The 60,948-nt window shown below is 48.7% G+C and overlaps 1 protein-coding gene across 1 annotated transcript; it reads right to left on the bottom strand.

Annotated features, from left to right (window-relative positions):
- Nucleotides 1–2,289: 2,289 nt before the first annotated feature.
- Nucleotides 2,290–29,034, bottom strand: TCEA2 (transcription elongation factor A2). The gene is made up of 10 exons (XM_074969617.1): nucleotides 28,855–29,034; nucleotides 23,034–23,096; nucleotides 21,820–21,925; nucleotides 19,721–19,811; nucleotides 8,777–8,910; nucleotides 7,131–7,187; nucleotides 5,896–6,050; nucleotides 5,147–5,293; nucleotides 3,508–3,579; nucleotides 2,290–2,558 (listed from the first exon to the last, which is right to left on the bottom strand). The coding sequence occupies exons 1-10, from the start codon at nucleotides 28,921–28,923 to the stop codon at nucleotides 2,550–2,552; spliced, it is 903 nt and encodes a 300-aa protein (XP_074825718.1). The 5' UTR covers nucleotides 28,924–29,034; the 3' UTR covers nucleotides 2,290–2,549.
- Between the last annotated feature and the right edge of the window lie 31,914 nt (nucleotides 29,035–60,948).

The following is a 60,948-nucleotide window of genomic DNA, read 5'->3' as shown; positions in this document are numbered from 1 at the left end:
TCCGATGAAGTGAGCTGTAGCTCACGAAAGCTTATGCTCAAATAAATTGGTTAGTCTCTAAGGTGCCACTAGTACTCCTTTTCTTTTTGATCTCCCCAAACTTTTCCAGGACTTGGAGTACTTGCCCCACATCTGTTTCCATTGAACTTCTCCAGCACGAACTGTTAAATGCAAACTGTCCCCACGCTGCTGTAGCAGCGAGGCGTGTCTGTTTATTGGATGGAGAGGCAAGAGCTCACCCAGTGCTATTAAGAGCATTCTGCTGATGACCCATGGCTCAGAGCTCTGCTAGAAACATACTGTCCAAACAACTGACCCGACCCAAAGGGTTGATTCTGTGGCTGGGCTGGGAGGGGGAAGCAATAAATAATGAAAAGGAAATGGCCAGGTAACCAAAGGAGATCGGCCCCCAGCAGCTGTCCCTGTTCTCACGTGGGCTAGGGGTAGAAGTCCTCATTGTTCTCAACAGGAGCTGTTGGGTGCTGAGCTCTTTTGAAAATCTGGCCCTCGGCATGTGTGGCCATATTCTGCCCCACACCTGCAGTGAAATCAAGGGGAGCTGCATACATATATTGTAGGGCAAAATACCGAAAGGCCAGAAGATACCTATGGAAATCTCAGTGTATGGAGATGAAGGAGTTCATCAATTACAGACTCAGTCACAAATGGATTCCCTTCACCAGTTGTTAGAACTGGCCTCCCAGTTACATCAAGGCTGCCCGGGCTTGCTCTAACTATTGCAAGCAGGAGCCTACGGCCAGATGGGAGCTCCCAGCCAATTGAGTGGCATTTAGTAGCATGAGCCAGCTGAATCAGTATGAACAGATACAACCCCTTTGTTTTTCACAATGTTCTGAATCAGCTAAAGCAGTGCTGAACTTCCAGGCCTGTAACATGGGGCCTGGTGTTAGGGGAACCTTCGCCAGCTGCCAGGTTTTCTGTATTGTATTACAATTGCGAGGAATCTGTCTCTACGATGTGGATTCAATCTGGGGACTGCCAGCCCCTCTGGCAGAGGGTATTCCTGTGGGTTCCCAGCACTCTTCCTCCCACCCTCCATCGGGAATTAAACATCTGTTTTCAGAGCTGCTGTGTTATTTTATGATCAGTGACTTTACAGACAATCTGTCCTTGATTTTCTTTACAAAACCCTCCTTTACATCAACCCTCCCCAGCTGGTGTTAAAAGGTTTGTGACAAGAGCAAGCTGTGGATAGGGCTTCTGATTTTAGCTTTTAGAACATCCCTGCTACAAAAAAAAATTGAAATTGGTGTTTATCCAATAATACTTGTATCTAAGGGCTAGTCTACGCTGAGCAGGAATGTGGACTATGGGGGTGTGATTTCTAACGCTGTGTTGCACATTACTTGGTCTGGACACCTAAAGGTGGTACGCTAAATGTTCCCTAGTGTGCGTTAATGCAACGCTGTTTGAACAGTACGACATTAAAGTGCATTAGGAACATTACAGAGGTTGCAGTATATACTACTGTAATGAATAATGTACATTAAAAATATACACTGCAAAGATAATAGACATTATTCATTAGAGTATACAAAGAGAAAGCCCCCCCCAAAAAAACAATTTTTGGACACCTCCATAAAACTCAAAAATTGCTAAAAATAACCTCCCCAAAATGAAACGAACAAACCCCCCAAAACCAGAAGCCCTAGATCTGTACTAACGCAGGCGCTGTTCTCAGTTACGCTGCTGTAAATTCAGAGTAACTCGACTGCCTTCCAGTGGTACCCTGAGATCAGAATCTAGCCCTTGCTCTGCCCCACCACCCCAGTCAATGAGCCGTGTCCTTCACTGGATATCTGAGCAAAGCTTCCACTAACTCAGCTGGAATGTGGCCTATGTCATGGGTGCAGGATTTGGCTCAGGGCTTTTTGGTTCATGAGCTGATTAAAAACAAAGTGTCATATGTTTAGGACTAGGAAGCATCCCAAGGAAAACTGCAGTGTCAGGAAAACTGCCAGGGCATTTTTCACAGCCAGGATTCAGACAGCTGAGGTTTGAAGGCCGACCCCTCTTCTGATGGCACAGTGGGCTAACACACAACCCTATTGCCTAACAGACCAAATGTCAGGGTACCTAACTAGATCTAGGGAAAGCGGTGTGGTTTCTGGCTGGATGCTATCTCAGGCTGTGCCCATCCACCGAGTCCACACGACATTTGGGCAGGAAATGCAAAGTGCTGCAAGCAGCAAGTTCAAATAAAAGTCAGAAACTGGCCAAAAAAAAAAAAAAAGAAGAAGTTTAATACTGTTATGAAAAAATGACAATACTTATCTGGATGAGAAAATACAGCCAAAATGCACGGAGTGAACTCTCCTGCCAGTCTTTCTGCCCCCTGGATTCCAATCACAGCTGCTTCTCTCCACAGGTGCACAACCCGAGAGCCAGGTCTCCCCCCAAGACGATGCACTTAGTGTGTGACACAACAGAAACTCACTTGGGATATGGTACACAATGGCTGGAGAAGTCAGAGAATATAGGTTGTGGTCTGTCCAGGTTCGGCCGCTGCCATCGGGCTCACGGACGTCTCAACAGAACTGCAAGAGATTGAAGTTTATACCCAGATTAGAAAACCCCATTGTAAACAAGGGCCGCGGGCAGCACTTGTGGCCACGAAGGAACCAGGGATCTGGCTGACGGTCTCCCTCCTCATGGGGCTGGGGAATCTTGCTCCTCCTGGAGTAGGGGGAACCTTCTCCTCTAAAGATGGGCGATCTTGCTAACCTCCAGCGCCACCATTCAGCTCCCATTGCAGGGGAAGCTACAGGCACCACCCTGTGTAAATGAGGTTGAACAGTATAAAGGCGGGGTAGAGAGCTGGGCATAAGGACGTGCCACTCTCATCAAGGGGCTGGGGCCAGTGCCGTTGCTGTTCACCATTCACTCTATAGCTAAGGTTTCTGCTCCGATCCAAGTCTGGGCACAGCACAAAGGGGCAAAAATGTGAGAGCTTTAAAAGCCTGAATAATTGTCACTGTTGCCTCCCTTCTGTCGGGTGCGTGGCAGGAGGGGAGCAGCCTAGTGAACGCGCTCCGGAGAAGTGTTCCGTGTCCACGGGCGGCATGATTCATTGTGGCTGTTGCGGGTGAATGGGGCCATGGAGGCTGAGCTTGTTCTACGAACTCCTGCACCACTGATCTCCCACCAATGCCAGCATGTACATCTGGCCAGGCCTGCAAAGTGACTGGCTGCAAAGGCATCATCCCGCTGTATCCCAGAAGATCATGTGCTCTATACAGCCAGCAGCTGAGTCCACCCTAACAGTGATCAGAGCAGAAGTTCTGAGTGTCCCATCCCCACAGACTCGCTGGACATGTTATGCTCTGTCTCTCCCTCTAGCCTGGGTGTGATAGCAGTTGCTAGAGTCAGTTGGGGCTTGGAAGGGGGCTAAGGATTTATTCCTAAAATGACAAACTACAGCTGTCAACACCACTTATCTTAATACCTTTCCCACCCTCATTCAAACAAGTGTCATTCACGCTCTACCTTCCAGCGGTTCCCACACTCGTTGCACACGACGAAGGTGGTCATGGGCTCGTCGGAGCTGCGGGTCTGCACCTGTGGGAAGGAGACAAGAAGGGAAATGGGAAGGAAAAGCCCCCACTTGGACCTTTCAAAGAGATTCATAATGGGCTTTCCATGGTAGTCCTCAAATATCCTCTGGGTTCATCAATCAGAACCAGGGAGCAGACCCCTGAGAGACACTATGTTGCTGACATGTACAAGGAACACTCTGGCTGTGTCTCCACCCCAGATGCTTCTCAGCCATGACCTCCCATTGCACTAGCCCCATCTGACAGCAGGGACAGTGGAAGCTGTCATGGAGGTAGGGCACTGGGATTGTCACCATTGTGTTGGATAACTGCCAACAGCAGGCATAGACAGGATGGTGGTGAAAATGCCATTTTACATTACATTGGTGTGCCCACCGTTGCTACAGACAAGGCCTTAGGGCTTCCAGGTTTGAACTGTCAGTGCCCAGCACTAGCCTGGCTCGGTCACACGTGGGGCTGGGCTAGTCAAAGAGTGCATTTTCTTTCTGGTCATCACCATGGCAGCACTCTGCAGATGAGTCCCCAATGGTCTTTACGTGGCTGATACCTACTGCCATGGGGGATGGTCCATCTACCTGTCATCATTTGCCATGACACCCGCGGAAACTGATTCGTGTTGAAGCATGGGCTCAAAGCAGCAAGGGCTTCTGTTTTAGTGGTTAAAACACCAGCCTAACGCAGTCCGTTCCGATAGCAGGTTGCGCTCTGCGTGCTGTAGCTAAGGTGACCAGACAGCATGTGTGAAAAATTGGGAGGGGGGTGGGGGGTAATAGGGACAAAACCCCAAATATCGGGACTATCCCTACAAAATCAGGACATCTGGTCACCCTAGCTCGAGCTCACAGCTGATCCATTCCCATTCTGAAATCTGGAAAGAATATAGCTCACAGGATCCATGATATTCATGCTTTTGGTGTAGGTAAGTGCCTAAGGAAATTGCCTCTGCATCTCCCAAGCCTCCAGCCACAGGTTTAAGAGTAAAACATAAAAAAGCACTCAGCCCATTCTCTTTTACAGGCTAGTCCTAACTTCGGCTTTACAGTCTGCCAGGGCCATATGCTGTCATTGCTGCCTGCAAACTACCAATCTGGTTTGTATTTAAGCCTATAGGGGATCCTGGTATGTGACCGCGGCCTCTGAACAGGCTTGTCAGACACAGGAACTTTACTAAACTCTAGAAACCAGATTTTCAAAGCTTGCAGATGATCCTGGGTGCCTCCTTGCATGTCAAATCACTGCAACTACCTGCACATCTCAGGTCACAGCACATGCTCAGGGATAATTAGGGTGCTCTGCATGTGCAGTGACCCAGCTGCCAGTCATGGTAACTACATACGCAAATTAAGTGAGCACATTTTGCAAATACCTTGTGGACCTAAACAACCCTGAAAAATCTGGCCCTTGTGGTTCTCCTGGTGAGCTGCAGGATTCGTGCCACCTGACAGTGCCCAATCCCATGATGTGCCAAGGACAGCTGGGGAGATGCTGAACATCAACTTCCACTAGTCTGACCGGAGATGGCTCAGAACCTTGCAGGAGGGTACCCTTTATAAGCCAAGGTGGTGGCTAACCTGAGTGTAAGTGCAGTTCTTCTTCTTGCACTTCCCACAGGTGAAGAGGTCGGTCTGGGTCCCTCCCGTCCTAGCTATCTGGTGCTCCCGGATCGCTTCCTTCGTCATGGCTTTCCTGATCTCCTTCAGCTCGTTACTGGCCATTTCCTTTAGGAAACAAACAAAGGCACATCAGCTCAACTTTCCCACCACACTGCTGCCGGTCCCACTGAAGCAGAGGGAGAACACAGCCAGCAGGGCTGGATGGCTGAAGGGACAGATAATGGGCTACAGAGCCTCTCAACTATAGGTTACCAGTTCAAATCCAGCCCATGTCACCTATGGCCAATGGGAAGTGACTGGGATGCTCAGTCTAACTTCCAGTAGACAAATGTCCCCACCACTAACTGGCCCCATTGTGTGGGATTCTCAGCTGAGAGGCCAAGTACAGAACTGCCCACTGAATTGTAGCAGTGCTTTCTCCAGCCAGCATTGAGACAGTGCAGGGAAGGGTGTCCTGTAGTGCTCTGTGGATACACAGGGGGCTTCAGTTTCCAGAGCTGTCCAGGACCAGTCTCTGGCTCCAAACTCCGTTGAATAACTAAAAAGCTCCCCGACACATGGTTGATCCTGACATGCACATCACTGGCTGCTGCTAGTCTGAACCTTAACGGAGCTGCCATCTTGACAGCAGACCAGCTACTACCTTGAACTTAATCAACGGGACACGATCCCTTAAGGTAACACCTATGAAAGTTTCCTCTCCTCACCTCTGAGGTCATCACCGCGATCTGCTCCGGGGTGATTGCTCCACACAGCACATTCTTTCTCAGCTCAGGGTTTTTGGAGTCCTTCAGGTTGGAGATGCGGCTCCTCACGCGGTTTTTGTACTTCATGTCGGTGTTCTTGACGTCTTGGTATATACGTACGAGGACAGTTAAGGAGCTACAAGGGAAATAATTAGCCCTGCCACCTCCGTTGCTCGGATCCAAGGATCGCAAAGCACTTTCCAAGCGTTAAGGAATTTTGCCTCAGTCTCCTGTGAGATAGGGGTGTCACTGCAGCCAGTGGACAGATGAGGACACAGGCACTGAAGGGTTAAAGTGACAGGCCCAGAGGCATACAGCAAGTCACTGGCAGAGCTTTGAGTAGAAGCCGGAATCAGGCCTCCCAGGCCCACACATTGACCAGCAGGCCACATATACTTGCCAGGCCATGGTTTTGTTGAATTTAACCAAACTCAAGCACTCATAAAGGCCGGGGATTAATACTGGGAGATGCTGGGCTCTTTCCCTGCCTGCACAGCAGGAGCTGTCAAATGTGTGCCAGGACCAGTGCTGAGCTGCTGCCCTCCCCAGAAATAAATTGCAAAGGGGTTCCCTCAAAGCCAATTTAGGACAGGGAGGAGAGGAGAGGTCCCAGTGCTGCAGCTAATTCCCTTCTAACGAATGACTCCTCCCCAGCGCTGGAATGGCAGCATGGTGGAATTAATCTCTGATTTCCACTATCCTCAAGTACCTCCACGTGCTGCTGTTATCTACTAGAGCGGCTAGAAAGCTGTGCAACCCTACACTAACAGCATGTAACTAACCCCCCACACACACACTCTATCTTATCTGCAATTAGCAGGCTACCTGACATCAACTGCTATATCTTGCCTGGCCCCTGCCCCATGGCCTGGTGGCAATGAGTGCCATCAAGGAGGTAAGTGTGGGAAAGTTGCCAGGGAATGTCTGTTCCCCAGGAGGATGGGGCAATCGGAGTAGTACAAACAGGCCGCCATGCACAATCACACCAGTGAGGGGGTCAGTTCTGAGTCAGCAACAAATCCATCCAGGGGCTTCCTCTTTAACCTGCAGCTCTGCTAATCCAGAACAACGCTGCGACCCCGCCCAGAGCCCGGGCTGCACAAACAATGCCATTCGCCCCTATTTTCCTGCTGGCCTGTTAACGTCACCCCCCCCCCGGGGTGCTGCTCACGGAACGCTCAATAGCGCAAGGATATATTCTTCAATCTGGCCAGAGAGGTGCTCACAGTCAGCAGCAATGGCAACGTAGTCATCTGCAAAAGAACAACCCGCACAATTACTGATAATTTTCGAACACCAAGAGAGTCCTCAGGGAGACCCTGGGGTATAGTGCCCTAAGGGAGACCCTGGGGACCAATATCAAGCTCTCTGCCTATCTCGACTCACACACTGTCTCTGTCACCGGCAGTGCCTCGGCACCCTTGACACATTTTAAAATACAACGACAAAATTTGACGACCCCCAGCTGACTTTTGCCCTCTGGTGCTCCACTGGCTCCAACAGGGGTGTCCAGAGCGAAGGCAATGATTGGCACCCAGGTGCAGTAATATGCTTTGTTTGCCCGTAACCAACACAATACCGGGAACTTATAGCTTAGCCAAAGGTGTATACATAAGGCCTGATTCTGATCTCACATTGGTGTAACCTGGAGATAACTCCACTCCGATCCATGGAGTTACACAGCAGTAAAGCTGGTGTAATCAGAATCAGGCCTTCACTTTACTTATTCTTGGCCAAATGCCCAGCAACCTCCCTCCGCCCACACCCTTATCTCCCCCCACTTCCTACTCACTCTAATTGGAGCAAAGAGCTGGTGAAATCCAGTAAACAACCTTTATTGTATAAGGAACAGCCTGAGTGATGTAATGATTGTGTGTTTGGAGCCTGGACATGGCAAATGACTGATGAGCAGGAAGGGGATGGACAGCCACAGGCTGGGATTCCTTAAAGCAGACAAGGGATGGGGTGAGGTGACGATACAATGAAATTCTTGCCATTAACACTCTCTGACATGTCAGACATACAGGAGCGATTTGAACAAAGCTTTGTGACTTGTGCATTTCTCCATCTGTCATTTACACTCCATCATTCCAAGATCATGCAGAGCCTCAGCATGCAGCCAGGCCTGCATTTTCAAAGGTGACCTCCCCTTTTGGACATCCCAAGTATTAGGGGCCCAACTTGGGACACTCAGGGACTGCTTTTCCGAGGTGCCGAGCACCCACAGCTCCCATTGACTTCAACCCGGGCAGCACAGGTGTAACTGAGGGACAAACTTCACCTCAAGCCATTAGAGACGTACGACCTTCCAGGGGATCCGTTCTAATAGCTGCGTTCCCTAAGAGTCCAGCCCTAGCTGCAGAACACAATGGGTAGCAGTGTGGTTACTAACATACCAGCCCATCGCATTCCAGCTCCACTTTCTCCCAGTGGGGAAATGAGGATGTCAGCTGAGTTTTAAAGCTATCGGACAAGACTGGGCGATGGGGAATGAACCCAATGCCTATGGGACTTCCCTGGCTTGAGGTCACCCTAACTAGATGCCCAGCGGAATACTCCCAACAGGAGTGTCAGGTAGAAGTTGGCCACCCCCACTCTCATCCCTTCTACGGCACAGAGAGGTTGATCCTCAGATCTCCTGGGTGAAATAAACTTTATCCAAGGGATTAAGGGCTACGGTCCTCTTGTTTGTGGGCCTGGAACTCCTCCCTACTGCAGCACTGACCTCTACTCACAGACGGTTCTGACACTCACTAGGAATGCATGGCAAAGGGGCCCCTGCAGGAGTTTGTAGCCAGCCCAGTGGAGCCCATTGCCCTAGGCGAGGCTCCTGGTTACTTACTGTCGGTCTGCAGAGCAGAAGTCAGCATTTCTCTGCATTTGTTGCGGACAGCGTCACAGGTGACGGGCACCGGCGGAAAGGTGGTGATTTTGGGCGTGGTCGGAGTCTTCGGCGGGTCCTGCCTTTTGTTGGAGCTAAAAGAGAAACTTCACCTGTCAGAATGATTCAGTTCATGTCACTGAGAGCAGCACAGGGCTCAACGACAATGTGGTCAAGTATCCTGTTCGTTATGATGACGTAAAACCAATCAGGAAAAAGCAGAGCAAAGACCTTGGCCAATAGCCCACCCTCCAAATTCACACAGATGACAATATGCCAACCAATAGGGCTATCCCTGGATATGAACACAGAGCTCCTAGGAGCTGGGGTGGCTCTGCACACATGTGGATGCTGACAAGTCCTTATAACCTATCAATGAAGCCTAATACTATAGATGGAGAGATTCCAGAAGACTGGAAAAGGGCAAATCTAGTGCCCACCTATAAAAAGGGAAATAAGGACAACCTGGGGAATTACAGACCAGTCAGCTTAACTTCTGTACCTGGAAAGATAAGGGAGCAAGTAATTAAGCAATCAAGTTGCAAACATCTAGAAAATAACAAGGTGATAAACATTCAGCATGGATTTGCCAAAAACAAATTGTGTCAAACCAACCTGATAGTTTTCTTTGACAGGGTAACAAGCCTTGTGGATAGGGAGGAAGTGGTAGACATGGTATATCTTGACTTTAGTAAGGCTTTTGATACCGTCTCGCATGACCTTCTCATAAACAAACTAGGGAAATGCAACCTAGATGGAGCGACTATAAGGTGGGTACAAAACTGGTTGGAAAACTTTTCCCAGAGAGTAGTTATCCATGGTTCACAGTCATGCTGGCAGGGCATAAAGACTGGGGTCCCGCAGGGATCGGTTGTGGGTCTGGTTCTGTTCGAAATCTTCATCAATGATTTAGATAATGGCATAGAGAGTACACTTGTAAAGTTTGCGGACGATACCAAGCTGGGAGGGGTTGCAAGTGCTTTGGAGGATAGGATTAAAATTCAAAATGATCCGGACAAACTGGAGAAATGGTCTGAAGCAAATAGGATGAAATTCAATAAGGACAAATGCAAAGTACACCACTTAGGAAGGAATAATCAGTACCACACATACAAAATGGGAAATGACTGCCTAGGAAGGAGTACTGAGGAAAGGGATCTGGGGGTCATAGTGGACCACAAGCTAAATATGAGTCAACAGTGTAACACTGTTGCAAAAAAAAGTGTGCATCATTCTGGGATGTATTAGCAGCAGTGTTGTAAGCAAGACAAGAAAAGTAATTCTTCCGCTCTACTCTGTGCTGATTAGGCCTCAGCTAGAGTATTGTGTCCAGTTCTGGGTGCCACATTTCAGGAAAGATGTGGAGAAAGTCCATAGAAGAGCAACAAAAATGATTAAAGGTCTAGAAAACATGACCTAAGAGGGAAGATTGAAAAAATTGGGTTTGTTTAGTCTGGAGAAGAGAAGACTGAGGGGAGACATGATAACAGTTTTCAAGTACATAAAAGGTTGTTACAAGGAAGAGGGAGAAAAATTGTTTTTCTTAAGCTCTGAGGATGAGATAAGAAGCAACAGGCTTAAATTGCAGCAAGGGAAGTTTAGGCTGGACATCAGGAGAAACTTCCTAACTGTCAGGATGGTTAAGCACTGGAATAAATTGCCTAGGGAGGCTGTGGAATCTCCATTATTGGGAATTTTTAAGAGCACATTGGACAAACACCTGTCAGGGATGGTCTAGATAATACTTAGTCCTGCCATGAGTGCAGGGGACTGGACTAGATGACCTCTTGAGGTCCCTTCCAGTTCTATGATTCTATGATGTTGTCTATGCAAACTGATTTACTCCACTGAACAAAAACAAAATGGTCATATCCTTGCAGGTCAACGAGAAGGGCTATTACACAGATATTGGACATTGCCAATACCCCATGCTTGGGTTTTGACTTTCTGTTACCTGCCAACATGAAGCCTGGGGTGTTTGGCGCTGGTATTTTGGCACACAGCCACACGAGAATCCACAACTCCAAGTAAGAGCTCCCTGGAACGTGGAACCTCCTGGAATGACATGCCGAGACCCGTAGAAGAGCTCCGTGGAGCTCGAAAGCTTGTCTCTCTCACCAACAGAAGTTGGTCCAATAAAAGAGATTACCGTGCCTGCCTTGTCCCTACATTGAACAATCAGCACTGGAGCATTCAGTGAATCCACTTTGCAAAAAGACTGCCTTACAGAGATGGTGCTCTGTATGGGGCATTTCCGGGCTGGTGCAGAACTATCCCAGGTCACCCCTCTATCAGCAGAACAAGGAGGTGACTTGGAGCTTCCCCTAACACAGCTTGACCCAAGAATCCTGCCACAGAACCTAGAGTTTCCCATTTAAAATCTCCTAACAGGCCCAATGAGAAGGGCTATTACACAGCTATTGGACACTGCCAATACTCCATGCTTGGGTTTCGACTTTCTGTTACCTGCCAACATGGGGCCTGGGGAGTTTGGCGCTGGTATTTTGGCACACAGCCATATGGGAATTCTCAACTGCAAGTAAGAGCTCTCTGGATCGTGGAACCTCCTGGAATGACATGCCGAGACCCGAGGAAGAGCCTTACTCAGGCAAAAATCCCAGTCACGTCAATGCCAGTTAGCGACGATGGGATCCTCAGGGATTGCCCGACTCATTTCACAGATGCCCGCTTTATGGGGAGTTTAAAATTAATTGTGCTCAGGAGTGAATTCTGTTAGAACTGGGGTGGAGTGAGAGGGCCTGGGCTAGGATTGTGGGAGTAGGGTCGATTTTATTCCTGGAGTGTTTGTGTATTTTGTTTCCTTGGTGTAACAAAGAAAAGAAAAAAAGAGACTTTTTTTATCTGAAGCACTACACGCACCACACAATGCATTGCAAGGTACTTCAGCGAGCAATTAGAATATCCAGTCAGATAAAGGAGTTTGTTCAAATAAACACTGTGTGCTCCTCTGCACATTCTTAAAATGCAACAAGATCAAGGATGGTCCATTCCGCACCATGAACTCCTACCGTATGTGAAATGCTAGGGTCAGGCATGTCTAGCCATTCTAGTGAGCTGGTCCATCATGCCCCAGTACTTTATCGTTCTATGCATCACTTCCCCCAAATTATGCCCTTATTCACCCCTTCAAAATGCAATAAATGTAAACATCACCCCTTCTGCTCCCCCTGTGAATCTGGTATTTGTTGAATGAGTCAGGTGATCGCAGTCCAGTTCCTAAGTGACCACATCAGAAACTGCTCCTCTAACTAGCACCCTGGGAGGTAGGTTCACCAGAGAGCCCCAGAAGCAAATGGGACATGGAGACTCATGTCCCCAGAGGCAGTTCCTCTAGCTCAAGATTGAGGCACATGGGCAGGGTAACAAGGAGAAGTTTGCTCAGCTACTGACTGCACTGCAGATTCTCCAGAGATAAAGATCTCTAATCTCCAGGGCTGGCAGGCCCACACCTTTCACCGGGGCTATGGTCTCATGGCCAAAAACACTGTATCGAAAACAAGGCTCTCGGCTGAGCTAAGTGCCTGAAATTCAATCTTCTAGAGCGAAATGCAGGCCAGAGGGGAAGATCAGATCAAGGCCCTTCACCCCATGTCTGCACTGTGGTGGGGCTGTCTATGGGACCTCTTGAGGGAAGGGGTGCAGCAGGGCCGCTACTCCCCCTGGACACGGCAAAGGGAGGCCAGCACAAAGGACTATTAGGAAGTAGACCAGGAAAGAAGTAACGGGATCCATAACTATGCGGACCCAGTCACCAAAAAACCCCATACAGGAGAGCAGTCCTTCCGCGTTGTAATCTCACTTCCTGCTTAGAGGTAGAGGGGTCTGAATTCTATGTCTCCAGCCCCCCACTCAGTTCCCTGCTACCCCGGCTTTAAATGGGAAGAGGTGAATTCCACCCACAATTAGCATGACTTGATTTCTGAGCGTTGGTAATGGCGCGCTGCTTAGCAAATTCCCGACTGGTGAGGGGGTTTTCAGTGAAGATTATTAGAATCCAGCTGAAGATGTTCCCTGTTTATGACACCCCAGGAAGCCTGGCCCTGACCGAGAGTACTACCCAAAGGTAGGATAAAGGCAGAGAACCCCCTCTCTGTCCCATGGCACAGTTTCTCTCAGCACAGATTGTAACCTCTTTGGTTTCTATGTAAAGCCTCATCTCTTCAACACAGCAACTCCTACCACCAAAACAGTTCAAATGAGTCCCATGGGGGGGGAGGGATAGCTCAGTGGTTTGAGCATTGGCCTGCTAAACCCAGGGTTGTGAGCTCAATCCTTGAGGGGGCCATTTAGGGATTGGGGGCAAAAATTGGGATTGGCCCTGCTTTGAGCAGGGGGTTGGACTAGATGACCTCCTGAGGTCCCTTCTAACCCTGATATTCTATGACTCTATGATTTGAGTTGAAATATAGCTGTAAAACCTGTGGAAAAGGTCAGCAGTTAACGAGAAGTAGAGGGTGAGAGATGTGGGCTTTGTCTGTACTGTAGTATTAAGTGACAATCACAATGGGTCTTGCAACCAGAACTCCCCCACTCTGAACCTTTCCTTAGAGCACACTGGTTAGGAGAGACACATCAAGGCTTCTAACTTGGAGTCATTCAAGGCCCAAATTTCCAGAGGTGTTGGGAGCATGGACAACAGCTGTGAATTAACACGCTAATTGAGTAACTGCACCTGTAATGGTGAATCAGGGTCATTCTCATGGGCAGGCACAGCCAGTCATTTGCATGCACAATCGCACACAGGTTTTCTAAAGTCAGGCCCCATAGCGTTCACAGATCTTATTTACAGATGCACTTACAGCTGGTTGGACAGCCCTGGAGACTAAAGTCCTCTGTGTATTCACAGAGCAGGTACAGCCCAGACAGTGACAGTGCAAGCTTCTCTAGCCACGTAGCTTAACCCTGCGGTGGGAAGGCCCATTACTAGGGCTGAAAGGGCAGATGAGTGTCCATGCCCTCTCAGGCTTAGCCCTCACCAACTGAGCTGCTAACAAGAGCGAGTGTAATGTGGACAAACCACCACTAGGAAACAGCCTGGAAACACCTACTCACTCCCTCTAGGCCACTTAACAAGAAGGGAATATTTTCAGCTCCTCCTGACCTAGGCTGAACTTCAGCTAGTGACCTGGAGGTGAAAGCCTCTGTATCGTATGCTCAGCCTCGCAGGGTATTTGGTCCCCTGCGTATACAGACAGGTTCTCTGTCCTCTTCTCTTCTCTTTGCACATTCAGGCAACACAAAGGGAGCAGAAACCATAGGCCTGCTGCTGAGGTTTCCCCCAGCACTGGGGAGCCCCAGCAGACTTCCCTTTCCACAGCCCCCTTGGCAGAGGACATGTCAGCAGCAGAGAGGGGGAGTGGCCAAAGCCCATGCACTCCAGCTAGCCTCCGCTGATATCTGATCCCTAGGGACCACATCCAGCTGTTTAACCTATTTGGGGGCAGGGGCACAGAATCAGGGGGTCTATAACCAGCTCCCCACCAGTGGCGGAGCCGCAGAGAACCCGACCTGTTTTCTGTCCATTCTATGGAAGAGGGAGAGAATGACTCCTTTAGAGTTGACATTTATAGCCACGGAAACAGACACCACTCTACTGTCCTTGGTCTGTTGGTTTACTCGCAAGGCGATGAAGCTGTCCTAGAACCTTGTGCGTTTATCTTCTAATCGTGAAGCTGCTGCTGTAGGACAATGGGACTTGGACAGCTCAAGGCCTTGACCCTGGAATAGTTCAGTAGGGCTAGTTCCAACCCAGCCTAGCATATCAGTGCCCAAAAATCTTAAGCTGTCATGAGAGGAGGAAGTGGTTTGACGCTAGTTCTGGACGTACCCTACCCCAAATGGCACCCTGCGGGCACAGACAGTAATGTAGCCAAGGATGAAATGGGAAGGGAAGCTGAACTACCTGCTCAGGCCTACTGGTGTTCCCTGCAGGGCAATGTTATAAGGGTTAGGGCACAGTGACGCAGAGGGAGCTTGAACCCTGGCGCTTGTGGAGGGGTTGAACAAAAGCCTTTAGGTCCAGGTCCTCAAAGGCTTTTAGGCACCTAACTCCCATTGATCTGGGCAGGTAACTGGTTTAGGCGTATTTGCAAAATCCACTAGGGGGTTCATCTGCATCTTCAGGTGTCTAAACATCTTTGTAGTAACTGAATGTGCAAAGGGGGCCTGCAGGGCCTATTTTTGCAAAAATGTAAGTCTTGGGGCCAGATTTACAATGGCCCAAATAGTCACTGAGATGTACAATAGTTTATCAGCACAAATGAAATTGTGTGTGCATTTTTCTGAAAATGTAGACTAAAAAACTAGTGTCACGAAGCTGAGTATAGACAGTGTCACTTGCAAGAGATGCTGCAAATGGTGGCTTGCCAGGAAACAGCTGCTGTTTTGAAGGGAGCAAGTTCCATCGTTTACTGCAGTACATATGAATCTATGCCTCTCTGTACAGACTACCCATACATGGCTGAATGTATATTTCCATGGATCACATGGGGCTCTAAGACACTTCTAAAACTGTCGCCATGAGACTGCTGCTTTTGTTGGGTGAAATTTACAAGTCCTTTGTCTCAGCCTGACAGAAACATTGAGCCACAAAAGTATCCCAAAGCAAAATCTCCACTCAAGGACCCCGCTTCCATTAACTGTCACATCTATGCTAATTAAACATCTTTAAAAAGGAGTAAAATAAGCTCCACGTGCTTTAAGAGCTAAAACATCAAGTCTGGCTGCCGAAAATTAGATTCTTAAATCAATATTTAGGGAGCTAAGGAAAAGTGGCCTGGTGTTTGAAAGATGTGGAGTACCTGCTGATTTTCAGTGCGATTTGCACATACCATTCCTGCCAACTATGGAGCGCACAAGTGATTGCATGCATGCAAATGGGGCCTATAACAATTGATGCTTTAAATAGACCAAGAAAAACTCATCCAGGGAAATGTGCAAAGCCTGCCGTACCTAGCAGCTGTTACATGAGCTTGTGGCTTTGGTAGAATTCAACAGCCCAAGAAGCAACCATCCACCAAAGCTTTGGAAGACTCACTTGTGGACATGTGTATAAAAAGACATTGCCAACCTCAGAGAGAATTTGATATTCTGCCCCACAAACCTCACTAGGTGTTGTGTGTCTAAGTGCAGTTCTACCTCAGGGACAGAAGTCACTTAGGCCTGCCCCAGGAAGGTTATGGCTCAAAGTAACCCCAAAACCCTGTAGAGCAGCTGCCTGCTTGTGCAGTAGAATGAAAGGTAACTGAAGCACAGAGTAGACCGTAGTCCAGTGGACCGGCAAGAAAGCAGAACAAGTTTCTCCTCACTCCTGCAGTTTAAAACCATAGCAAGCCTGAGAACAACCTCAGCTGATTGCTCTTGGATCAAACAGAACAGATTTCCCAGTAGTGCAGGCCACACTTACAAAGTTTGTGTAAGAGGGGGTTTGTCTGTCTCTACAATAGTTGGCAAATAAGAACCCTCACACACCACACAGAGCAGCTTTGCTTCAGGAAATCCTGGGGGTTCATACTGCTCCTGTCAAACATGGGAATAAGGCTGTACACTTTACCCAAGAGGAGAATAAAAAGTCCTCTGCATTACAAAAGAAGTGACACAAGAACAAAATGATGACAAGTGTGATGGCCAGACACGTAATAGGATTTGGACTGCAGTGGAAAGAAATTGCCATAAAAGTAGTACACTGACAGGCAACAAATCCAGACGCTCCCAATAAGTGGCCTGATGAGAGTCCTGGCAAAAAAGAAACCACAGTGCTGCCAGAGATGAAGACATTCTATATGCAACCTATTAAAAAATACTGTAGTAACAGTCCACAATACTACACCATCCAGAGTGCTTTGAATCATAACAATACAGAACTGCAGGATATAATTTTATAAGGGATACCATATACTAGTGTATCATGTAAATATCTCACCTACCAGAACAAGCTCCACCTCCACATTGGATACAGCTCTACTGATGTTAGTTCCCCAAGTCATTGCCAAAGAAATTCCCCATCTGCACCGCAGAAATCGAGAAAAGTTATGGGCCAAGAGGTATCCCAAATTTCTTCACTGACACAAGGGTAAAGGCTCAGCCAAAATCTGTCAGACTATATGGCTGAAGTATGTACATTTCAACACTGGCTGGCCTCTCTCTACAGCTTTGATAGCAGCCTCATCAAACCAGCCTAGTAGTGCACTCATCGCCCATAGATCAGCCATACTGTCTGACTAATTTAGTCTCAGTCTGTCCTTCACAAGGGGCAATTCTTGGCCAATAAGCTCTCTGAGTTTGTCAGGGCACATTGGGAGTCTCTTTCATTACCATCAGAGGAACATATGCTCTTCTCTCTGTAATGAGACAGCATGATGTACGGGACTGGCTACGGGCTAGGAGACAGGAGCTAAATATCTCTAACCCCTAACTTCTGCCTCAGTTTCCCCCTCTGTAAAAGGAAGAGGTACTTCTACCTGACAGTGGTGTTGGAGGTTTAAATGTCTGCACCACACTTTGAAATGAAAAAGAAGTACCAGCTGCACAGTGTCTCCTAAAGCCTTACTGGTGGAGGACAAAGCGTTCAGTGGGACAGATGGGAAATCCATTGGTCCTTGGTTGCTGAAAAAGCATGTAGCACCATATTTCTGCCTCCATGACCACAACTGGTGTGTTATTTGGGCTGCAACAACTCCAGGCCGCTTCCTCCAAACTGCGAGTGTCCTAACACACTGGGTTTGTTTTACTCACACAATTCTCACCCTACTCACTCTCCTAGGGGCTCTGGGGACAGCTGAGGAACTCTGGGCAATGAGCTGGGAAAAGCCCCTTACTTTAGGCTCACAAGCATTTCCTGAGGAAAGTCTATCAGAGGCTAAGCCAGAGGTTTCTCTGAGATGTTATTTCCTGACTCTAGTATACCATCAGCCTAACACAAACACACTTTCCCCTTTGCCAACACAAATGAACTAAGATTCACCAGATTCTTATATGGCTGGCAAAAATCATTCTCCATTTACAGATTGAGAAATGGGGGTAAGAATTGAAGATGCTTGCCCAAGGGCACAGAAGGATCCAGTGTCAGAAGCAGGATTTAGATGGCGGGTGGTCCTGGGTCCCAATCCTGTGCTCACACCACTCCTCTCCCAGCTTACAAAAGCACGCCTTTCACTGAAAATACGTGAAGCTCTGCCACCTCCATCCCAGAGAAATCCTTGCCTTTGCACAGTGCAAAGGGAAAATTTCAGCTGGGAGATTCCAGATTAATGTTATTTGTAGAATTAGTACCTAGGAACGCCAGTCATGGACCAGGACCTCATTGTGCTAGGCACTGGACAAACATAGAACAAGAGACAGTCCCTGCTCCAATTTTACACTGCATTGCAGCTGGGTTTATGGCCTCAAAATCAGAGGGATCCATTGTTATTAAAAACATTGCAATGCACATGCCAGATCATGATCTTTTGGAACATTTAATTCAAGTTTATACACAAGTGGAGGAGGATATATATGTAGCAAGTTAAACTGCTGTAGCTCAGCCATCACGTCAGTAACTTTCACTGTACCAGCCCTGCACAAAGTTGCAGGGGTTTGAAAATAACTAAGCTGCAACAGCAGTCACGTGACAGTTCTGAAACAAAAAGGAGACACGGTAAAGAGGCTAGGGACTGACTGACTGACACGCACTTTAATGAGCATGGGAAAACTCGCAAACCAGAGAGACAAATACAGACCTAAGAGAGTTACCAATAAACAGAAACTAGAACATGGCTATTAGCCAAGATGGTCAGGGATGGAACCCCATGTTCCGGGTGTCCCTAAACTTCTTACTACCAGAAGTTAGGACCAGGCGACAGGGGGTGGATTACTCAAAATTGCCTTGTTCTATTCATTCTTTCTGAAGCATCTGGCACAAGCCATGGTCGGAAGACAGGATCCTGGGCTAGACGGACCCTTGGTCTGACCCAGTGTGGCCATTCTTACATTCTTAATATTAATCCTTAAGAAACTGACTAATCCACAGGTGTTTTACACCTTATGAAATGGCTAGGTTCCTGGAGTCTGTGCGGGATTTTTGGGAGCGCTCTGGCTAAAAGGAAAGATCGGTCTCTTGCTTCTGGGAGGCACAGCTGGGACTCTGGTGAAGCTGGTCCCACCCCAGAACCTCCCTGTCCTCCATCTGGGCCCCACTTCCCCTTGCTGACTGTTCTAACTACACTTTTCAGATGGGGAACAGGCTGGGGAGCACCCACGCCATGAAGAGGGGCGAGCCAGCAGCAGACCAGTTAGATGCATGGGCATGGCAGGCGCGTGGATTTCTTCCACCGCTTGTGGAGGGGAGATCATTGTGCGGGGAATGGGTGGGGGGGGGGAGGGGGGTGAAGCTCCTGCTAGGAGCATCTGTGAATACTTGGCTCCCATGCATCAGCTTAGAATGCTAAGGCTGAGCATAGTCACAGCCCTTCTAAAGGACTCCAAGGGTTTACAACAAGCAAAGGGAAAAAAAATATAAAAATGCAACACAAACAAAATCAAACCCAAAGGAATGTTTTATTAACAGAGAAAGAAACCAGCATGAAACAAAAGAAAATGGAAACATGAAGGTAAAACAAATCATGTATAACAGAAAGCAAAAAAAACTCACTAAAGCCACTGTCTTTTGTAGATGTTTATTCTTCCATTACAGTTGTAGTTTCTCTTTATTATAGAACACGGATCTACAGGCAGCCTGTCACCTTTGCTGGATAGGCTGAACTCCTGGCAGGTCTGACCAGAATGAGGCATCTGAGCAGACCAATTGCACAGCCCAATAGACACATTAAAGATCAAATGTTAACACAGAAAACCCCAAGTGATGGAACATGTACAACAGCATCATCTTGGGCTAAAGGGAAGCGTTACCTTTGGTCTCTCGAGTCACCGCTCTCCTTTGAGGAGGATGCCGACAAGGAAGAATTCCTCCTCTTCTCCTCACTTTTGTCCTCTGAAGCATCTGCACCCAGTGAGAAGAGGGAAAAAACAAACACTTTAGACACTACAGAGGGTTCAGGGTTGATCTTCACACCACAATCCTGACTACACTAAGCAGAGCACTAAGGATGGTTAAGAGTCTGGATATTTGGTCGGAGGTAAGTGACTAGCTCCAGAAGAGCAGCATGGAGGAATAGGTCTATACAGCCTAAACTACTCTAATGCACCCGTGGTAATCCTTCTACTTGCCTTTGAGTGGCAAGGAGTCAGGCAACTAGCAAACGTACCACAAACCTTTCCCTAGCTAGCCAGTGTGAAAGGACCCGTCCTTCATTTCCTGAGGAGATTAGCTTCTTCATGAGGGAAGACCTATCCCAGCCAAAGTTTCTTTTCTAGAGGGGCCCCTGCTGCTGAATATAGACAATAAAATTTTCAAAAATCACTTTTGAAAATGGGACTTAAACCCAATCCAATTTTCAAAAGTGACTATGAGGGCCAGCCCCTCTCTCAAGGTAGGTGTTTGGAAGGCCAGGGATACACTTCTTAAAAGAATAAATTGTATTTCTTTTCCAGATAGTTCGGTGCTGTTGGAAGGTGATGGCTTCACAGTCCTGGAGACAGAAGTTCTGGTTAAACGCAGAACAGATACAGGCCAGGAACAGGCATTGAAGACTTCCCTTTATGGTCCCACCATTACGTATCCACCCTGATGTAGAAGGACTAGCCCCAGCAGCAAGTGGGAGGAAAAGATAGTCCAGTCTCCAACACCCGTTTTGTCTTTGGCTTCTTTGCCAAGTTATTTGTAGGAGGTTTCTTTGAGATGCAGACTGGAACTAGCAGTTCATTTCACATACACTTTGAACAGCCCCTGATGGTATTAAATATGGAAGATATTTGTTTCTACTGACTCAAACAGACTTGTTAGTTTTGATGAAAGGACATTCTACCCTGAGCTTCACCACACACAGGTACTGTCATATGGCTCAGAAGCATGCTTTATGCTAAAGACAATTACATCAGTTACCAATGACACAAATAACCCACTCAAGACATATCCTCTCTTCTGATTTGAAATTAAAAGGGCTTAGGGCTTCATGTTCTGTAGTCAGGAAAAAAAAAAAACACAATTCCGTGGCTCCAGAAGCCTGATAAAGTGTCTTTATTAGTACTCAGGTGGAGTATTTCCATTTATTCTTGGAAATTCCACAGGAAAGGTTGTTTATAAAGCACTTTTATTTCCAGGGTGGTCTAGAGGAATGAACAAAGAAGTGTGAGACAAACTCCTGAGCTCTAACCCCCGCATGCTAATGACTCACTAAGTTAGACAAGTTGACTGACTTTTAGAAAAAAATGAGGATCATGCTAATTAGCTATTCTGAAAGGGGGTTGAATGGGTTAATGCTTTTGAGCAAGCAAAAGGCAAAATACCATCTTCAAAGAGCTTTATGAACATTTGCTCATTAAGCATTACAATATCCCATTCCTGGAAGTATAGTCAAGCAATAAGATTTTAAATAAGACCTCTTGATCCAACCCATTGCAACTGGAAATGCTTTCTAGCAGGTTTCTTACGATGTTACACTAGTTGGCTTTTTATCGGTTGTGCTAGTTTATTTATATTTTAATATTACATTTACGTTAAATTGCAGCACCTCAGTCAGCAAATGGAGAACTTTATAAATAAGATCAGAGTATTACTATCATTGTCACGCTAACTATTGTTATTTCAAACCTCGCAAGCCTGGGCAAGTACCCATTAAATACATGCAGTCCTGGCCCTTAATTCCACTTCTTCTGCAGGGACCATTTTCTTTTAAAATAGGAACTCAATGTTATTAAATGGAATTCACTGAAACCCTCCAGATGAGGAGTCTAATTTTAAGGTTCTAAGTTCTGTGGCCTGCTAGAATTTCCTATTTCTACTGATGCAGACAGAAGCTTGAAGGAGTAACGCAGCCTACAGGATAGCAAAGCAGCTAGAGTTGGCTATTTGGTAAACTGAATTCAACAAACCCTGCTTATTTTCTTACCGAGAAGCTTTTTCCAGGACTTGATAAGTGATTTGGAAAGCGATATCACTTCATCGTCAGTGCTCTGCTTCCTCAGCGCATTCACCGACATCCCAATCCGGGTGGACTGCAAACCAACATTCAAGAAGTGAACCACTCAAGAACTGACTACTTAGCCAATGGCGCTAAAATTAGAGAAAAAAAGGTCTCCACCACAAGACACAGCAGCATTGACCAAGGTGTACAAATCCCTGGAGACAGGGCCAGCTGCTTGATGCTTCTACAGAAGAGCAGCTACCAACAAGCTGGCTTCTTCGGTGAGTCCTGAATATCTGGCTTACATAGCATATGGCTCTCTCTTGGTGGACTCCATCTCCCATGACACCTTTTCCCCTTCCTAACTACCTAGCAGCAGTATATATATTACTCAAAACTGAACATGATTTGAAAGAAAATCCCTCAGAGAGTCCTAGAAATCTAAAAACAGGGCCAAAATTATAAACAGATGCATAGCTGTAATGCACAATACTTCAAGCCTTTAAACCACAACCATTCTTCGAACAGGATTTTCTTTTAAAAGGACGTTCAGCACCTTAATTGTAACCGAAGCCCGTAAGGAATGTTTTTAAGTTTCAGCATATTACTAAAGCCCTTAACTTTTACTAACTATTTAACCTAGTTCTAAAAACCAGACTGGAGTTATCCCCCGGCCCGAGAGTTTTCCCTAGAATCTCATCCCGATGGAACATCCCCCCCAACTTTTATGGACTCCATCAGCTTCATGAGTTTGGTGGGCCCTAGGTTGTGCTTCCCCTCAAGCTCTGCTTCAGTCCCTGTCCCCCCACTTAAAACATACCTTGATGTTCTCGTTTGTTAGTAGCTTTACAAAAGCTTTTTAAAAAATACGGTTGCTCCTGGCCACACATTTGCTGCTTCCTCAATCTGTTTTCCCCTTCTTTAATCCGATCCCTCCATTGGTTTTGTGAAGCGTGGCCTTTTCACTTCATGTTTACAAATGGAATTTTGAATTTCTTCTGATGACGGTGATGAATAGTACCCCAAGCCCCTCTGTTGGTGAGGCTTTATAAATATAACATTGCATAGCGTTGTTTGATGTTTTTGGGGAGAGGGGACAAATGGCAGGGGAGACTGGCTTAATCTCATTCCAAAAAAATCAGCATTTATTCCACCTCCATCTAGATTTTAGTTTTCCTTGCCTTAGTTGCATGATTTACCTGCAAGAGGTCCAGAGTTATAGGCATACTTTTCAGTTCCTTCAGCAAATCCATCGCACCATCCTGTGAAAGAAGGGGGGAGAGGAGGAAATCTACTAGTTACTAAAAAAAAAAAAAGTTATTACGGGCCACTTCTACCATATCACTGAAGGAAGAACAGCTACTTAAACTCAGCCTACACAGGCCAATGAAGCAATAATTGTTCCTAGAGCATGAGGGAGCCAACCAACCAATCTTGGGACTGATATTTGAGATGACACTAGAAACAATCCCCATTATATTCCTGAACTAACAGTATATAATGAGGCCTTAGCTAAGGTATGGGAACCAAGCAAGACGGAGAAGCATCGTTATGTACAGGACTGGCTCTAAGATTTTTGCCGCCCCAAGCAAAAAAATTTTTGGCCGCCCCCGCTTTTTTTTCCATGCCCCACCCCCCACCCCGCACCAACTCCGCTCCTTCCCAACCCCTTCCCCCCCATTGCTTCCTGCGGCTCCCCCCCACCCGCAACCCCTCACCCTAGCTCACCTCCGCTCTGCCTGCTCCCCCCTCCCTCTCAGGTGAGGGAGAGGCAGCGTGTTCAGGGGAGCAAGCAGAGCGGAGGTAAGCGAGGGTTCGGGGGAGCACAGGAAGTAACCGGGGGGTGGGGGGGGCGGTTAAGAGGAACTGTTGCCTGCCCCAGCTCACCTCCACCTCCCCCGAGCGCACCGCCGCTCGGCTTCTCCTCCCTCGCCCCCAGCCTTGCCGAGCGAAACAACTGTTTCGCACGCAGCAAGCCTGGGAGGGAGGGAGGGAGGGGGGAGAAGCGGAGCGGCGGTGGCGCGCTCAGGGGAGCAGGCGGAGGCGAGCTAGGGCGGCAGGGGCACATTGCTAGGGGTGGCATGGCCAGTGCCGGAATGCCTCCCCTAGAAATGTGCCACCCCAAGCACCTGCTTGTTTTGCTGGTGCCTAGAACTGGCCCTGGTTATGTAACAGATCTGTCCTGGCACACAGCACAATTCTATTATGCTACTACTTACACAGTTTACTATTATCCTTATCCAGATGGTTTAATTAGAACGCCTAAGCAATGAACCTCAGACAAAAACTGCCATCTAAAAAACTACCCTCCCACAACATTTTTCCTTTAGGAATAATCCTGTTAGCAAATCACCATTTTAAGCAACCTGCTTGATGATGCGGATACCTTTGCCAAGGTATTGCATCAGAGGCTCTTAGAGCACTTCACAGTCAGCCCTGGGGGTAGTGATTATTGTGCCTATGGTAGGAGAGAGCTGCTGGCATTGTGTCCCTGGTAGGATTTGTGGCTAGAAGGAAAACTTGCTTTGCAAAAGTACTCAGGATGTCCACCCACTGCCGTTTAGGAAAGCTTTGACCACTGAATCAAAATTGATAAGAAGCAAGGAAGTTAGGAAGCAGGTCACCTGGAATATGGTATGTAAAATGTTCATTCAACAGCTTCATTGTCCAGAAAATTCAGCTGCTGCATGGCTCTAACTACACCATGTGCACATTTTAAAATATCAGGTACAATTGCAAACTCTACAGACAGATGTTAGCAAAGCCTCACTTCCGCAGTACTCTCCGTGAAAACTACAGCCTGGAATCTGTCAGCCTCCATTCAGACTGCAGTTTCTTCCCCTCCTCTCCTAACAGACAAGGCCTTCTAGTGTTCACATTTAACAGCTCATTTAAAATACTAACCACTCCAGGCCCATTTGGAACACAAAACCTACAAAGACTATAATTGCAATGGTGTGAAGCAGCCTGAACTGACAAGACATTTCAGCTTCAGATCCCTCCCCCTCCATGCAGAAAGGCTGTTTCCGATTCAGCTCAGAAAGAGATCCAGCTGCCAGCATCATCCTGCAGGACAGAGGCTGAGAGAGCTAAATCAAAGTGAAGTTGAAGGTTTCAATATGCACACACACAGGCAATTCACTCCCTCAGGAGCCTTACAGCAACTTACCCAGAATGAATGACTTGCCAAATTTCTTTCTGACATTCTGAGATCAAGAGTCAAATAAATCCAGCCTTTACGGTGCACATAATGGCCCAATTCCTGTTCCCCTCAAAGGAAGTTTTGCCACTTACTTCAGTGAAAGCAGGATTGGGACCACTGTGTGTTAAAGTTAACTTCCTCATTTGACAAGGTGGGGCCAGAGTGGGGCACAAGTACTCAAAATGAGGATCCAGTGGCGAAGGACTATGACTGCAGTAACCAAAGGTTTGGATGCTGGTTCATGAGTTGTAAATTGCACATGGTTTAGTAGCCAAAAATCACAGGATATAGTGACCCACCTGTTAAACTACCAACTGGACAGTCCATTACCTTACACTCCAATGCCAACTAGGTCAAATCACTGCTTCTCCTTGCTCATCACTGACACTTGGAAGCCAATTCAACAATAATGATTCTTTCATGCTTCCTGTTCTCAAGAACACCCCACCACTTTGAGGCTGAGGACCTCTTCAGTGATGTGATTTTAGGAGAAAGCAGAGATTGTCATTTTATCTTCACAGTGAAGGGACAGAAGAGAATTAGGGAGGAAGAGTACTGGGGAGCAGGTCTGCATGGCAGAGAAAGCGTATTGGGGGGCAGTCCAGGGGAAGAAGATTGGAGAAATAGCTATTGTATAAAGGGAAGGTTAAGAGGAGACATGGATCCACCTCTGAGGAAGGAAGTTGGGGACTGAAGTGGGAGAACTAGGGCAATCACAGAAGTTGGGGAGAACTGCTAGGTGAGGAGGAAGCAAGAAAGGATCAGTCCCCAGGAAGGAGATGCAGAAGGAGCTGGGGGGAGAAAGGAAATGAAGGAATTCCCTCACTTCAGCTGTGAAGATTGATTATGAGTTCTCCCACCAAAGCTTTCTAGGTTGGGAGGTAAATGGAATCCACAAGTAGGTAGGAGACAGCAGAAAGCTTCCTGTCATACTAGGAGACAATGGGAGTGCTTCCCCTGTCTCTGGCCATTTGAGAGGAGGAAAGGAGCTCTTCACACCTCTGGCTACAGAGAGATGATGGGAGCTTCCTCCTCATCTCACTACTGCAGCGGAATAGGATGGGGAAGCAAGGGAAGGTGATGGTGCTCCCCTTCTGAGGCAAGGCAGTGATGACCGAGTGATAGGAAATAATGGAGACCTCAGAGGGCTGAGGGAGCTGCAAGGTCTACCCTTCCCTGTACTGCAGGGGGCTGAGAGGAAGTGATGGTGGCTGCAGGTATACTGATGGGAGGGGGCTGCAGGAGTCAGCGAAGTTGCAATGGGAAGGTACAAGGAAGCTGAGGGGAGGATTTGGGAACAGCAAGAGGGGCTCCCCCAGACTCATCATGCTTTTCTGCGGAGGTCTGATGGTAAATAAGGCCACCAAAAGCTAAAGGAGGGTTCCCTGTATGCATGTGCTTTTCAGCAGGGCACTGGTGAGGAGACTATAGGGGCAGAAAGGCATAGATGAGGGCCCACCATGCATTTCCGCAAGAAAAGCACCAAGGAGGGGGGCTAACAGGACTGGAGCAGAAAGCAACAGGTGGCTTGCCTACCACAATGTTGTAGATGGCTAACCCAGAATTACAATGCTTTGTTGCAAAATGGTTGATAGGTAGGGCCCTACCAAATTCATAGTCCATTTTAGTCAATGTCACAGTCATAGGATTTTAAAAATCGTAAATTTCATGATTTCAGCTATTTAAATCTGAAATTTCAAGGTGCTGTAATTGTAGGGTTCCTACCCAAAAAGGAGTTGGGGGGGGGGGGGGTTTGCAGTACTTCTGCGCTGCTGTAGGAGGCGGGCCAACTTCAGAGTTGGGCAGCTGGAGAGTGGTGGCTGCTGGCTGGGGGCCCAGATTTGAAGGCAGAACCATCTCCTGCAGGTAAGGGTGGCATGGTATGGTATTGCCACCCTTACTTCTGCACTTCTGTCTGCAGAGCTGGGCCTCAGTCAGCACCGCCACGCTCCGGCCACCCAGCTCCAAAGGCAGTGCAGAAGTAAAGGTGGCAATACTGTGATCCCCTCCTAAAATAACCTTGCAACCCCCCTGCAACTCCCTTTTGGGTCAGGACTCCCAATTTGAGAAACCCTGATCTCTCCCTTGAAATCTGTATAGCATAGGGTAAAAGCGCACAAAAGACCAGGTTTCAGGGGGGGGGAGACCAGATTTCATGGTCCAGGACACGTTTTTCATGACCGTGAATTTGGTAGGGCCCTACTGATAGGGAACATGAGGGCACTGGAGCTAGATCCACTTGACAGTAGGTGAAGGGGTGCTATGGGCACACACATAGTGAGGGACAGCAGAAGATAGGGGGCTGTATGGGACAATGCACTGGGGGCAGCAGCAGGCTTTGGGGGGCTGTGTTGGGGAATACTAGATGTTCTGGGGAGATACCGGGAGACGCAGTGGTGGGGACATAACTGAGAACAAAGGAAGGGGTGTGGCAAACACTCCACGAAGGCAGCAGGGAGAGGGGACCCCAGGGCTCAGAAGGGGACAGAGGGACACCCCAGGATAGGGCTGTAGGGAGAGGGGCATGGGGGAGGGAAAGGGGGTCGCACACACCAGGTCATGAGAGGGATGGAGGCACACTCAGGAGAGAAGGGGATAACCAGGGACATTGCGGGGGTACCCCTGAGTACACATACTGAGGGGAGACACAATTGGAGATGGGGGAGGCCACAGACTGGGAGGGGGCACCCCAGGAGACATGACTGGAGTGCTAGTGGGGCTCTCTTCAGGGAGGGGGCAACCCGGTGGCAGGGAGCTGAGGAGGGAAGAGGGGTGCTCGGGGAGAGACACCCCAGGAACTGAGAAGGGAAGAGGGGCGCACCAAGGGGGCACCCCAGGGAGAAGAAGGGGCACAGATGACGCTGGGGGACGGGGCACTCCGGGGGGCGGGCGCAGGGAGCTGAGGAGGGGAGAGGGGCGCTCGGGGGGGACACCCCGGGAGCTGAGGAGGGGAGAGGGGCGCTCCAAGGGGTTACGCCAGGTGCTGGGGGGCGGGGCACTCCGGGGGGCGGGCGCAGGGAGCTGAGGAGGGGAGAGGGGCGCACCAAGGGGGCTCACCAGGGAGAAGAGGGGGCACAGACAGCGCTGGGGGGCGGGGCACTCCGGGGGGCGGGCGCAGGGAGCTGAGTGGGGAGAGGGGCGCTCGGGGGGGACACCCCGGGAGCTGAGGAGGGAAGAGGGGAGCACCAAGGGGGCACCCCAGGGAGAAGAGGGGGCACAGACGGCGCTGGGGGGCGGAGCACTCCGGGGGGCGGGCCCAGGGAGCTGAGGAGGGGAGAGGGTCGCACCAAGGGGGCACCCCAGGGAGAAGAGGGGGCACAGATGGCGCTGGGGGGCGGGGCACTCCACGGGGACCCAAGGGGCGGGAGCAGGGAGCTGAGGAGGGGAGAGGGGCGCTCGGGGGGAGAAACCCCAGGAGCTGAGGAGGGAAGAGGGGCGCTCCAAGGGGACACCCCAGGGAGAAGAGGGGGCACAGACAGCGCTGGGGGGCGGGGCACTCCGGGGGGCGGGCGCAGGGAGCTGAGGAGGGGAGAGGGTCGCACCAAGGGGGCACCCCAGGGAGAAGAGGGGGCACAGACGGCGCTGGGGGCGGGGCACTCCGGGGGTACCCGGGGGGCGGGCGCAGGGAGCTGAGGGGGGAGAGGGGCGCTCGGGGGGGACACCCCGGGAGCTGAGGAGGGGAGAGGGGCGCTCCAAGGGGGCACGCCAGGCGCTGGGGGGCGGAGCGGGGCGCTCCGGGGGGACCCCGGGAGCGGGGTCGGGCGCTCCGGGGCGGGAGCTGGGGGGCACCCCTGGGTCTCCCCGCCCACCGGACTCACCGCGCTTTTCTTGGACACCATCTTGTCCAGCCGCTTGGCGATGCGCACGATCTCGTCCTCCCCGCCCATGGCTCCGCTCCCCGCAGCCGGGGGACGCGGCGGGGCCGAAGCGGGGGGGCTGCCGATGCACTCAGCCACCCCAGTGTCCGCAGTCCGCCCAACCCCCCCGCCAGCCCTGCGGAGCGCGGGGCACGCCGGGACTCGTAGTTCTTTCGCGCAGCCTCCCGCGGCGGGGCGACGCGCTGGGACTACAGCCCAGCAGAGGGCAGTGCGCCGGCACGCTCCCCCGCCCCCTCCGCGGGGCATTGTGGGATTTGTAGTCCACGTTGGCCCTTGTCCCCGTGCGCTTCTGGCGAGGCGAGGACTACAAGCCCCAGCAGTCACCGCAGAGCCAGGCTGAGAACGGACCGGCATGGGTGGCTGGGGCTACAGCTGTTTTCGGGGGGGGGGCAGTTTGGAGGTGGGAGGGAGTACAAGGGAAGGGGAGGGGGCCTGAGTGATGGGGGAGGGGAGGAAAAGAGGGGGAGATGGAGGGAGGGAACAAACGAGAGAACGGGGGAGAAGGGAAGAAGGATCAAGAGAGAAAATCAAATGGGAGTGGAAAAGGAAGGAAAAGACAAGAGGAGGGGAAATAAAGGGAAGGCGGTAAACTGAGCCGGAGGCCCGGCCTCTACTACAGGCGTAGGTCGCCGTAAGCTGTCGCGGGAGGGTCTTCACTTAAATTCGTCTCCTGCTGGCGTGAGTGCCTCTCTGCGCCGATTCAGTAACACCGCCTCCCCGATTGGCGCGGCGTCCCGGGCCATGCAGTTAGGTCCATGCAGTGTCAGAGCAGGCGCTGCATTGCTTACGCCAGCCATTACGGGCCTCCAGGAGCCGTCCCACAATGCCGCACGCTCACAGGACGACCAATACGAGCGCTCCTGGTGAGGATGCGAGCCGCCGACACACGGAACCAACTGTGCACCCACACAGCGATTTAATAACTGCAGTGGCTGTATGCCAGCTAGGGTGACCAGATGTCCCGATTATCAGGATAAAGTATTATCCCTGACAGGTGTTTGTCTAACCTGTTCTTAAAAATCTCCAATGACAGAGATTCCACAGCCTCCGGTCCTTAATTTAGCAAGTTTTTTCTAGCGTCCAGCCTAAATCTCCCTTGCTGCATTTTAAACCCATTACTTCTTCTCCTGTCCTCAGTGAATAAGGAGAACACTCTATCACTCTCCTCTTTATAATAACCATTTACATCTTTGAAAACGGTTATCATGTCCCCCCTCAGTCCTCTCTTCTCTGGACTAAACAAACCCAATATTTCCAATCTTTCCCCACAGGTCATGTTTTCTAGACCTTTAATCATTTTTATTGCTTTCCTCTGGGTTTTCTCCAGTTTGTCCACATCCTTTGCAACATGTGGTGCCCAGAACTGGACACTGTACTCCACTTGAGGCCTCATCAATGCTGAGTAGAATAGAAGAATTACTTCTTATGTCTTGCTTACAGCACTTTCTGCTAATATGGCCCAGAATGATGTTTGCTTCTTCTTCTTCTTTTTTTTTTGCAACCATATTATTTAGATTGACTCATATTAGGTTTGTGATCCTCTATAACCCTGAGTGTAGACAGGGTCACTTCTCAGGCCTTGCTTGTATTCAGAATTGCCCTGATTTAACTAAAGATGTGTTTTTAATTGCTTTAGTAAAACTGCTGCAAAACCCACCAGTGTGGATGGTCTTAATTCAATTTAACCCTAGTTTATGTTGATTACACTTAATTCGAACGTTACTATTCTCTAGGCTTTAATCGGTGTAAGAGTGACCATGCTGGGTTTTGCACAATTTTAACTAAATTGATTTAGAAACAAAACAATTTAGCTAAACCTGTGTGACTTTAGTATAGACAAGGACTCAGGCAATCAAGCCTTGGTGCAGAAACACCATACAACAAGTGCATGCTGGAAGTGGCCTTTTAAAGTATGTGATTGGATGGTGCGCAGACCTTAGGCGGGACAAAGGAACCAGCAGGCTGAGTAAGAAAAGGAGCTTGGTTAGCTCCTATGTTGTCTCCTTCCTCCACAGCTCAGCAGCGCCACAGGAGGGGGTGTTGTGGCAATGGACCAACCAACCTGGCCTCCCTCCAGGAGAGTGACTGTAGCAGATTTATGAAACAGGGAGCCTAGAACTTTGGGGGAAAAGCTGAAAATCGTTTAGTCAAAGCCATGTTAATAACCACGGTTCATGCTGGGACCTTGATGGAGCTTTGTTTAAAAAACGGGATTTGTGATGATATGCTTTGAGACTGCTCAAGGTTTTCTTGTTGTTGAGCGAAGATTGTTTGGGTTAGAAAACGTACTAAAAACGTTGGCAGGATGGCTGTGAACAGCCTGGTCACTTTCCATGGATTGAGAAGTAGGAGACCCAGTGTAAACCAAAAGGGGTTTCACTGGCTGGGCTTTGGCTTTGTTTGGTGTCCCTTCTTTTCTCTTTGTGCTCCAAGTTATGGGTGTCATGCTTAGAGAGTCTCATGCCATGGGGCTTCTTGAATTTCAACAGCCTGGTCCTAGATTTAATTTTGTCTGTTCATCTGATGCTGCCTCCTGCTATTGGGAGAGATGGGGGAATGTCACCCAACAGTGGGAGCATGCCTCCAATCCTGCCTTCCCATCCTGACCTCTAAGGGATCAGGGATTCTGCCTGCACAAGGAAAGAGTAACGACCCTCACCTGAAACTGACAACTCGTCTTCCACCAGAAAAAGACCATCTCTGATTCCTCCCTTCCCCGCTCCCCCGCCGTTTTAGCTACTCCTGAATATTTACAGCCTAGACATCACTTAGCCAAGCTGCTCTGTAGGAATTGATATGGCACAGTCAGCTGATGGCACTAGTGAGGCAGCAGGAGCTGCTGCTGTGTTTTTATAGGTAGGTTGACCCCATGGCTGCTGCTTCACTCACCCCCTTTATAGTGCAACCAGTATCCGTCCTAGTCCACTGAAGGCAATGAAGTGTTCAGGTCTATCCGCTATGTGTAGCCGTCCATGTGCAGCAGTGCGGGTGTTCTAACCGGCATCTTCAGCAGCGTTCAGGTGGTTAACACAGATAGCGTTGCTGTCATTCCCAAACCTTGTCCTGCCATCTGTGTAACGACGGGGTAGGATGACGGCTCTTTGATGTGGTTCGGAGGATACAGCCGTGTTTCTGAGCAACAGATCAACAGAAAAGATTCCGGGTGCCAGCGTGCATGTAATATCGCACAGTAACAAAGCACTGCCGCAGCTTCTCATTGATATTCTACACCTGGAGCGTGTCTAAAACCTCTCCTTTCTGCCTTGCAGGCTGGCAGCGTGACTGCGCTGCCTTTACCAAAAACTGAAGCAGTTCTGGCTAGGTGCTTCTACAAGGAAAACACGATTTGTTGCCCCAGAAATGTTCCTATGGAGGTGAACAGAGCCACAGGCAACCTTGATTTATTCATGACATCATCTATAGGAATAACAACAAATGCTGCCGCGGCTTATCAGACCACAGAGGTCTTCTGAGCTATAAAAATAGAAAAAGCTGATGCCAATGGCTTCTGCTAAACCAAAATGGCAATGAAAAGTCCGTGGTGCCGAGCGTTGACGAAATAAAAACCGACTAATGACTCCAGAGTTTGGCCTCATCGGTTCTCGTCTTCTTGTCATGTACGATATGTGAACCCTTTACTTGCTATTTCTGGGCATATATATTTTCCTTACCTTGGCTATATTCTTTTTCCTTTTTTCTTTGCAAGTGTTAGTGAAATGGATGCAGGTCAAGTTAAAAATGCTCTCTCGGAAACAGGAGTTGTCATGAAGGAAGGGTCCCAGACATATGGCTGGGGCAGATTGCTTCTTTCTCACGTGGTCACACAGATGTTCATTTCCTTTGGATCTCTTCATTAGTTTTTTTCCCGGGACAGAACGGATAAATTTAGTTTCAGACATACAGGGCTTCATTGACAGAGCCTGTTTACCTGCAGAGCAATTGCATGCGTGGTTTGCATGCAGTTACTGTGACTGTGCACGCAAATTGGATGATTGCACCCTCAGATGTCCTTCACGGGCCTTTTGCACGAGCAATCTCCCAGTTTCCACACAACTGCAATAAATACACACATCAGCTAGGTGTATGATTGCACACACATTTTGCGTGTATCTTTTGTGCAACTAATTTTGGTGAAAAATCTGGTCCTTCGTTAAAAAAAACTACCTACTTGCTTTTTTAAAAATAATAAAAAGAATTTGGTAAACTGATAAAGCAACAAAACATACTCGGGTTCATTTCTGTCCCATCAGATGCATGCCGCAGTGTGTGCACTATTGCACACTTAGTTTGAATATGTATTTATGACATCTGCAAGGACAAATGAGGTGTTTGTGGATGCAAATAGTGTGATAGGCTACTAAGTGGACTTTTGCATATGCCAATACCTGATTTGCTTTGCATATGCATTAATTGCACCCACCTTATTTTTTCCTCTGGCTCTAATCTTGTGGCGCTTTGAAAATTAGGCTCAAGATGTCTGGAAGCAAAGTGTCTTTATGCACACTAATGTGTTAGGTTAGAGTGTTAAGGCCATCCATATAAGGCAAATTCCCCTATGCATGCAGCAACACTTGGTTTTCAAATACCAAGCACAGAAGCACCCGAACCACTAACAGTCAAGGCAATCGGATGGGCAGGATTTTTTCTGGTAGAATAATGCATCAAATGTACCTTCCAGAATTAGTTAATGGCAAGGCCAGCTTAAGATAAACCCAGAGTTGACCCTTGGGTAAATCTGGGCAGGAAACATTTTCCTGTCTCATGAAGATGTTCAAGATTTTGAAAATTATTCCTGCTCTGCATCAGGACGAACCTGAGATCTTTCAAAGGTTTTTGCAAAAAGAATGTGGCGGGGACAGGCTCTCTCCCTCTTTCCGATTTTGCCCGGAACTCTGTCCTGGACTCAAGAAACCATTTCCCCACCAAAGGTTTTTCAAAACTGATCCAGTCTCATGAAAAGTTTCTGTTTCTACAAACGGACATTTTCCAATGAAAAAACACTGTCAAACAATTCCCAACCAGCAGTCGTGGGCCTGCCACTCTAGGGTCTGCCACTATGTGAGTGTAGTGTCAATGTCTCTGAAATTCCTCTAGATGGGAGTCTTGAGCCATATAAAGACTGTGTTCGGATGCATATTCACTAGTAAGTTGGTCCAGTGGGGTCTACTCATTAAGTGTAAAGCTCCTATTTATGGGGCTTATTTTAGAAATGTTGCTTTCTTCAGCTGATCCCCAAGAGGAGGAGAGCTTTACATTGCCTCTGCAGTTAAACGGGGCCAGCTGCATTGCTCTCCTTAAGGGTTGTGTTGGGCCATTGTGTGCTGCTAGACTGCTACTGCGTTCTGCCCCAGAGGTGGTGGTGCTTCAGTGGGTGTTCAAGAAAAACCTGCAGAGAGTTGGTACTATAGTCTGCTGCTCTGAGCTCTGGACCACAAGTCAGGAACCACTGAGTTCTAACCTCACCGTAACACTGAATTCTGTGGCTTTGAATGAAGTCAGGCCAACAGCTCTGAACGTGGGTGTTTCAAGTTAGCTGCTTACATTCATATCAAGGCACCTAAATCTGTTATTTAGAATTGCCGGGCGCCTGCAGCTCCCACTGAAGTCAATGATCAACAGTTTGGGATCATTTAGTAACGAATACTTTGTACTGTTACTAAAGGGACAATCTTGAAAGTTCATAGATGAGCAGAGATGGGCCAAACCCAAAAGCCTCGCTCCAAATACTCTCATCCCTGGGGAAATGTAGATCCACCTTGGAACATCATGGCTCAGACGCATCTTTACAAATTAGGGCTCTGCCCAAACCAGGGTTTGGAGATTTCACAGGATCTGGAAAGCTTCCATTATTTCACAGGATCTGGGCTTGAAAGGGGGAAGGTCATTGCAGAGGGAGACTGTCTCTGAAAGGGAGGAGAAGACATCTCAAACCAGGCAGAACCCAGTGGGAGTGGGATGGAGTCCCTCCAGGCAGGAGACCCTGAAAATGGGGAGTGGGTGGGGAAATTGGGATACCCCAGTACTCTGCTTCAGAGGCGCACACAAGAGGCTCTGTTGACACTGGAAATATGGTTTGTATCATCTCAATTCAAACATGATTCATAACCACAAATATGGACTGTGGCGTTTCTTAGATTCCAGAGAGCTCAGTCACTCGGAGCTGTTGTGGAGCACCGTTACCCCCCTTCGTCCCGTACATGGAGCTACCTTCCAAGCTTCAGCAAGTCTCCACTGACGCGCGCTATAATCTGCTTCTCCACTGTCTCCATACACTGGTGCACCATGATGCTGCCCAGTAGTGCTGGCTCCAGCACCTTCCTCCTCACCTCCAGTGCCCAATGGGGGAGGGATCCAAGAGGGGCATGACCCAGGTAAAAAAATAACACACTCTACCCCTGCAATCCCTTCAGTGGCTGCATCTAGCCTGGTTTGGGCTGAAAACCTTCATCCCCCATCTCTCCCTAGCAGAGACAGGGATTTCAATCAGATCCTGAGCCTGGATTTCTGATCTCACCCAGTACACAGTCCCCTCCACCCACAAGCTTCCTTTTCAAAAAGACAGGGAGGCTTGCAGAGTTTGCTGGTTTCTTGGACGACCTCAGCTGGGAAGCAGCAGTGGTGGCGTCGCTCAGCCCAGCCCCCTGAGTCCAGAGTTGATCGCCAGCATATTCTCCCCGAGCCTGGGTGGAGAACTGGAGGAAACTCCACCTCCGCAGGAGCCAACCTGCTGCAGCAGGAACTCCCAGAGAGATTCCCGCTTGGGCTGATCTGTCAACAGATCCATGAACTTTCTCTTACCTCTTGCAAAACCAGCCCATGAATGTGCTAAAAACAGACCCAGGTTGCTTCTACCTCTAGAGCAGAGTCTGGGGGCTTTGGCTAAACACTGCATGCTGATAGCCACCCTTTTACATGTGTACACATGGAGCCTGGCTTCTCATCCGCCCCTTGTGAATGGGGAGCAGTGGAGCCATGAAAACTGTTCACTGCAAAACCTGAAACTCAGCTGGTCTGATGCCAAGCCCAGAGCTTGACTCAGGTTTGTTGGAAAGTTGTGAACCTCTGATGATTTCCGGCTTGGCAGGTGGACCAGGTGAAAATGGGCAGAGTCAGGGGAGTTTCTCTGAGCTTCTGGATTTGTTTGAGCCCAGAACTTAAAAGCCAACCTCCAGGGTGCCGATGCCACACAGATCTGAATCTGAAAAATCCCAAGAGAGTCCCACGAATGAATGAATTCAGGAAATCTATGCTGCTCTCAGCACATGGGCAATCTCTGAAATGCATCTCTCAGATTAACCAACAGATGGGCAAGAGCTACAAAGCTAGTCTGATCAGCACCTGAACTCACCTACCGTTTGGGAATGTGGGGATTGGATCCAAGCCATTATTAAGGGGGACAGGTAGCTGCAAAATTCTGATTTCTATTTGAGATTGGGGTTATGTCTGTCTGCTGCATGGATCCAGATACTGTGCGGGGCCGATGTAACTAGGCCACTGCACCACTGATTCCAAACATGGGGTCTGATTCTCCTCTGCCTTACACCAGCTGAGGAACCAGTTTGGTATCGATATAATGGATGAAATCTCTGGCTCAGACACCCTGACCTTTGTGGTGTTTTGGCTCTAGATCTCATAGGCCATCCAACCAAAACTCTTGATTTAAGCACCCCTGCAACTCTGGGAAAGCTTGGACCCAAATTCAAACTTGAATTCTGCAGCCTGGGCTGGGATCATCATCTAGGATCATCTCACTGTTGTAAGAGAGTCTAAACTCTCAGTGCACCAACACTTGTGAAAGACCCTGCAGAATTTAACAGGATCTTCAACAGAAGTCAATAGGGTTCTATAGAAATTTCACCAAATTCCATAAAAATGACTCTGCAGTTAATAGACAGTGGCATCTTTCTGTAGGTTTGGTTGACGAGGAGGCACATAATTGAGGCTGGAGCTAGGCTGCTCTCAGTGGTGGCAGATGATAGAACAAGAAGCAATGGTCTCAAGTTGCAGTGGGGGAGGTCTAGGTTGGATATCAGGAAACACTATTTCACTAGGAGGGTGGTGAAGCACTGGAATGGGTTACCTAGGGAGGTGGTGGAATCTCCTTCCTTTGAGATTTTTAAGGCCCGGCTTGACAAAGCCCTGGCTGGGATGATTTAGTTGGTGTTGGTCCTGCTTTGAGCAGGGGGTTGGACTAGATGACCTCCTGAGGTCTCTTCCAACCCTGATATTCTATGTTTCGATGATAATTCTCCATTAATTCCATAGAATAGTTCAAAAAAGCAATAGGAAGTTGATTGTTTTCTGTTCGGTTCCAAAAGGGAAATAAATGCAGCATTTGCCCTATCACAGCTCCCATTAACACTGGTGAGAGTTCTACATGAGTGAGGACCGCCTGCTTTGGCTGTGGCTGGAGGATTTATAGTCCAAGCATCCCCTTGTGATCAGAATAGCTACCTAAAGCCTACCCCTGCTGCATCGAGGTTAGGGATGAGATTATAAATCCCCATGGGCTAGACACTGGGTTTACGCCAGGGTGGCATTTGGCCCACTAGCTCTGCAGGTGCTTTTCTGAGACGCTGGGGCTGCTTCTTATATCTCTTCCCTTTCACTATGTTAATTATTTTGGCTGCTGCTCAAAATAGCAACAGCATAATGAGGAAGAAGTGCTAAGTTACCGCCTTTAACTCTAAAGAAGGCACTCTTTGGGGACGGCGGAGTAGATCCTCAGCCAGAGTAAAACAGCGTCGCTCCACTGACACCAACGAAGTGATACCTGTTGACACCAGCTGAGGATCTGGCACTCTGGGTTGGGGTCTGGGTGGACGGGTGGCTGTGTCACTCTATTTGCCTACATGAAGCATAGGAAGTCAAAGTCATTCATTTTGCTATTTACATTCCCCCTCTGGCCTCCCACAGCCTTTCTCCTCTCGGCCTGCCCTGCATCCTTGACCTTGAGAAGTCCGGTGTTAATACACTTTCCGTTTGGCCCATGGAAAGCGCCGATCTGAAATGGGGCCTCGATAAAGGCTGCTGTGGGAAGGCAGGGGCTCCCGAACTCTCACACAGGGCTTTCCCATTGAGCACTTCCTATATTGTCTCCACTCACTGGCGCAAGCTGCCAAGCCAGGATGGCAAGGAGGCTTTCCAGAACAGCTTTGCCCCTACCATGCCGCAGGGCTGTCTCTGCTGGGGTCACATGGCTTGCTCCACCCAGAGGCCAGCTCCAAGCCTGGAGAGCAATGTGGTCTGGAGATGAGGGAACTGTTTAGCTTACTTGGCAGAGCTGCTGCAGGGGAAAGCACTGCAATCTCTTGTGCCAACACCAGCAGCTCCAGGCTCATCCGTGCTAAAGGGCTGAAGGCAAAGCCCTGGCTTCGGGTTGCAATCCATTCACACCCCGGAGCTGCACCATTCCTTTGTAATCAGGACGCTGGTGTTTTCTCCCCCACCAATGTGATTCATGGGGCGGTGGGACCAAGAGGACGGTCTGTAAGAGGGCAGTGCCTGACAGGGCAGCAGGGGGCTGGGAAAAGGCTGGAGGACCCAGGATTGAATTAGCAGGGACGTTGGAGGGCAGAATTGCCATGGGTCAGCGGCTGGGGAGGAGGTATGCAGATGCAGAATGGTAGGGACGCTGCTGGTCACAATGAATGTGCATTGGCAAGGCTGTGTGTGGGACACGTCCATAACATTGGGTCGTAATGTCTTGTTCTAGCCAGCACCATCCACCCGCACAGTTCAGGACTGTGATAGCAGAGGTGTTGCTAGCCAGGAGCGACGGGATCTGGCAGAGCTGGATGAGCGAAGCTTGCACTTGACTACGGTTTGTGCTAATAGTCGCAGCTCGGGAGAGGTCACTGAGAGGGATGGTGGCAGTGACAACTAGGGAGTACTGGTGGGCAGAATTGTGGGGGTTCGAGGCAGGAATAAAAACGGTGTTGCAAATCAGTGTTGAGGGGCATCTGCAGAGTTATATGGAAGTTGAGCATGGGGATACCAAGAACAGAGATGCACTGGCAGAGTTGTGTGTGTGTGGTGGGCCTCTGGACTGGCCTCTCAGGGCTGGTGCAGTTCGGGACTGGTCCAGTAGGGGGCGTGATGGTCTGGTGTATTTGGAGACATTCAGGTCTGGATGGAGGAATGCTGGCAGAGGTCTGGGGCTGCAGGGTTGGACTATCAGGAGCGTGGCTTGTCTGCATTGAGGAGCAGTGGCAGAGCCATATGTTACCTGGGCATATTGCCTTCCACGCTGCTTCTGGCTTTGCCCAGGTCTTTTGATTATTTTCTTAAAAGGGAGTGGGGCAGGAGAGTGGAGTTGGGGACATCTGGTTTTTAGGAGCCTGCATTCTGCTCCTCCGCTCTCATTGTACCAATGTGACTGGATCTGCCCCAGATAAAATCCATCTCCAGCTTATCACTTCATCAGCCACGGTGCAGACAGCTCCGCCGCTCCACTACCGAGCACCAAGCCCTGATCTCATCAGTGCTCTGCACACTTGTAACTCAAACAATAACCTCCTTCCCTGACCTACACAATTCCCAGAAATGCACAGCCTCTGCTAAAGCCTCCCTGGGGAAAAGCATGCCAGCCGGCCTGTCGGCACCAGCACAAACGGTCGCTGCCAGCCCCCAGCAACCGGAGTCCACCACGTCCCTCAGCAAGGCTGGTGTGGGGATTTCTCACAGCCCTCTGCAAAACAAGGGTGTGGGTGTGGGGTGGGGGGAGCGGCAGGGGGAGCACTGGGAAAGGCTGAGATGGAATCTGGCAGTTGGCCCGTTAGTTATTGATTCTTGGGAAGATCTTCCTTGATAGATGCATTGCGGGAGCCTCAGCAGACAGATATTGATTTATTGACAGGGGTCAGCAGGTCTTCTGTTTTCGTAAATGTTGGCTGGGCGTAATTATTGTGCTCATGAAACTGAAAGACTAACAGTGCCTGCTAGGGTAGAGCGGAGTCAGGGGCTGTGCTGGCTTCCCCCCGCCCCAGCATTATTAAGCACCCCAGTCTGCAGCAGCCTCAGCACCTATTCTAATAGCACGTAGATGCCCAGACCGCAGGGTGATGGGCACGGTATAATCAGCCAGCCCCAGAGGTAGATGAGACTGGCTGCAGAGAGGCGGTGGTTCCATTTGCTACTTCCCTCTTTGTAATGCTTTCTGGGCATTAACTGGTTAGCCCCAAACTCAGGAAGGTAGGGATCTGGGGGGAAAGTGACGCAGACAGAGGTGACGGTGACAGGCTCAGGGGCAGAGCTGTGGATAGAACGCAATAGTTCCTGCCCCCCAGGATGCTGTTCTAACCCTAGCCAGCATCGCCGCCTGAATATTAGGGGTTAAATGGGGTTTCCTTTTGGGTGGGAGCACTGGGCTTTCTTGGACATGCCCCTCTCCAGGAGCCTTCGAGCACGGCTCCTCAAGGGGTACCACTCCCAGCTCCCCCGCGGCTCTACGGGAGCCCCGGATTCGTTCACTGGAAGGCTGGATTCAGAGCCTTTCTTGCATGCCCGGTTTCAAGAAGGGAGAAAGAGAGAATATAAGGATGGGCCCAGCTGGTTGCAGGCTGGACGTCCATTGAGTCATCCTCGGAGCCGGAGATAGAAAAGGGCCATTAGCTCCCATCAGAGGCAGGTCCCTCCTGTACCATTCTTGTGCTTGGCCCAGCCCACACTAGTTTGAAGGGTGTGTCTACACTGCAGCTGGGAGCGAGCATCCCAGCCCGGGTCCACAGACTTGGGCTAGTGGGGTCACACTAGCTTGCTAAAAGTAGCTATGCAGATGGTGCTTTGCCATGCCGGGCTTCAGAGCCTGAGCTGCAACTTCCACCCAGCTATGTTTAGCACCGGCTAGCGCAAGTCTGCGGACCCAGGCTGGGAGGCGAGCTGCAGTGTAGACATCCCTTATAGGGCCCAAGCCATGAGCCTTCCACCATGGCCCTGAGGAGATTATTCCTTGGTCTCCCAAAGAGCCTTTTCAATCGAGGGGAGCCAGTGTGAGCCACAAGGAGGAAGTTCTGGACACCAGACCCCTTCTCCAGAAATTGCTGCCTCACATCATGTCCGCTGCGGGGACACATTGTTCATTGAAACACACAGGGAAAGCCGAGGAAGAGAGACTTGCTGGCTGCTTCACGCTTCCTGCTTCTTCGGCTGCAGCAGCACGGGCATTGTAAGGACATCATTGTACTTGGGGGTATCTCAGGCCCCAGGATCCAGCTCATTTGTCTGATGGTAATGGATGAATTTCTGACCTGGAGCCTGGTTTTACCCCTTCCTTCCCTGGTTCTTTTTTTAGCAGGTTTCTCTCTTTCATTGTCCCTCTTTTTTTTTTTTGGAGGGGTCTTCATTAGACCTTCTGCAACCTTCCCTCTCCTTGGCAACATGCAGGGCTGTGTTGAAGTTCTCCATGCATAGGGGAACCTCTGCCTGGTGGGGCACGAACCACAGGACTTCGAGTCCAAAAGCAGCAGCTCTGCATCTTATGCCATTGCACCCTCAGCTAGTGGCCGGTTTGCAGTCCACTGATGAGCTGTTGAGCTCTACCAGGGCAAGGCTGCTCAGTGTGCCTGAGGTGACGCATGCCGTGGTGGGGAACTCGCCCCGATGTGTTGGGGCGGCAAGGCGGAGATCCACTCGCAAGGCAGTGGTGCTAAGGCTTGGAAGCTCTTTCTCTGCACGCATCACCCCACGAAGAACAGGGGAGCAGTAGGGACGTGGCCCCAGCCCACAGAAAGGAGAAGGGGAGTTCGGAAGGGTTGTGCAGCCCTCTGCGGAAAGCTCCACTACCTCCCCCGCCCACCTAGGGCTGTGCCTGAAAGACACGGTGCTGCCCTCACGAACATGACGAGGGTGGCCATGAATCAGTGGCAGAGTCAGGCTGAGAACCCAGTGACCCTAGCGGCTCAGTCTAACTCTAGGACAAACGTTTCCTCTGACCCCGGAGGAAGATCTGGAGTCACGGAAATGCAGAGGTGATTACTACTGCTGGGAACAGCCCTGTGGGGTCACAGGAAGTGGGTGGGTTGATGGAGGTGGAGGTCGGCAAAGTTTCCCTGCAGCTTCCCCTTGGTCTAAGGCACTGTCCAGCAAATTGCCAGAGCACAGGGAGAAAGCAAAGGCCGGTGCTGGAGAATGAGCCAGCCACAGGCCTGTGCTGTGTGAACCCAGTCCTGGAGAAGGGGGTAGAGGAGGCTTCTCCCCTGGGACAGCCAGCTGTTCTTTCAGAGCATGGATTCTTCAGAGCTGGGTTCATGACGTGAGGATGTCAGCCCCATTGCAGTGGGGTGAGAGGTCAGTGAATTCCACTAGTAAGCCCCGAACCTACACACTTTGGGTTTGCACTTGTACCAAGAGTGGCTAGTCCCAGGGCAGCAGGGGGAGATTCGCGCAGGTAAAGATGCAGCCAGGTACCTCGTGAGATCTCCAGAGCACCTCCGTGAGTTACGTGCCCCACTTCTGTTGCCTTTCCATGGCAGTGGGACGCCTGAACTACCTAGGAGCTTTTGTAAATTGCACAATCTGCCGAAAGCCCTTTGCAAACCTGGGGCAGGGGCATTGAAAGGGCTAAGCAGTGTTGTGTTGTGTTTTTTTCTTGGTGGGGGGAGGGATGGTTTCATAAACCACAAAAACTCCCCCCATCCGACAGATGCCACCTTCATTCTAGTACCAAACTGAACATGAAGCCGTAGGGGAGTGGTTCTCAACCTGTGGCCCGCAGGCCGCTTGCGGCCCAATCAGCACACAGCAGCGGCCCATGTGACATCCTCAGGGCCATACAGGAAGTATATATATTGTAAAAAGAAAAGGAGGACTTGTGGCACCTTAGAGACTAACCAATTTATTTGAGCATGAGCTTTCGTGAGCTACAGCTTATGCTCAAATAAATTGGTTAGTCTCTAAGGTGCCACAAGTACTCCTTTTCTTTTTGCGAATACAGACTAACACGGCTGTTACTCTGAAACCTATATGTATTGTGTGGATGTGGCCTACATAACACATAGAGAGCTGCAGATGCGTCCCACGGTGGTAATAGGTTGGGAACCGTGGCCATAGGGCGAAACCCTGCATCCACCTCTGCTCCAGAATTGGCAGGAAGAGCGCAAAACCACACAAGGTTGGTTTTATTCAGGCCCTATTAAAATCATGAGCCAAATCTACCCCCTCCGTGACTTCAGCGGCAGTCACCCCCGAGACGAGTTTGGATCAGGCCGTTGAAAGGCATGTCTCTGAGCAGTACGGATGTATATTGCCTTCGATGCGTGGAGTCTGGAAGTCATTTGCCACCCGATTGGAAGACTCTGTAGGTATAATTTTGAGCTGAACTATTTAACCATCTCCAACCATTTGGGCTGGGAAATGATCTTCCTTCTTCATCTGGTGCTGCTTCACCTCGGCCTTTCACACACACCCTCCCCTCCGTGCCTCTGTGCTTCGTGTTTTCATGGCGTGGGTTCAAGGCTTCGCCACAGCCTGAGCCCTAAAGCGCCACACAGAGGGAGCAAAGCACTTCCTTCCTGCTCCTCTCGCTGTTTCCTGCTTGGCGCTTATTGCTATGGAAACGCAGAGACCGCCACTAGGCCAACTCCTGGACAGTCTGCTGCCAGCTGCAGCTTCCCAGATGGGGAAAAGTAAAATTAAACTCGGGGGGGGGTGTAGGTTGGAAATTCATGGGGTTGGGCGGGGCGGGTGGGTGTTAAAATTCATCCTCAGCGACATTCGGGGCGAATGACGCCGTGCAAGGCTAAACGGCCAACATCTGTACAGGGAACGAACATCCTGAAACACAACGTCTGAATTTCACACCACGTCAGTCCAAGGCCAGGGCCGACTTTAAGCATTACTCTAATTCAGTATCAAGACAAGAGCTGCCTTGCCCTCACTTACACAGAGGACGCCAACTGTGTAGGGGACGGATTGCAGCAGTCCATCAGAAGCGCATACTCACCTAACACAATGAGTAGCAACACACAAAACAAACTGATGCAAATCTACATGGAAAGAATTCATAGATTCAAAGGCCATAAGGGACCATTGTGATCATCTAGTCTGACGTCCGGTATAACACAGGCCATGGGACTTCCCTGGATTAATTACTGCTTCAAGTCCAATAGCTGCAGTTGAAGGAGAGCAGATCTTTTAGAAAAAAACATGCCACCTTCATTTACAAATTACCAGGGATGGAAAATCCACCATAACCCTTAGAAAGTTGTTCCAATGGCTAATTAAAAACTTGTGCTTAATTTCCGGTCTGGAATGGTCTAGCTTCAACTTCCAGCCTTTAAATCTTATTACCTTGTTATATCTTTAGCTGCTAGACTGAAGACTCTCTATTATCAAATGTCTGTTTCTGGTAGCTCCTTGTAGACTGTGATCAAGTCACCCCTTACCCTTCTCTTTGATAAGCTAAGTAGATTGATCTCCTTGAGTCTTGCACTATCAGGCAAGTTTCCCAATCTTTTTGTGATTCTTTTCTGAACTCTCTCCAGTTTATCAACACCCTTCTGGAATTGTGGAGAACCAGAACTGGACACAGGATTCCAACAGTAATCACACCAGTGCTGAATACAGACGCAGTATAACCTCTCTACTCCTACTTTAGATTCTCCTGTTTATACATCCAAGGATTGTATTAGCCCTTTTGCCCACAGCATTGCATTGGGAGCTCATGTTGGGCTGATTATTTCCCGGGACCCCCAAGTCTTTTCAGAGTTACTGCTTTCCAGAACAGAGTCCCCCATCTTGTAAGTATGGCCTACATCCTTTGTTCCTCAAGGTATGACCTTACCTTTGGCTCTATTGAAATTGTTTGCTGGAGCCCAGTTTCCCAAGCAATCAAAATCGTTCTGTATCAGTGATTTGTCCTCTTCATTATTTACCACTCCCCCAGTCTTTGTATCATTTGCAAACTTTATCAGGGATGCTTTTAAGTTTTCTTCCAAATTATTGATAACAAAGTTAAATAGAATAGGGCCAAGATCCGATCCCTGCAGGACCCCACTAGAAACACACCCACTTGAAGATGATTCTCCATTTACAATTTCATTTTGAGTCAAGACCCTGATCCAATAAGGTATGTAAGCACATGACTAACCCAATTGACTTATGATGAATAAAGAATGAGATGGAGAATAATACAGAAAATACTATAATGCCATTATCATAATCAGTGCTGCAGCCTCATGCACAATACTGGTCAACCCTTGTCAAAAGGATATCACAGAATTAGAGGGAGATTAGAGATGGGTGACAAGAATGATCAAGGGCCTGGAAAAACTCTTGTATGAATAAAGATTGGAAAGATTATCTTACAAAGGAGACGAATAAGAGGGGACATGATAAAAGTATATCAAATAACGAATCGTCTAGGTAATTTAGACTGGGAGGTTCTTTTCTCTCTGTCTCATAACACAAACCAAGGGGCCATCCAACAAAATTAAAAGGTGGCAAATTCAAACCTAATAAAAGGAAATACTTTTCATGTAACATGCAATTAGACAGTGGAACTCAATGCCACATTAAGTTACTGAGGATAAGAATTTAACAAGTGTTTCAAAGGGATTAGGCTTTTAAATGGATAAAAAGTATATCTAGAGTTATAACTGTCCTTGCTAACAAAAATTCTGGAAAGGACATTAAGCCTTGTGCTTCGGGGGTAAGCCAATTTCTAACTATCAAAGACCAGGATGAGACTTGATGGAGGGGCAGATTATCTCACATCTGCCTATTGTGAGGTTCTTATAACTTCTGCTGAAGCATCTGATGCCAGCCACCCTCAGAGACAGGATACTGGGTTAGATGAACCTTGGGTCTGACCCAGTCTGACAATTCCTATGTTCCTAAGTCCATACTGAACCAGTGGTATGACAAGAAGCTGGGCTGGTAGAACTGTAGTCACTTGGGGAGACGTATCATGTGGTTGGAAAAGAATTCACGGTATATTCACGGGCAGATTTTCATAAAATCATAGCACTGGAAGGGACCTCGAGAGGTCATCTAGTCCAGTCTCCTGCACTCATGACAGGACTAAGGATTATCTAGACCATCCCTGACAGGCGTTTGTCTAACCTGCTCTTAAAAATCCCCAATAATGGAGATTCCACAAACTCCCTAGGCAGTTTATTCCAAAGCTTAACCACCCTGACAGTTAGGAATTTCTTCCTAATGTCCAACCTAAACCTCCCTTGCTGCAGTTTAAGCCCGTTGCTTCTTGTCTTGTCCTCAGAGGTTAAGAAGAACAATTCTTCTCACTCCTTCTTGTAACAACCTTATATGTACTTGAATGTGGGCACGCAATGGCACTAGCAAAACACATAGTTAATAAACACTAATTGTGTGTGCAAATAAGGTGATCGTGTGCACCAATACCTAATTATTGATATTTTCATTGTAATTACTAATCTATGCACAATCAGGGTAACTGCGTGCACAGATTAGATGCTTAATTGTACACACACACTTTGCACACATCCAGGTATTCTGAAAATCAGGGCCATGCACCGTATAAATTAGAGGATCTGGATACAAGGAAACAAATCCCCGGATTTCTGACTGTCACGGTTGTATCACTTCTTTCCTGGAAATCCCGCCATGTGTTATTCAGCAGCTTTGAGAATCTCTTTCCTCCTCCAAATCAACCTGAGGCTGCAATAGATTAATGTGGACCCTGGCACAGGGGCAAACCTGCCCAGCTTGCACACATTTCTCCAGATAAGCTGGAAAAGCAGTTGATTTCAGTTCATTTCATGGCCTTTTACTAGGCAGCCAAAATCCCTCCGTTTTCTATTTCTGGCTCCGAGCCATTTTGAATGTCAGATTTCTGCTTCGAGAATACAAATATAATTGTAATAATCGGCTTGCCCCTGCTGTTGATTTTGACGGCATCCTCCTGTCTTGAGCCTGCATGAAGTGTGCCTTTACACTGGTTATAGCGTGGCGCTCCTTCTCCCATCATTGTTGACTCCACAATGAAAACTGTTTGTATTATTCTGTCCCAGAACCTTTGCCAATTGCACATGTGTCCTGAGCTGATAGCAGCAAGCTTTGGCAAGACGAGTGCTCCATCAGATAAGAGCACTAACCTTATTTCTTCAGCTCTAATGTGCCCCGGGGATGAAGACGAGTGCTGGTGCTTGCTTTCTTTTGCTTCTTGCAAGTATTTTAGTCACTGGTGGGGTTCAAAGATTTAAGAAAGAGGAACTGTTATGGGGGGTGGTAGGAATTGAGGTATATAGAGAGGGTTCCTCGGGGAATGGTGTCAAAATGTGTGTTATAAGATCCCTGGAGAGAGATATCAGGATAGAGACACCTTCTCTGGGCCTAAGCATTGGGCCATCAGCTGGCTCCTTTAGGAACTTGCTCCACCCCAGCATCCTCCGGGGCAGCCAGCCTCAGGGCAAGGCACATACATGTAGGGGTCTTCAGGAGCAAAGTGAAAGAGCAGCACTGTGAACTCCAGACCCCATCACACTCTCCCACCCCCTGCTGGACCAGCAGCAAAGGATTGAGCCGAGGATCTCGGATCCTTTGCCTGGACAACCTTTTCTCGACACTGATCTTAGCAAAGTGACGCAAGATCCCTTCCTGGTCTCACACTTCCCAACGCTCTTCTGCCAAGCTGGAGCCCTGAGCTCAACCCCTGTCCCGGTCTGAGGCAGGAGCAAAGCAGAGCCGTGATTCTCCGCTGAGCACAGTTAAGGCTACAGTTTAGTCATGGGTATTTTTAGTAAAAGTCATGAACAGGTCATGGGCAATAAACACAAATTCATGGCCTGTGTCCTGTAATTAAATCATGGGGGAGAGGGCTAGGGAGCATGGGGGGGGGCTGCTGCTGAGCGGGGGTGCCTGGGGCCAGCTGCACCAGCTGCCCAGGCCGCGGCTGCTCTGGCCAGCCACCCGGGGACCGCTGCCCGGGGACCGCTGCCGGAGCAGCAGCTGATGTGGCTGTCCCCAGGGACCACCTGAGCAGCTGGCCCCGGAGCCAGCTGCTTGGGCGGCCCTGGGGTCAGCCACACTGGCCCCTGCAGAAGTCACGGAGGTCATGGAAAGTCACAGAATCCGTAACTTCTGCAACCTCTGTGGCAGATGCAGATCCCCTAATTATAGTAAGATCTCCACTGTGCCAGTCGATGACCCCCAGCCACCAGTGACCTCCAACCCCTCGGGTCAATAACCTCCTGCTCCCTTCCTCCACAGAAGAGAACCCTCTTGGCTTCCAGATCCCTGGTACTGCCCGTACAGCCACTCACACCTCCATCTGTCACAAATAGCCGTCACCGCTCCCCACCCCTGCATTTCTCTGCCTTTCTTCTGGCCGTCTCCCACTCACCAGTGCAGCGCAGCATCCGCTCACAACTGATTGCGAGTTTGGCCCCAGCTCCAGGGCTCGAATGATTCTGTGAGAATGTCCACTTCCTTTTCGAAAAGCACGTTTCTAGCCTTCATCCGTGCAACAGAAAAGCCTGAGCACGTGCCCTGAGTGAGGCCTGACGTCTCGCAAGCCTGGAGGCAAAGAAAAAAGAACGCAGCAGTTACCCCTTTGACATTTGGTTAAGCCAATACCATGATTTTTTGAGGCCTGGCTCAAAATTTGTGAGCATTCACACACGGTATTGCCAACCCCTATCATGGCTTACAGCATACCCAGTGAATGGGAATCAGTGCAGAGACTAGACCCTATGTCCTTTTTGGGGTGCAGGGCAGGGATGCAGTGTGGGATGCAGTGTGCAGGGCAGGGAGGCCAAGTGCTAGCCAAGTACCAGTGAGAATTGCTTGAGGCAGTGACTAGGGCACTAGCCTATGGTTTACATATACAGACCTGGGTTCATGTCACTGCTTCACCATAGACTTCCTGGGTGAGCCTCTCTGGGCCTCAGTTCCCATCTGTACACTGGGGATAATAGCACTGTCCCGCCTCCCGGGGCACTGGGAGGGTCAAAGCATTAAAGCTAGTAAGGTGCTCGGATACTGTGGTGGTAAGGGCAAGATCAGAGCCACAGGCAGGCTTGACTGGGAGCCCCGCGGTGGGGGGAGCACCCACCCCGCACGGGAGCGTTGCTTTTCTCGGGATTGAGCATGGCAGTTGGTCGGAAGCCTGGGGCTGGCTTATCTTAGGAGGCGTCAGCGCTGGCTCCGAAACCCAGTGCCGAAAGGGAAAAGCGTTTCTCCACTTGAACCTCTCAGCTAGAGCTTCAGCTGCCAAGGCCCAAAAAGAAAAGGCATCGTCATCTCACAGAAAACTCCAGGGCCTTTTCCCCCCCCCCCCCACCCTTCCCCACCAGGAAAGAAGCACTCGGTCAAAATGACCCCGGCACATCCTGTCCCTCGGCTGGGAGACCCTTCGTTATGGAGCGAGGTGAGATCCAGGTTGTTCCCCCTCCTCCCAGCCCCTGGAACCGCGCTGAGTAATCAGCCCAGCGACTCCACACGAGGCTCCAGCGCCACGTAATGCTGTCAGCTTCCTTCTGGCCCTTTCCTTTCCGCTGACTTCCCCTCCCAGCCCTCTGGTTATGGGAATAGCCAGGGGTCGTGGCAGAGGAAGCTGGGAGGGCCCACCAGCCTTTCCTTTTGCAGGCACCGCTGTCAGACAATAATAATCTGCTCTTTGCACTCCTAGTGGTTCCTTCCAAAGAGCTTTACTGACAATAGGATGGGCTTCACCCCGGACAGTGGGCCGCCACTCATCATTATTATTTGTATTACCGTAGCGCCTAGGTGCCTCAGTCCTGGGCCAGGACCCAGTTGCGCTAGGCGCTGGATAGACATGGAACAAAAAGACAGTCCCTGCCCCAGAGAGCTGACACTCTAAGTATGAGGTAAGAAACAACAGTTAGATACAGAGCGACAGGGGAACAGAAGGAAGCGATGAGACACTATTGGTCCACATGCCAGGCAGTGGTTTCAGCACAGCTGCACAGCCTCTCCGTTGTCAGATTCTTAAGTGGTGCGCCTGATCCTTGTGCTGGCTGACTGCCCAGAGGTGAATTTCACCCAGTGAGGAATTCAACCTGCTGCCCCCTGAGAGGTGGGTCGTAACATTATCTCCATTTCACAAATGGGGAAACTGAGGCACGGTGCTGTGACGTGAATTACCTGAGGCCACAGGGCAAGTCTGTTACAAGACCTGAAAGAGACACCATTTCTCTTTAGCCACAAACATGTGCTCTAGCAATTGGACGTTTCCTGCCCAGCCTTGGGTGAATAGGAGGTGAATGTCCACTGCACTGATATCTATAGGCTGCCTTGCAGTCTGCAATCCATAAAGGAAATTAGCCATATTTGAGTTTAAATCTATTAGGCATGGTCATATATACATCATGCACTGAGAATATTACCTAGCTGGCCACATTTCAGGATATTTGCAATGTATTCCACTGTCTCATACGTAAAGAATAACACATGATCTGTGGATGTTGCATATCACATAGCCATACAGTCGCATGATTTGCCATAGCAGATTGGACAAATGGCCCCTCAAATCCATTTTCCTCTCTCTGGCAGGCGTTTACTTCCTGATGTTTCTGAGGACAGTGACTTTGTCTCCAGTACACCAACCAGCCACTGGACAAAGCTATGCTTTGGAAGAAGAGGTCCCTTCCTACCCCAGAGTCAATTCACTAATTCTTGGAATCATGGGATTTGACGGCTGTGCCTAATCAGGAGTGACTCTAAATGTTATCATTAGTCTGAACCTGATGTTGATGTTGGTTCTTCTAAGTCACATCAGTCCCTGCTCATGGCTCGAGAAGGCAAGAGCCCTGCAAATCTGCGGATGTCCTCAGATCTTGTTTGAGGATCAGATGTGGATCCAAATTTTGTATCTGTGCAGGGCTCTGTTATTGTTACATTGCACCCCAGAGTGGGTTCCTCTTGTTATCAAGCTGCTATTAATTTCTGTAATATTCTCTCTCTTTATGATGAATATTCACTGCCTCTGCACTGGGAATTCCGCTTCTTGAAAGCCTGGGCGCCACTCTGTGAGTCGTGACATCAGACACAAGTCCAGAGGTCTTTCATTGCATGCTTGGGGTCAACCTCCAACCTCCTGCTCCACAGTGAAGACTGTCTGTGCAAATCTTACCACAAGACTTTTCCAATAACCCCAGCCCCCAACCTAGCACAATGCAAACAAAACAAGCACATGCCAATCCCAAGCCAGGTTACAATGAGGAAACCAGACAAAACTAGGAAACCAGACCGAAAACCTAAAGGAGCTGAGTTAAAGGGCTGCAGACTCAACTGGGAAAGCAAGAAAACTACTTAGTGCATTTTGCAGACAGCAGCCATCTGCAGAAGGCTGGTGAGGTAATGGTCTGTTATAACTTATAACATGTCAAGGACCACAACAGTTTGGAGGAGCAGAAAACCTTTCCCAGATGTACACATCCTACATTATTATATCAGATACTTCTGAGACGGGGGAATGTTCCTTTTCACTCTTAGCTGCGTTTCTGCAGGCTGACAGGCGGTGCTATCTGGCAAAGTGTATGAGCAGCAATCACCACTAGCCAACTCTGCGTTACAGACCCGCTCATGGAGACCCTGCTCTGTGCTTGTGAGGTTGCTTCCTTCCCCAAACAATCAGAGGCCCTGTACTTCTGGAGCTCAAGCTCTGGAGTGCCCACTTCCTTCTTTGTGGGTGTGCTTTACTGGAACTCACTGAGATATTTTCCTGCATCGGGATATGCTGGGTGAAGCCATAAGCGTTTAAAAATCATATATCCATATTTCTGCTGTAGGTATAATAACTCACCATAGAATCATGTGTTGGGGATGCCCTTGCTTTCAAAAGCTTTTGAATCGTCATCACAGTATGTAACTCATTTCCCTTATTTTAAAGTAGCATTGGTTTCTGTGAGGCCACGTGGAACTTTTTATTACGACATCTTCAATCAAATGAAGTTTTAGCAACAAGACAAAATAAATTTCAAGAAAGGAAACCTGGTGATTAGGAAACTCTCAGAGCAGAGCCCAGGAGAGAAGGTTTTCCACACAAAAAGGGGGAGATATTCTTTTCCTGCAAATCATCTGATCTGACACTACCAGTCGTGAGAGAGACTTTGTACTCCAGGACCCTGGCCTCATAAAGAGCTTCCCTCCCTTTCTGTTGACAGCAAAGTGGTATGAAAAAATAACCTCAGCAAGCTCATCATCAGAGGCAAGCTCCCCACAGACCGGGATACATCAGCTCAGCCCCTGCTATAACAGATGCAAAACCTGCCGACATAGCTCCACTGCTTCAGTGATCAATCCCCACCCAACACCCTTTCAAGATCCGTGGATCCTACACATGCCTATCACAACATGTGGTGTACCTCACTAAATGCCCCCAGGAACAACTACGTGGGTGAAAGGAGACAATCACTGCGCTCTCCACTGAACTCCCACAGAAAACTGGTAAAGGACAAAAACACCCTATCGCCCGTAGGGGAGCACTTTTCACAAAACACTCACTGCATGGTTCATTGCACAGTCCTCACCTGCAAAGGAAACCTGTGCAACTTCATCAAAAGACGAGCCTGGGACGTAAATTCACAACTGTGCTAGACACCAAAAATCATGGACTTAATAAAGACTCTGGACTGACAGTTCATTATAACAATCTGTAACCCACTAACTCTCCTTTGTGCCAGACTGTAGAGGTGTTAGCTGCACACTTCACTTTGGATGGTCTCTTGCAACATGTGTTAACTCCTTCTCTGTTCCACATTGTATTTAGCTGTGATACTCTGAGTACCTTTCCCAGACCTAAAGTAGAGCTCTGTGTAAGCGCAAAAGCTTGTCTCTTTCACAAACAGAAGTTGGTCCAATAAAAGATTTTACCTCCCCCACCTTTTCTCTCAATGGAAAAACAGTCCACAGCAAACCTTCGTCTTACTGTAGATTTAGTGGCAGAAGGACTGTGTGTGTGTAGGCATTGGTCCATGTGTATTGCATGGACACAAGTGTGCAACATATTACAAAATGACACAAAGATTGATGGGAAACCATCTATTGTAAAAGTCGTAGCACACAGAGGAGTGATATCAGGCACTTAAACTGGTCCTGCTTTCCTCTCCAGCAGGGTCACTTCGGTGTATACAGTTTTAGGAAAAGATTTTTATGAAAACAGATGTGTGCTTTTCTGTTCACGCTACTCCCAAAACCCACATGCAAGGTGGGCTTTGTACATACTGATGTGCATACATAATTCCCTGGGGTATGTCCATCAGAGGCTATGCATGCACAAGGCAGGGTACACATTTTTGAACGGATATTCCCGAAAGTGGTCCATGCAAAGATTTTTTTTTTCCCTTCGAGATTGTAGCAGATAAATATAATTAACTGAGCTCCTGTAAAGTATGCAGTGCTCTTATAGCTGTATTGGTCCCAGGCTATTAGAGAGACAAGGCGGGTGAGGGAATATCTTTTATTGGACCAACTTCTGTTGGTGAGAGAGACAAGCTTTGGAGTTTACACAGATAAGCAGTACAAGAGTTCCTATAAGACTGCTTGGGTTTGTACAACCGATTTTACAAACTCAGTTATGCAAAAGTCTCAAGGATGATGGCACTATTGATTTGGCAGGTCTTTTCCTGCATTTCTTGCACACCCAGAGCCTCTTAACAGACTCAAAGCAGCCAAGTCAGCAGAGTCCTGGCTGTTCAAGGAACTCAGGATTGTGTGTATCTTTTGTACAAATACTAATGAATAATATTTTCTGCCAACAATTAAGAAAAAAGTCAAGCATAGCAAGCGAACATTTGCAATGTTTCAGTGTGGACCAGATGCTTTCCCCTGCCTGTACGGGATGCTATTTTCATGCTGTAATCAAGAAAATAAATGGTGTTGATCGGAGCTGTAGAATGGCAGCCAGTTCTGTTTCTCAATGGCTTTTCTGCAATCTGTGTCCACGTATTTGGCATGAGGCTGGCTATGCATTGAGGTAATTCATTAATGCTGAAACAAAAATGTGTTTATGGGAGTCTGGAAATGGTTGGGGGAAATGTAATACTTTCCTTTCTGAAATGCTGGGCTGGTTCAGTGATGAGCACTGAATACTAAAATAAACACAAACACAAATGACTTTTCAAAAAAGCACACACGCACCCCAGTCAGACCCACATGTACCCCCCTATAATATGCACTCATGCACATCGGGACCCCCCATTACACCCACACAGGATGCTATCACACACAGCGGGACTTAGCACCTGTGTGGCACTATTCATAATCAGAGCACTTGACAAACTAACTAGTTATAAACACAGTGGGTGGAATTTTCCAAAGTGCTCATAGCTGGCCATAACATACACCAGTGGTTCTCAGACTGTGGGTCGGGACCCCAAAGTGGGTAGTGATCCCATTTTAATGGGGTCACCTGGGCTGGCTTAGACTTGCTGGGGTCTGGGGCCAAAACCCAAGCTCAAGCCTCACCACCTGGTGCTGAAGCCAAAGCCTGAGCCCCACTGCCCAGGGCGGTGGGGCTTGGGCTTTGGCTTTGCCCCCCCCCTCCACCTGGGGTGGCATGGCTCGGGTGGACTCAGGCTTTGGTTCCCCCCAGCCCCAGGGTGGAGTAATAATTTTTGTTGTCAGAAGGGGGTTGTGGTGCAATGAAGTTTGAGAATACTTGACATACACCATTCAGTCACATATACACACACCTATGTAGTCACCCCCCTCGCCCCTTCCCCCATTCTTATTTCTGCACCATCCAGTTAAATACACAGGGCCACGCTTCCAAAGCACGGCTTCTGCTCGTGCCTGTGCAACGTTGTATGCACCAACCTTTTTCAGCGTGTGCACTGGGGATAGAATTTGCACATGCAAAACCCTCTCTCGGCTTCTGTTCAATTCCAAGGCCTCCACATGTGCACAGTTGTCTCTGCACGCAACGCTGCGGGCTCACAAATCAAGGCCAAGTCGAGGCCTTGAAAATACTGAGTCACGACATCACCCCCACAGGCACCTCTGCCATGTCACTGAGAAATACCCAGACCATTCAATCCCACACACACAGAGCCGACTCAGTGCAAGGGGCGTTTAGTACTATCTCAGTACTGAAACACATGTCACAGGTGTGATGAGTTTCCCATTTTCAAGCTGGGCGAGAGGGGCCCGTTTAAAGTGAGAGATTTGTGGCTGGCTGCACTCTGAGTTACAGAACAGCCAGAGTGGAAGACAGGCAGTTGGAGCAGCCATGGCAACAACCCCTTGCTTGAGGGCCTGATTTTAAGAAGTGCTGAATTCAGTGGGCACAGTGCCTCTGCAAATCAGGCCCTGGAGTCTTTGTGGGCAGACTGCTGATGAGGTGCTGGAGAGGAGAACAGCAGGGTCTGTGCCAGAAGAGAATGTTTAAAGGCAAATAACTCTGTGAATGTCCAACGGGAGCGAGAAGGAAGATTTCCTCAGGTGAGGGTTGAGGCTTCCCTGAGTGCAACAGAGGCGATCCTGAAATGCTCGCAATGCAAAACTTGATCCTCTGTTCCTGGGGCAACTGCTCCAGCTGTCTGGTGGGTGGAGCATGTGCAGAGCAGCAGCTCTTTTGGGTTAGCTGTGGGTTTCGTCTGCTCAGACAGCGGGGATTTTTGGTCACAGTGGGAATCCTGTATAAACAAGGATGACTTTGGTTTCTGACATAGAAGGAGAAAACTTTCTCCACTTCCTTGCGACTGGTGCCTGGTTTCTGTGCTGCGAAGGCTCACTTTGCCTGGGTGCAAGCCAGGGCTCAGAAGGTGTCTTGGGGCACCCTCTTCCTTGTGAGTTATTTATTTATTTGTATGATGATCCTAGTACCTAGGAGCCCCAGTCATGAAACAGGACCCCACTGCACTAAGCGCTGTCCACAAGACCAAAGCTGGCCCGTGTCAGCTGACTTGGGCTCACAGGGCTCGGGCTGCAGAACTGTGGTGCAGACATTTGGGCTCAGGTTGGAGCCCAGGCTCTGGGATCCCACCCCCCTCTTGCGGTCCCACAGCTAAGGCTCCAGCCCAAGCCTGAACATCTATGCCACAGTTTAACAGCCCCACAGTCCAAGTCAGCTGACAAGGGCCAGCCGCAGGTCTGTAACTGCGGTGTGGACAGACCCTCAGGGACAGTTTGGTGGCCCATGCAAAATGTATTTGGGAGCGTCTAACTGTGGTATGTGACCTATCGCTTAAATCAGCCTCTGTACCAGATGACTAGCAGATAGCTAATGTAACGCCGATTTTTAAAAAAGGTTCCAGTGGTGATCCTCGCAATTACCAGGCAAATTGATAGAAACTATAGTGAAGAACAGAATTCTCAGACACATTAATGACCACTATATGTTGGGGAAGAGTCACCATGGCTTTTGTAAAAGGAAATCATGCCTCACCCTTCTATTAGAATTCTTTGAGGGGGGCCAACAAACATGTGGACAAGGGTGGTCCCATGGATATAATGTACTTGGACTTTCAGAAAGCCTTTGACAAGGTCTCTTGCCAAAGGCTCTTAAGCAAAGTAAGCAATCATGGGCTAAGAGGGAAGGTCTTCTCATGGATCAGAAACTGGTTAAAAGATAGGAAACAAAGGATAGGAATAAACGGTCTGTTTTCACAGTGGAGAGAGGTAAATAGTGGTGTACTCCGGGGGTCTGTACTCGGACCAGTGCTGGTCAACATATTCATAAATGAGCTGGAAAGAGTGGTAAAAAGTGAAGGGGAAAAATCTGCAGACCATACAAAATTACTCAAGGTAGTTAAGTCCAAAGCTGACTGTGAAAAGTTACAAAAGGATCTCACAAAGCTGGATGACTGGGCAACAATATGGCAGATGAACTTCAGTGTTGATAAATGCAAAGTAATGCACATTGGAAAACAAATCCCAGCTGTACATACAAAATGATGGGGTCTAAATTAGCTGTTACCACTCAAGAAAGAGATCTGGGAGTCATTGTGGATAGTTCTCTGAAAACATCTGCTCAATGTACAGCGGCAGTCAAAAAAGCAAACCGAATGTTAGGAATCGTTCGGAAAGGGATAGATAATAAGACAGAAAATATCATACTGACACGATATAAATCCATGGTATGCCCACATCTTGAATACTGCGTGCGGTTCTGGGCATCCCATCTCAGAAAAGATACATTAGAATTGGAAAAAGTACAGAGAAGAGCAACAAGAATGATTAGGAATATGTAACAGCTTCCATATGAGGGGAGGTTAAAAAGACTGGTACAGTTCAGCGTAGAAAAGAGACGACCGAGAGGGGAAATGAGAGAAGTCTATAAAATCATGACTGGTGTGGAGAAAGTGAATAAGGAAGTGCTATTTACCCCTTCACAGAAGACACGAACCCAGTGAAATTAATAGGCAGCAGCAGGTTTAAAACAAACATAAGGAAGCACTTCTTCACACGAAGCACAGTTGACCTGTGGCATTTGTTGCCAAAAGATGTTGTGAAGGCCAAAAATATAACTGGGTTCAAATAAGGATTAGATAAGCTCATGGAGGACAGGTCCATCAATGGCTATTAGCCAAGATGGTTGGGGATCTGGGTGTCCCTAAACCTCTGACTGCCAGAAGCTGGAGCCGGATGACAGAGGATGGATCACTTGATTGACTGTTCTGTTTATTCCTTCTGAAGCATCCGGCACTGGCTGCTGTTAGATGGCAGGATACTGGGCTGGAAGTACCATTGGTCTGGCCCATTAGGGCCAAGCTTATGTTCTTATGTCTCCGGACAGTGCTGATTGGGCAGGTGCGCACATTATCAAATGCCACCATCTCATTTGGCACTCACCGGCCCTTTGTTGGCTGCCTCAGTGGAGAGACCAAGGGACAGAATGGACCCTGGAGACAGCTCCTCTCCTGTCCTAATACGTGGCGACTTCAGGCTAAGGCAGAGACACCTTGGTGGGTCGTATCATAGGGAAGCCTGCTGCACCTGCTCTGTAGACAAAGGACTTCGCTCTCCAAGACTGGGAGCTCATCGCTTTTCAAAAGCGTGAAGGTCACTTTCACATAAAATAAACAGACACTAAGAAAACAACCCCAAGCAGGGAATGCAGACGATGGAGTCACAGACAAGAGGGTGTCCCCACAGCCAGCTCAACCCCCCTATGGGCCTGATTCAAAGCCCAGTGGTGTTAGTGGGAAAGTTCCATTGCGTCAGTGAGTTCGCATAGGGCCATAAAGCTCCATAACCCACTCAAATAAGCAATGTGTGTGTGTGTGTTTGTGAAACATTTCAGAAACAGCCCTTCCTGAATGTTTAAAGTGTCCTCAGTTAAATGTGGCCTCTGAAGCTTCACAGAAAAGTGAGAAAGAAATTACTACACAACCCAACTAAGCTTCAGTTATCATAGTGACCTGATCTAACAGGAGCCAGGACACTGAAAGCTAAGGGGGATTTCCACCCTTAACTTGTCCTGTTGCACCTTGGGCAAGTGGGAAAAACATCCAGCCTTCCTAAAGGTAATAGCAGCCTGCCCAGCTGTCCTTGCACAGGAGAACATGGCGACATCAAGTAGACCACATTGAAATACCCAAACGTAGTAAAGTTTGGACCTATTCAAGGGAAGAAGGGATCAAAGTTCTTGGAATTTCATCTGGAGTCAACGCCATTGGTCATCTTTTCACCATGCAGGTGTTCATCTGTGGTCAGCCAGGCTACATTTGTCAGGTTAGGGATTCTCCCCACCCCTGGAAGCAAGGATTGGAGAAGCTACAGAGAACAAAGGTCAGACCAAAAAGGACAAGCATGCCAGTCCTGGCCTCCCATTCTGCTCCCCCTCTGCAGTGATCAGCTGATTCTGGTTTCCAGTGTTACCACATCCCAGTGGGCAAACAGATTTCAGCATTTGCACCCCAGGAGGGTAGTCATCAAACATGGGTGCACCAGTGTGGGGTTTGCACCACAAAAGAAGTGGTCACAACAACTGTGCATGCAGAAAGAGGTGTAAAAAATTGGAAGCTGGCTAAAAAGTTTGACACTAAAAGGCAAGGGGCTGAATGGAACTCTGCTGGGAGTCAAATGAGTGTCACTAGAGATGAATTTCTCCTCACCTAGCTGGCCACTTTAGCTGTGTTTCATCTTTTAACTTCTCCACAAGGCTTATAAACAATCTTGGACTTCTGAGCATTTTTTTCTCCAGGAAATGTCTTTCTTTTTAAAAGTTTTTTGGAAATACTTGTTTTAGAAAAAGATGAAGTACATATTGCTGATCATAATACCAAGGCGACCAGTACCGGCAATGAGACCAACAGAGTCTGCTCATTCCACTAGAGCTCAGAGGTAGGGGATAGGTTGGTGCACGAATGAGAAAGTAGGGGACAGGAGAGGTGCATGGTCGATGCAGGGGTCGAATGAGTCTATGGAGGGCCCTGTTAATCATAGAATCATAGAATATCAGGGTTGGAAGAGACTTCAGGAGGTCATCTAGTCCAACCCCGTGCTCAAAGCAAGACCAATCCCCAACTAAATCATCCCAGCCAGGGCTTAAAAACCATTAAGGCCACGTCTACACTACCCGCCGGATCGGTGGGTAGTGATTGATCTATCGGGGATCGATTTATCGCATCTAGTGTAGGCGCAATAAATCGATCCCCGATCGCTCTGCTGTCGACTCCGGAACTCCACCAGGGCGAGAGGCGGAAGCGGAGTCGACGGGGGAGCAGCGGCCGTTGATCCCGTGCCGCAAGGATGCGAAGTAAGTGATTCTAAGTCAATCTAAGATACGTCGACTTCAGCTACGCTATTCTCGTAGATGAAGTTGCGTATCTTAGATTGACCCCCCCCCCCCCCCCGTGGTGTAGACCAGGCCAAAGGAAGGAGATTCCACCACCTCCCTAGGTAACCCATTCCAGTGCTTCACCACCCTCCGAGTGAAAAAGTTTTTCCTAATATCCAACCTAAACCTCCCCCAGTGCAACTTGAGACCATTACTCTTTGTTCTGTCATCTGGTACCACTGAGAACAGGCTCTTTGGAACCCCCTTTCAGGTAGTTGAAAGCAGCTATCAACCCCCCCCTCATTCTTCTCTTCTGCAGACTAAATTATCCCAGTTCCCTCAGCCTCTCCTCATAAGTCATGTGCTCCAGCCCCTAATAATTTTTGTTGCCCTCCGCTGGACTCTTTCCAATTTTTCCACATCTTTCTTGTAGTGTGGGGCCCAAAACTGGATACACTACTCGAGATGAGGCCTCATGAATGCCGAAGAGAGGGGAATGATCACATCCCTCGATCTACTGGCAATGCTCCTACTTATACAGCCCAAAATGCTGTTAGCCTTCTTGGCAACAAGGACACACTGTTGACTCATATCCAGCTTCTCGTCCACTGTAATCCCTAGGGCCTTTTCTGCAGAACTGCTGCCGAGCCACTCGGTTCCTAGTCTGTAGCAGTGCATGGGATTCTTCCATCCTAAGTGCAGGACTCTGCACTTGTCCTTGTTGAACCTCATCAGATTTCTTTTGGCCCAATCCTCTAATACACTGTATATCTGCAAATCCCAGGTTTGCAACCCAGCAGGTCTGAAGATTGGGATCACAGCAGTCCAGCTCCAGTGCCTATTCTTCTGCAAACTGCATCCTTATATTCCCTGTCTTGTGCCATGTACAGTATAACCAAACTCTGGTTAATGGATACTCAGGGGTCAGTCATGCCCCCACCCCAACAGCAATCAGCATCATCCAGTACAGCCTTGTAGATTGTCCCATGACATGGGTAGGGGTGCGTTAACCCCAGTGTCCCAGCTAACTTCAAATGCTTGTAATTAACTCTTACTTAAATCCCCCTAAAGTTATCACTGGGTATATTAATCTTCTTTATTTCCTGCCCTAGCATGTTGTATAGTGTTGTTATGTGCTGTTAAACAGCTACCATGTTCTACCCCAGAGGTGGTTGCATTTCAGTGGGGAGTGAAATTATCTCATCTTTTAGACTGTAAGCTTTTTGGTGTACAGACTTTCTATATCTGTACAGCACCTAACACAATAAGACCCTGAATTTTTTAGCCTCTAGGTGCTACTGCAATATAATGTTAACCAATAATAAAATAATAATAATAATTAATAACAAATTATTAATAAATATCCCCCT

This window comes from Natator depressus, chromosome 13 (genome assembly GCF_965152275.1).
Source record: "Natator depressus isolate rNatDep1 chromosome 13, rNatDep2.hap1, whole genome shotgun sequence".
Taxonomy (NCBI): Eukaryota; Metazoa; Chordata; order Testudines; family Cheloniidae; genus Natator; species Natator depressus.
The sequence above is the reverse complement of the archived record's forward strand: the minus strand, read 5'-3'. Positions and strand labels throughout refer to the sequence as shown.

Coding starts and splice junctions, on each gene's coding strand:
- TCEA2 (XM_074969617.1), bottom strand. CDS start 28,923: ATGGGCGGGGAGGACGAGATCGTGCGCATCGCCAAGCGGCTGGACAAG. Junction 7,188..8,776: donor TTCTGCTCTGCAGACCGACA/GTAAGTAACCAG, acceptor GTTCTTTTGCAG/ATGACTACGTTGCCATTGCT. Junction 5,294..5,895: donor TCGCGGTGATGACCTCAGAG/GTGAGGAGAGGA, acceptor TGTTTCCTAAAG/GAAATGGCCAGTAACGAGCT.